The following is a 67608-nucleotide window of genomic DNA, read 5'->3' on the forward strand; positions in this document are numbered from 1 at the left end:
TGGTTTGATTCCCCACGGAGGTACTGCTGCGGTACCCTTGGGCAAGGTGTTTAACCTCAGTAGATATCCAGCTCTATAAATGGGTAACGTCTGCTAAATGACAGTAATGTAATTACTTTAAAAGAGCTGATTAGCATAACATGTATTCATGTATACAGCTGCTGGGCTCATTCTCTGAAATTTGGTACATGTAATCTTTCCAACTATCCAGATGTAAATTGCAAAGGAAATCTTTATAGGCTCAAAATCAAATGCGCGTTTTCATATCATATCAGATGAATGTCTGGCAGCATATTTTGTATGAAATGCACTTATCCCTCCATGTTATCCTGCTCATTTCCGAGAGATAAAGCCACAGGTCACACAGTTAAGCTTCCCAATAAGTTCTGTGCAAATTAGGTCTCACTATTGCATGGCCCCAGGTCCTTACTGCCTGCAGCTATTGTTATTAGTAGTAGTTGTAGTAGTAGTACCATAATTCTTAGAAAGGCACCGTGCCATATGCACGTAATAGGAAGTATTTGTCAAAAGGCAAAAAAAATGCATTTCCAGTCTTATTTCTGTGGGTTATTTGTCAATAATAACAAAGTTTTCAGGATCCCTTCCAATTTGATTAGTTATGTATTAAGAGGCATTAAAGGATGCCAAGAAATGAAATCCAATTCATCAACTCATCAATTGTAGCTCTCCCCAAGGTCACTGTAGACATGTACAGCCAACAAACTGAACGCCAATGCCACTCTCAGCAGACCTCCAAAAACAAAGCCTTTAATTGTTCATTATGACTGATTGTTTTATTGTAATTTGTTTTTTTTTTTCTAGGAGTAATAGAGCTAATTTGCATATTTTAATTTGTTCATTGGTGTGCTGAAACTGAATGCTTTATGGGCACTACAGAATAATTAGAGAGATCTTAATTCTTCTCTTGGACAGTTGCAGCTAATTATAAGAAGGGATACTTCCAAGAGAAAACACAGGATGCATAATACTTTAACATTGGACAGGTGGTAACACATGTGCCTAAATAAAATAGATGTATCAGATAATATTGTCATTGTCTTTGCCAACTATTGCAGTTTTTTTCCTGACGGCCATAGCTAAACTGTATTCTGATGCAGACGCAGCAAGAGAGAACAGGAGCTGTAAGGCTAAGCCGAAAAGGCAAAGGAAATGGCAGCTTGCTCCTACAGTTCACAACCAGCAACAGAAGTTAGATTTACATGGTAACAGTACGTCAGTGATACATTATTCAATTATTTGCATTGCTAATATACTGTATCAGGTCTACATACGTGTACAAAACAATGAAACACTTTGCTCAGATATTGCAGTGATTGGAGATAAATAGTTGCAGTGATCATATACTGAATAGCTATGTCCATAAACTCTAAGGAGGAGAGAGCAACAGGAAAGGAATGCAGTAAGCTACCAGGCAGGTGATGTAATAATATATCAGGCTGTTCGGTTAGGATCCTACAGAATATCATTATCGCTATGGCAATTGCATTTTGGAGTAACTGGAGTAAATTCCTTGTGGTGTCCTCTGCAACCTGTCTGTGTGGATTCTACCAATAGTGGTGAATGTCCTCATTAAAAACAGGACTTTAGCTCCATACATGTTTCCTCTTAGGTTTTCTCTATGGCATGCTCTGAAAACACACACACACACACACACACACACACACACACGCACATACGCACGTGCACATACGCACACATGCACATACGCACACATGCACATACGCACAGCAATCAATATCCAGTAGTGGACACACCACAGAAGCTCCCACCCAACCTAAGTGTTTGAGTACTGTGCAGGCCCTTGCACATTATGTAAAAGTTCTCCATCGATGCTCCACAGTGCCTTCACCTCTCTGCCAGGACAGAGCATGCTGGGGGGGGGTTGAGTGGATAAAAAGCCCCCTACTGCGGGACTCTCTGTCTCTGCAGATAAGGCTGGGTGAATTACACTGCTGCAGAAGGGGACCGCGCCGGTGAGAGACAGAACACTCAGGCGCCGAGGCCGTGGACCGGATCCCCCACTGTGCCAAAAAAAGAACCCTGCAATGACTTTTAAAACCCTCCGGCTTCAAGACCCCAGCTATATCTTTCAACAATGGACAGGTTTTACAGCCAACCTCTTCTATCAGAAGTTAAAGAAGACTATAGGAGAGCAGGGCTTGTTGATTGTGTTTGTGTCTGCGTCTGTATGTGTGCTTGCATTAATATGACTTTTTGCTACACTTAGAGGTCTACATCAAAAGTCATAAATGGGACAAACTCATGGCTCCCAGGATATGTGGGAAGGTTTGAGTTTTAATCTACTTGAACCAGATTTTATAATATGCAGCTGAGTGGGTCTCTGCCTCTGTCAATATACTGTGCCCTAATTCTGGCGCTGAAGGGAGACGAACATGTTTTCCCTCTCTGTCAAGCTTTTTAACTTGTTCTCTTATATGCTTCACCTGTTATTAAGTTCATGTTGCTTGTCTTTGGCAGAATTTTATATTTCAGCAGCTTTACCAAAGCTGTGATATCTGGCTAGAGGTAAGGAGGCAGCCAGCACGGCAGAGAAGAGCAGGGAGTAGGACTGTAGGAGAGTGCTTATTATTCACGTTGCCTGACTGCCCTCTGCTGGCAGGAGGTGGCACAGCATGTCATTCCACATTCCAAGACGCATAAACCCATGATTTTCTGAACAGTGCAACAACATTATCAGACTAAAATCAGGTCCTTGGATTCCATCCCTGACTGTTCTCATATGACGAGACTGACCATTTTAGATTATGACCTTATGCAATTATGTAATATGTTTTTCAGTCGATTTATGTCTGTGTTCATTTACAAAAAAAAACTTCCTTTGCCGTGTTCCTCAAATGGCTGTCTTGGTTTGGATGACAGCTATTTTCAAGACAGTAATTAGGTTCAGAAAAGCAAACTTATCCTTCAAGTGCTGAACACATGTTCCTTGAAATGTCTGGCAGTTCTGAACCATACCAGTTACCAGCTGAAGTGTGGGTTTGGTGCTGATCCTGGAACATTATTTTCTCATTTGTAAAACTCATTAATCACCTTCCAGCCAAGAACATAAGAAATGAATCATAATTAAATGGCTTTGAAAGCTTGATGGACATTCTCTTCCAAAAATCCAGAACCATCTGCTCTTTCCTTGTGTCTGTTACATAACCTGTTCGATGGTAAGAGCAGTGGCATGCCCTGGAGGAATTTCCTTCACTTTTTCATTATTCATGAACAAAACACACTTTGTGTTCTGCAGCCTAGACATTCAGGGATGCAGCTTCTTCAGAAGTCCATATGCTTATATAGTAAACTTGTAAAAAAAAAAAACATATGGCTCAAAAGCAGGTTGCAAACTGTTACACTGAGAGATAGTTTAACACACTCACTCAATTTGCCAAATCACCAGAGAAATCACCTGAAGTTTATTTTTGTCTTGTAGGACACATGTAGACAAAAAAAATCGTATAACATCCAAACACCTGGACCGTGGAGCTCCTACACCTGTGTCCGCTGGCACACATTGTAATCTCATTTGTGCAAATATATGGATAGCAGGGGTAATGTCAGGATATATGGTGTGAAGGGGAGCCTTCACCTCCCTAGAAACTAAATGTTAATTGTGTGCACATTTTGTAATTGGTATAGGAACCAGCCTATTGGCTAACAAGCCACACCTGACTAATTGAAGGCTGATTAAATACAGGTATGGCTAGAGGCAGGAGGCAGGTTCATTTTGTTCCTGCTGTTGGTTTGTGCAGGCTGGTTTCTTTGTCTTTGTTTGGATTTACGCTAAATTATTGTTCCTTTTAACCTTTGTTCTTTTGTGCTCATTTATGGGAGAAGTGTTGGCCAGCTCTACATAATGATAGCAGGGGGAATAATAAATTAAAGGTAGGGTTACCGCTATTAAGATGATCTACAATTATATAAACCGACAAACTCATCCCTTCCTTTTGTAACTACAGTATGTATTAATGTGTACTTGCTCGGAGAAGTTAAGCGGTAAACTGGGACGCTCAGAGTAAAGCGTTTGGAGTAATATCCAAACCGCAACTAGCAGGCATGCCCGCTATTTTCAATGCAGATGAATGACTTTGGCACCAAGGGAAACACCTCTGAAATATATCTATATCCCTAGCTCTCAACAAGACACAAAGCAAAGTAACATGAGCAGACTCGACTTCTGAAAAACGGCATCTCGGTGTTTTCTCTCTCCCGTGAGACACGGCGCTTTGGCGAAACGGCTGTGCCATCGTTCGGAGCGGCTCCGGTCTGTTCACATCCGCTCCCTGCAGCCCGAGCCAAGCAAAGCAGCGCCTCTGCATTCCTGCGCAGGACAAGAAAACACGGCATCTGCGATGCATGAGGGGGCACGCGTCTGTCCAGGCTCTGTTTACATCCCCGGGCGAGAGTCACGAGGGCTGGAATGTCAGTCGCATTCTACAAAGAAGGCGGGCGCCGTATCGCATCTGCAAGGGGGAGGGCTTGGACAGACAAACCGGCGTAAACCGGCAGGCAGAAAGACAGACGGACTGAGTGACAGACTCGGCGATGTAGAGAGGAGCAGACAGGAATCGGCTTTTATTGTCCAGTGAGAGCAGAGAGGCATAACTCAGGAAGCACTGTTAGGACACGGTGTTGTTTCCAGTCTCCAGTACAGCAGTTTGGTCAGGCTGTTTGCCAGTCACATCAACTATTGATTTTAAAAAATATACATAGGACCAATTTCACAATCACCGACCACTGCAAGGTAGAGTACTCAACGGAAAAACATTCACATGACTATGAGTAACACACTCACTTAAAATAAATCATGGCTACTGAATGGGAGCTTTTTCTCCAGATTAATTGCACATATTTAAAACCTGAAAGCTCAAAGATGTCTTTCTGCGTCGGCAAAGAACTGGTACGTTAGCCTGCCCTTATACATCAGCATGTTCATCATGCCTCTGAAATCAGGGTAATCTCTGTGTCTACAAGCCACTTGGATGCAGTCTACCTCCATATCTTTTTGTAATCCTTGAGATTAATTGTTTGAATGGAACAGTTTTGTGGAATGAATCATGTATCAGATGATTTGGTCTGGACAGGGACTGAACTCCTGAAGCCATAGGTTTGTTGCTCAGTCACAGGGATGTGGCTTCACGTTGGCGAGCATGTGACTTAAGTATTTTCATGTCTGGGATCCCACCTCACCAGCTGAAACAGGGCAGGAATCTGTGGGACGGTACTGGTGCCCCGCAGCCTCCTGGCACAGATGCATCCAGACGGTCTCTCTTGCCGGGGCGAATTCCATCACACAACAAAACCAGAACTAATGGAGGAAGTATGGATAGCTAAATAATCGCGTTGCCAAATTTTAAAGAACAATCCGTGCCTGTCCCTCTTCCATTTTTACAAGCAAACACAAACAATGCGTCAAGTTCAATAATGCACTTTAAAACCAGCCGAGCAAAGAATGATTTTTTTTTTTTTTTTTTATGCTTGCGCACACTTCGATGTCCTGCATGCAAAACACTGTGTGCATGCCTCTGCATACTTCTTCATCAGGCGCAAAACAGGGTCAGGAAGGTAGACATAATTGTGGTAGCAATAATATTGCAGTTGGCAGCAGTGTGTCATGAATAGGAAACTGTATTGCACATAAAATGTTGTAAGTTAGACTTCCAGGTAAGTTGGACTGCTCGTGAGGAATACATGTGGTATCGATTTTGATGCTGGTGAATCCAAGGGTACAGCAGTCAATTCTCGGGTGAGACTGCGTGTACCCTTAAGCAAGGTGCTTAACCTGAATTGTTCGACTGAATATTCAACTGTGGATAACATTAAATGGATAATATGATAAAAAGTTGGCCTGGATGAGAGTGTCTCCTGGGCAGGTCAATCAGTTTAATTAATGGACTGATGCCCGTCCACTGTCTTAATGCAGGGTGTTCAGAATGGTGGAAGGCTGTCTGCAGCCAGCAGTGCAGGCAGCTTCCAAACGGAGCCGGAGTCTCTCTGGGTCCTGATGACTTCCAGATGGCAGTCCTGACGGACCGCGCTGCCTGGATGTGGTTCGCTCCAAAGTCGCAGAGAGAGAGAGAGAGAGAGAGAGAGAGAGAGAGAGGTTGGGAGAGAGGGAGAGAGGGAGAGAGAGAGAGAGAGAGAGAGAGAGAGCAGGAGAGAGAGAGGAAGAGAGAGAGAGAGAGAGAGAGAGAGAGCGGGAGAGGGAGAGGGAGAGAGGAAGGGAGAGAGAGAGAGAGAGAGCAGGAGAGGGAGAGAGGAAGGGAGAGAGAGAGAGAGAGAGAGAGAGAGAGTAGGAGGATGTGGAGAGGGACTTGCAGCGCAGTCTCTGGTTTATTCTCCCACAGGGCTGTTTGTTGTCTGACCTCCTGCTCTGGGGCAGGACCCATCCTCTGCTGTGCGCTCGTGGCTGTGCGGGGTGCCCGGCGTGCGCCGCTGGCGATTGGACGCCTGGTCACCATGCTGCGCTGGGAGGTGGCGATCGTCGCCGTCCTCTACTGCAATGTGCTTACGTGTGCCGCTCAGGGCCGGGGCAAAGGTAGGACACCTCCGCCGCCTGCACGCTCACACACCCTAGCAACCCACACCTGTCAGGTTTGTCAGCTGCTTGTCTTTTTTTTTTTTTTTACTGAATAGTTGCCGGTTGTTGTTTCTGTGGTAAGTGGGGCAGGGGGTCAGGGGGCATCAGTGTGGGGGGGGGGGTGCATATACAGTCTAGCAAGTCTTGAATCGTGATACTCAGGAAAGAACTGAAGAGTCCTGTCCCGGACTGAAGTGCACTTGCAGAATAACTGGGAAAGTTTGTTTGCAAGGGTGAAAGTATTCCTTGCTGTTGTTGAGTGGCTGTGTTTTATATAATTTATATCACCTTTATAAGTTTGTTATAACCTAATGCAATAATTCAGTATAACTTAATATAACCTTCATGACCTGTATAAGTATGGGGAGACTGTATACTGAACACCTTTGGCCTGGTATTGAGAGTGAGCCATGGGGCAATCAATCAGACCATTAAAAATCAATATATGGAAAATAGGGAGCTTGCTAGCACTGCACCTTATCAATGGAATGCCCCTCCAAGACATACCTGGGACCCCAAAACTGAGAATAGTTTAAAAGGTCTCTTTAAATCTCATCTTTGTAATGTGGCTTTCTTTGCACCCAATGCATTATTTTACTTTTCCCAGTATGTAACATTACCAGTTGTGATTGCTATTTTCAGGGTTTTTATTTACTTTATTGTGCTGGGTTTAGTGTTCCTAATGCTGTTCTTGTGGCAAAAATTGTCAAATCAAACTTCAAACTATTCCAGCCATTGATCACAAACCCACCAATGAATTACAGTAATCTAATGCTGTGGAAATATTGATGGGAACTCAATATGGGTATGGATGGGTAATATATATTTGTCAAATGAATTCTCTATATTACTTTCATTCATGCAATAAACCAGAAAATGAGTCCGTAACCACAGTATCTCTAATATCCATCAAAGCTGCGGAGGCTTGAGTGAAATCAACTGTAAAAATAAGAAAAGAATACGGGAGAGGAGTCTGATTTTCTGTTTGAGTACTTTATCTGAAACACCTGCAACTCATCTTGAAACACACATTGAATTGATACAGTACGGTCAAAGAATAGTACCCCATGAGGTGAAACAGGCTTTTACTTTGAAGGAAGTAATGAATCTTAATGAACATCTGTCACAAAATATGCCTGAATGTGCGTAAAATGGAATGCGCAAACATACACACAAACGCACACACATACACAAATATTCATAAGTGTACATGCTTCTGTAAAGGAAATGTTATGTTCAAGCAGAAATTTCAACATGTGTCTTGTTGACATGGATGCTTCTATAATGACGTCACTTTGGTCGTGTATGTCTTGTTTCTTTATAAACCCTGGAAGGAATCTTCTCATGGAGGACCATAAATTATCTAATTTAATATAACCTAACATCTCTCAATCCAAACATTCTTAAGAGCCCTCTTTCCTGTGTATGTTCATGAAATCCAGCTTCCTTTTTCCAGAGAAAACACCCTAAGGTGGATTACAGGAAGCTACCCTCCTTTCCAGAGAAATTCCATCAGAGGGAAAATATTCTGATAACGCTTTAGACATTGAGAAATGTACGGTCAATGGACTTTTGTGTTTTGTCTGGTGTTTGTTTTTCTGAATAGAGTCTCATGAGTTCATCTTGGTTTCTTTCTCACGCCTTCCTTTCCTCTGATGCTGAACTGGGCTGTTTGTTCAGTGTCAAAACACACTGGCTGTCTACATGTGCTACAAGATTTTACTCACTGATCTCATTCGCTATCACTTCCATCTACCTATTTTAGGAAAAGTGACTTCTTATATTCAAATTTTTTATTACTATGACTTTTCAAGGCCCCTGAGATTGTGGAAAAAAAAAAATATATATAATGTATATATTTGAAACAATGGCAAGCCATTTTAAAGAGCCCAATGCTCAATTCGTTCAAGAGCCCAACACCACTCCCCTCCTCTGCTACCTCCAAACACAGAATCCTTGGATCGATGATGGAGATGATACTGATGGAATATCAGGTGTCCAAATTCTGTGCTGTACACACTGTCAACTGCCTCCTAGGTCAACCAAACATTTCAGCTAGTTGCTCGATTAGGCAATGTCAGCTTTTGATATCTAATTGCTCAGGCACTCAGAAGAGAACATTCCTGTGCAAAATGCATTTTGTTTTATCTGGTATTCCCAAAGGAGACTGGGTGTAGACAATAACAACTGTATTGGTCATGGCATATGCATACCTGCGTGTGTGGGTGTATCTTTGTACATGCATATTCATGTTTGTGTTCAACACTTGCTGAAATAGCTACCATAGCCTATGAATGTACTGATGCATGAGAATTGCAAACTCTTAATAGAGAACTCTAGGTTTTGAGGTGAGCTAGATACCCATTGATTTCATAGCAGTTGGCACACCCTGTTGTGAAAATTGGACCTGTTTGATTGTAACACTTCTGACTATTCATCGACAATAACCAGCAGCACTGCAGTAATTAGTGTAGACATTTGTCGAGTCACATCAGATCACATGGACTTGTTTGAGGCTTGAGAAAGAAGTCCCTAAGCATGTTAAACACTATTTTTCCAGGTTATTTTTATCTTCCTAAATTGCCTATGTCCCGAAACTGTAACTTTGGTATCAGAGGAATTATTAATAATGCCTTTACAGGTTCAGAGAATATCCATATCCAACCATTAATTTAGCCCCACAGTCTCAAGTTTTTGCCAGTCAGCGTTAGGTTTGATCCTGCTTTCATTATTTCTTTTTGAAGAACTTCTAGTGTAGTCTTAAATGACAGCACTGAACTTTTTCAACAGCAAGCCTAAGTTGCTGTGGAGGAATGATTGCTTAAATTAACAGTTGCCATGAAAGTTTTTTTTCCCTAGTTGTCCCGTCTGCTTTGGACTCTTCAGGCTGCTCCATAAAACCGGCCGGACTTTGACCGTTCAGATGGAATTTTGGCAGACCGTCTGCGGACTAATTTCAGCATTGCCTTTAATTGGTGCGGGGTTTTTTTTTTTTTTGTATCGAAATGTCTCAGGGGGGTCATTGAAAGTGTTTAGGTAGAATATGGACATTCTTGTGGGACACTGGGGATATAGGGAACATGGAGTACCGCCAAAGAACCGCGATTAGAATGGAACACACTGAAGGCAGGGAGGGGGGGCCGGGGGGGGGGGGGGGGGGGGGGGGGGGGCGGGGGCAAGGATACGAGAGAGACAAAGAGAACAAATTAGCATGTCTATAGAAAGAAAGAAGACCCAAAAAAAACTTCACAAGGGGCTGTTTTGGATTCCAAGACTGTTGAATGGCTAAACTATTGTTCTTGTTTATGTTGCTTTGATTTATGCAATATTTATTCATTTTGTTAGCGTTTTGTATTTGTGCCATTTCTACTTCCCCGCGTGAGGATGTGAATGTCTGCATATATGGGCATGTGTTCTCTCTACAGGTCTGGTTTGTAAAATTATGGAATTTTCCATTTGTAATATGTGCTCATATGTTGTTCTCCCTCAATCTATATTCCAAGTGGCAGATAGTATGAAAAGCAGCCATTGCATGTCCTTTATTATATTAACCATTCCCATTTATGGGATCTGTGTGACATCTGCATGCGTGCATGTGATTGCATAGGTCAAACTTGACATATGCAATCACACAAACACAAATATGCAATTTTAGTCTTCTTGTCATATGACAAGAAGCCTAAAATCAAAATCAGTTCCTGTCTGTGAAGATAGGGAATCACCATTTATCTTTTTTTCAAAATTTTTTGAAGGGGTTCCTCCTCTGCCCCAGAATTAGGGAATGTCAAGTGGCTTATTTAATATGGTCCGCTTCATTGTGGCATATTTGCGTAACAGTACTTTGACAACAGCTTTGTTTTATACAGTGACGTTGATTCAATTGTGTTATGCATGGTTTACCTATACTGCATTGTATTTACATTATAGTGATTGATCTATACTGCGGTTTATCTAGCTTTATTATACGCACTAATGTATAGGTCACTCTGGGTAAGAGCGTCTGCTAAATGACTAAAGTGTATGTAAATGTGGGCGAAGGGAAAAGGTTACATTCTTTCACTGCAGAGCTTTGTGGTGCGTATATGAGTGTCCTTTCTGTGCATGAAGTGTCTCACTATTTGAATTCCAGTTTTAGTACATGCGGCAAGAACTTTTTCATCTTTTTTTTTTTATTGAAAACCTGAAGAAGACTTGTTTACAGTCAATAGACGTACACTCTGATAGACCAGGGTTGTGCTATTGAATTGTGCTCTCTAAGGCAGAGAATAACTAAATAAATGAAATGGTATTAATATAGAAAGAAGAAATGCTGGCGGCACCCAGTTAGAAGCACTGAATTAAAGATACTGAAAGCGCTGAATAAATTGAAGATATTGAATTGTTCTGCTTTTTTGACAGCATGGGCTCAATAACCAGAATCACGTTGCATCTCCCTCCACGATATCATCCCTCAGATATGGAACAGCTGCAGCAGATAGCTCCACGAGACAGTTATCAATTATGACCCTTTTCAAAAGTATGACGACAAATAGAACATAAATCCCTCTCCTGTTTTTTTATGTTTCACATTAACGTGTTTCTTTCATGTGCTGTAAGTTCAGCACGTGTTCTGCAACCGACATGGGCACATGATGACAGTGGTATGGTGGAATTAACTCCATAGAGGCGAAACCATTAAGTCTGTTAGGAAAACAAAAGCTGAGCAAACGAATTCTTGAACAACTATCGTGCACTGGTCTACGTATACAGCACAGACCCCACATGTAAAGACAGTGTGACACCTGAAACATGAAGACTGCAGTATCCATTTTTATCAGAAGTTTGTTGGTTAAATGAAATGAAAAGTAATGGAAACAGTACCCTTCCTTTCCACCAGAGCTGAAAAGATATTTCACAATGTATATGAAAATAATGTATCAAACTGCATAAAAAATGTTTGTGTCAACAGAATCCAACTGATATATTCCATCATGCATCATTGTATCTGATTAACCATGAAAAAAGCCATATATGCCAAGCATTTTCAAAATGATATCTTCATATTTTTGTTTCTTTATTGGAGCCAAAATGAATCTAATTAAACTATTAGCCCATAATGAACCATGAGTTGAAGGTTAGCTGTCTGAGAACTTGGATCCACCTATAAAGGAGGGAGTCGTGGAATCTTCATGTGATGTTCGCTGGAAATGAGGAGGCTGTGGCCAAGATGACACCCTGTTGAGTCATTGCTTGGAAGAGGATCCAAACACACGTGTTCACTCTGGAGGCCAGACAAAATGAAGTTAAAGCCCCTGGCTGAGGCAGGTGTATTTTGAAAATTAATCCGGTCAACTAATAAAAAGGTTCCATTTAATTGTTTAGAATGGGTCAGATTCTAAAATTCTAAAGCAAGCGAGAAACAAGGTTCACAGAGAATGGCAGTCTACCGGGGCTGTCATGAGACTCTCACATATTGTGGGCAGACCTAGATCCTGCAGACAGGGTTGTGGCTGCTCAGCCAGTAATACAAACGCAAGACAGTTTCAAAGGAATCAGTGGCAGAAGGTAGAATCAATAATGTTCTAAAAAAAAAAAAAATATCCCACATCACGGAGCACGGTTCCTTTAAACTATAAATTTTGAAAGTCATGGAGGAGGTGTATTGGTTGGCAACGCATATTTCTCTGGAGTTTACAGTATCCAGAGCTGAAGCGGGGAGCTCGGTAATGTGAGCGTTTGATCCGCGTCGGCGGAGGCCGAGTGCCTGTGTCTGTTTAGCTCGGCCTTCGCCCAGCCCGGGCAGAGGGATGTGCCCTGGATCCCCAGATTCCTGGCTCAGGACTCCTTCCAGCTGGGAACAGAATTCTGCTCCTCTTCTCTGGCTTGCTCCTCTCCATTTCCTGCTGTTTTCCCCTTGAACTGCTCTCACTTCTGTGGAAGGGCAGATGAATAGCGCGGCTCACCTGCCAAAAGGTCCTCAGGCGAGAGAGTACAGATTGTCATCACCACGAGGAGCTGGGTTTCCCCTGATTGCTTTGGACATTTCAATGTGTGGAGTGCTGATGAAACAATTAGGCCTTTGGGTGGAGAATCTAGCATTTTGGGTCTTGTAATGTACTGGATATCAGAATCAGGTGGATAATTAAAATATTTGTATTGTCCTCTTCCGCCTCTTAGTCTCAGTCGCAGGGTAATTGTCAGCTCAATACAATACTCTCAGTAGTACAGGGTTTTGTTTTTTCTGCCCATACTTAGGCTGTGTATTAAATGTTCCGCGGTCATGGAATGTGCAATAACCGTCTGGGTTAACAGACTTTGGGAAATTAATGGGAATTTCAGTGGCTTATGGGAACAGGTCTGAGCGGAGGCCAGAACTGGAGCTGAGCCACCCAGAGTAGCCAATCTCCTGCACCCAATCCCCTTCGTTTCTGGCACCAAACGGCAAACAGAAGCAGTGTACACCACCACTGTACCGGGACGCAGGATGCCTGCAGCTAAAACACTACCCCATCCGACAAGGGGATCGTGATTTTTTTTTCCGGTCCTGTTTACGCAAGCAAACAGAGGAATTCGGTCCCCGCGGGCCCTTTTCGTCTTGTGAAATTTCAGACTTTAAAAACAACCCCCAGTGTCACGTGCGGAGCACGCGCCTCTCTCCAGCTGTTTTCCTTCGCTCTTCTCCTCTCGCCTCTACCCGCTTCTGTTCCTCGTTTTTCCCGACCTCAGATCTGACACGCTATTAGCGGACCGGCCAGAGGTAGCTGGAGGATTTTTTGTGAGAGAGAGAGAGAGAGAGAGAGAGAGAGAAAGAGGGAGGGGAAGAGCAGGCAGTTGGATGCACACAGCTGGACATTGAGTGAAAACAGTAGTCTCTTATCTGCGCCTACTGTGTCTGCAGAAGCCTCGCGTTCTTTGGATCGGCGAGCCCGGCTTCCCGCAAGAGCCGAGGCGCCACCGTTTACATTCTTCTCACCGTGCGGCTGTCCTGCGATGCACCCGACATTCCACAACTGCCCCGCGAGCACCGCCGTAAAATATCGAGCGCTTCTCCCCTCTCAAACACGGTCACAATGCATGTCTGTTTATTCAGCCCTTGGCCCTGGTTGACCCTTTAATCCACATAAACAGAATGGCTTTACCACTGTTTGCTCCGTGTCTTACCTCTCTGTGTTGGAACTTGCAAGTAGCAATGCCTCAGAGTTCTGAAACATTTTAATACCGTATCATATTAATTAATAGAGCTCTACAATACCAAGCAATAGTGGCACCTGGCCTGTGCTAGTTACTGCTTTGTGCATTGCGAAATGTGTTTTTTTTTTCCCCCCCGTAGTCTCGAAGAAGCATGTTAGTAATGAGTGCCTTTGCTGCCATATATAGACTGTCTTGAAATGGAAATCCAAGGCAGAATTCCCCGCCTGTTTCGTACAAAAGGTTCAGGGCCTGTAACCCCATTAACTTTACCATCTGACCTCATTTCAGCCTGAGGGAGAGATGACCTTGAGTAATCTCCTGACCACTCCTGTTCTTCTACAGTGCTTGAGATGAACCAGAGGGCACCCATCAGGGAGGGGCTTAAGGGAGATTGCTATGCTGTTGCTAACTGGGAAGAAAAGCCAAGCATTCATTGGATGCAGAATGAGAGTCAGCTTGAGCAAAAACAGGAAATGGAGAGAAAAATGTGGTGTGATTGCCTGAGCTAGCAACAAACTTTTGGTTTGGGTGCCCGAGAGAGCATCCTGGTGAGAAACTGCTGCGTCTCATCCTACAGCACGCTTGAAGCCAGCTCGTTTCCAGCTCGGATGTGTGTGCTAATGCGGGCAAGGGCCTTGCCAGGAGTCTCCTCTGAGGTGTCATGCTCGTAGCTGCTGAGTATTGTTCCGGTTATCACTGCCATAAAGACGGGGTCACGCTGTGTTCCAGTGAACACGCTCTCGGTCTGTTTTTATGAGGAACAGACATCTTTCCTCATCTCTCGGGCAGTAGGGCCTGCTGCACACGTGGCCCGGTGCTGGGAATCCTGGCTTCCACCCGCTCCCCCCTTCTTTGAAGCCGGAGGTCACGTCTCACCGTCTGCTGATCTAAGCCATCCTCGGGGTCACGGGTTCAAGGTGTTTCAAAGGCAGCTCTTTACTGCTGTACAGTAACCCTGGGTTTGTGGCAGGAGGCAGTAAAATGTGCCTCTTGTGCACAGTGTGCTGGTTTGTCTCTCATACCTTTGAATATGTGTGAGGGGGGCAGTATGTCACCTGTCTGTGGGGTGTTTTTTTTTTCAGTGTGAAATGATTTGTGTGTAAATTACAGTCTGTAAATTTCCACTGGGAAAACTAGATGTGCACAACTGTATTGTATTAAAATGACCCTATCTATCTTTCCCTCCCCTCCCTCCCTTTCTCTCATTCTCTCCTCCCCCCCCCCCCCCCCCCCCCCCTTCTCTCCCTCTCTTTGTCTTTCAGCCCTGTTCCCAGCAGCCCACAGAGTGAAGAGGGGGACAACGCTGATGGTCAACCCCACCTTTCAGAACTCCATAGAGGACGTCAACCTGCTCTTTGAGGTGAGATAATCTCAGCCAGTTCAGCATCAGAGGAAAAGTACGCCGAAGACTCGCCGCAGGTGTGGCGTGGATAGATGTATCATCAAAGGTTTCAGACTTTGTTCCAAGCCATTAAAATTAGATGCATCTGCTTTTAAGAATTACTGTCTGATGGATTAATTAAAGGCTTGAAATGCAAATTACACACAGACACAAAGAGATGCAAATAGTAAATGGCTCATTAAAAACAAACTGATGAAGAAAACACTCAATAAATGTGTGCTTGTTATATAGACGTGAAAGTCTGTACCACAGACCAGAGGCAGTTTAGGACTTGCTCAAATGTGTTACACAAAGTTAATACGTTATTAAAGCTAATGGCCTATAAAGTATCATGGCAATAAGAGTGAATTGCCCCCTACAATAAAAAATAAATCCCACCGTCTCATACATCGCTGATACCTGATATAAAGAACATATTTCAAATCTATAGTCCTTACCATGGACTCAATTCAGCTACCACTAATGTATAGACCTTCCTTGGCATAGCAGCCAGAATGTTCACCACACAGCATCTGAAGTCTGGAGGGAGAGATTAATTTGACCAATTAAAATGGAGAGATTATTATATGGCCAGACTTTGCCCGATGGGGATTTTTTTTTTTTTTTTGCTATCATGATGAATGATGCTAGTAGGTTCAGGTCCACCGATGGAAACCAGGGTGTCCTCACCAATACATTCCTCTTTCCTGGAAAGAGCCAGCACTTGTGGAAAGATTTTTCATGCATTTGTAAGCTAATTATATAATTGTTAATTTAAGTGTGCTGCAGTACCCTTCTTTGATGCCTGACCTGGGTTTAAATGCACACTAGGGAGAGACTGTTTCCATCTCTAAAAGGAACCATGCTTCCACCAGAAGCCTTAATGAGCAAAATTAATATCATGAATTGATTTTACAGTGAACAAATGGTGCTTCCAAATCCAGCTGACATCAAAAATGTTTCTTCATTTAATAATACTGTATGTAGGCATTTTGAATCGATCCACTATAGCCAGTAGCTAACAGGGCTAGAAGTTTCAGTTCTTTAAGGGATAACTTGTACAGAGAGATGTGTACAGAGAGACTCCATCTCTCATAAATATTTAACAACACAGAGAGCGCGAGAGTCTGTGTGTCCCAGCGGCAAACTGTGTTTGCATAACATTGCCCTGCACTGTGTAAAATATTCAGTTTGCCATTGCTGCCGCGTTATAGGCAATATTCATGAGGTCTCTGAGGGGTTCCAGTGAGGGGCAGCCCAAATATAAACTGGAGAACTGCCGATATGATAGTTAATGCATTGCTGTGCATCGTCACTGAGTGCAAAACAGTAAATGATACAGAGGATGTTGAGACATTGAACTTCTGGGAATCAAGTGGCACATGACACATGCGAACCAATGTGATGTTTTCTGATTATTATATTAAGAAGAAACGATTAGGGTCAGCAGTTTGCCTCTAGCCAAACTGTCGGTCAAATTGCAGTAGAAATTTGGGTCCCCATTGTCCACAGTGGAAGTCTTTGACTCACAAAAACTTTCAACAAAACAGAATCATTCTGGCTTCTTACAGGGTTTGGACTGAATCTGGGTTGATTCATGTTTTAAGCGCACAAAGTGAAAATCATTAACTGTCTTTATGCCATTTGGCCATGAGAGGGGGCTGTTTCCCCATTACACTTTCCTACGGGGAAAAATGAAACTGTTTCTGGCACCAATTGGTTATACTCTGGAAGTGATTGCTCTTGCCTGTCAAAACCGTTTAGGGTGATGTAAACACTAAGACAGAGGTTAAAAAGCTGGTTTAACAATCTATTTGTTAGGGGAAAGACACTGGAAAATAATTGAGGACATAGCATGTCACTGTAACTACTCTTCAATTTAAAGGAGCATACAGGAGAAAGGTATGAAAAACAGGAGAGGGTAACAACAGGAGAAACACACAAAGAATGAGTGAAAAATAATCCAGTGAAGCATTCTGAGTCTTTCTTTAAAATGTCGTGTTTACTGAATATTCAGTTCACCTGTAGCCTTGAAATTAAAGCACATAAACAAGTTTTTAAAAAGACAGAAAGAGATTGGTGTTAACGGGAGTGCACCTGTGAGTGAGTGACAGGATAAAGCCAAATTTTTTTATTGATTGGTTGGCTCTCCTGTCTCATTTCACAAACAGAGGCTGAAAATCAAATCCTCAGCTGGTATTGGCTCTCCAAGCCAGAAAGGAATGTAATATAAAGGTGAAGTCTTGCAGAGATTCCTTCCCCCCACTTGTAGTTCAGGCATTATGCGTTTCCCTCCTGTCTGACATTGTTTCCCAACATTTCCAGCTCTCTGTAGGGTTGGTGAACCTCTTCAGCAGCCCAACTCATACCTCTGGCAAACTAATACAATGTTCTGAATAAAATATAGTATAGCACATGGACCACACAGCAAGGGAAGGTACACAGAGGAAAAAGGTACATGGCCTAATCAAAGCCCAGACTCTCCGCATAAAACTTCACCCCATGAATTATTTCCAATCTTAGTTGCTATAACAGCTGGTATCATTTCCACTATCTCTGTCATGTGACACATCCAATGCTTTAATTCTGGGCCAAAGTATGCATGCCATTTGAGTTGTCAGTGCTGAAGTTGTGAATGGGAATTTGCCAATTTCACCTGAGGTTTACATGCAGTCCATGTAAACCTCAGTAAATGCAGTAAATGTTTTCATTTTTTTCATGCAACCATGTTTACGGTTCTTAATTGTTTATAAGGTAATTAGCAAGAGGCCTATTATAATAATTGGGTGGAATTCTTCGTTAAGCATATGTTCACGTTTAACACTTGTTCTCTGTCTTTTCATTTGCATTCCTTGATCGTGGTGCAAAGTGTGGTTCATGGCCTTTTGCGCTTCAGTCAACATGACAGAATCAAATACATCTCATTCTTATCCACAACAGATGGTAATAATTCTCGTATTAGCGTCAAAACCAAATCACAGTCATATCTTCACTTAAGGCCATTGTACAATGACTGTTTTGAGTGCACTAAGATAATTGCGTTAGTAGTGACTGTGAATATTTTGTTTTCTTGCACTCCTGCCTTTTACCTCAACATTCAATTCTTTAATATTCTTTAAGCCAATATACATTACATTGATATAATGTGTGCTTGAGAATCAGAGCTTTAACAGAACTGCAGTAGATATCTGGGATTCAGTCCATGACACAGGCCCAACATCTGACCACACTGCATTCTGACCTGAAGCAAGGTAATCCAATCAGAATGCTTGCTGCCACTTTGTGACATCACACTTACAGTTGACCAGCGAGCTGCCTGCCAATGAAAGCAGAAGTTACCCTTTGTTTCCCGCCCAGATCCTGCTGGCAGGCCTGAAGATCGAGGATGAGCACAGTTCCTTCTCCGTGCGGGATGAGGAGTTGGCCTCCCTCAGTCGGACCCACACCCTGGAGGCTATCTGCGAGAACGTCCTGCCCAAACGGCTGTCAGACATCCGCCGCCTGACCTCTGACCTTGCCAAGCACCATGGCCCCCTGCGCAAGGAGGACTTTGAGCGCACAGTGCTGACCATGGTGTACACCGCCTACAGACTGGCCAACAGCACCAGCTACCAGAAGGAAGCCTGGGCGGAGTCCTTTGTCAACCTGTACAGGGTCCTAAAGCAAGACCTGATTGGTCAGTGAGGACACTGGGGGTTGTCTGCGTTTTGGGAATTTTGTCTAAATCTGGCAGTGTCAATCACCACACGCCCCCCTGCCCATGCCATTCTCTTCCAAATTAAGAAAGATTGGCCAAAGCAAGAAGGGAATGATGCCTACTGCAGGATAGGGGTGGTGAAATGACAGAAATATTGAATTGTTTTATTTTCTTTCTCTCAATTTTAATGAGAGAGTTTTAATGTCATTCTGAGTTTGTTTTTTTTTTTCCCTTTGCTGACAGTACTGAGGATTTCCCCTGGTGGTTTTCCCATTTTGTGGCATACTTTTTTAAACTGCTGCAGTGCAAGTTCGGGAATTAGTGCTACTGACTGGACTGATTATTGTTTCAAACCCAAATCTCCACATTCTTGAAATTTTCAACCATCCTTTTTAGCAGTACTGCTCCCAGTGCAGACATTCCCAGTATCAGAACCAGTAATTCCATTTTGCTTTATCATATATGCTTGTAATACAGACAAGGAGCATGGCTCCAAGGTCATGATGCCTGATGAATGTGGTTCTGCCCGCATGAAAATCGTATTTTTAAAATTTTTTAACACAAGGTATGGTTACTTTAAAAAGCAATGTGCATAAAACTATAGCTGAAAGATGTAACAAACTGGGGGGAATAATCGGTATGTGGTAAAATTGAAAAATTGATGAGGAAAGGGGCCAGGATAAAGTTATACTATAGTACAACCAATAGGGATCTCCAGAGCTGAGAATCGGATTTCATCTGGACACAACATGTCCCTTAGGTGATTAATTTTTAGCTGTCTCATTATACAGAATTTATACATTCCAAATAAATATTTTATTTGAATATTATTCATTTAAAAAAATAACCCTACAGTACTGTGGTTTAGTTTATTTCAGATACAGTGAAAATGTACTATGCTGCAAATACGGCTTGACCTCAGAGTCTCTCTCCCTGAGCTGGTGGAGGATAAACTTGGCTGTTTTCACACATTCTGTAAAGGACCAAATGTAAGAATACTTTTGAAAAGACTTTTTGAAAGTGGATGTTTAACACCTTCTAAAAATGAACTGAGACGTCTCCTCAGTCTTCCACTGAAAATGTGATCTGAAATGGCATGGCATGATGAAATCTGAAAACCTTGCAATCTTAAAGAAGACTCACAGTGATGCCTGTTTGTTTAGACCTACGGTACATGTTCAGTCCTATGTTCAATAGGCCAGAATGTTCAGGATGTCTGCCTACATAAATACAATGAAGTGCAGAATATGTATTGAACAGAATTCAGAGGAAATCTGTTAAGATAATATCCTACATTTAAGCATCTAGCTCTAAACAACTTCCAAATTGTTGGAAGTTGAAAGGGTTATAAGGAATAAAGGGCACTATACAACTATATATAGCAATTAATTAATTAAATCATTCATTCATTCATGATGGATATCTGAAGCTGATCAGGAATATAGCTCCAGAGTGCACTCTTTTTACAGACAAAGGCAGAGTTTATAGTAGAGCCCCAAGCCAAATATTGCACATATTATAGGAGTTAGATACTGTTTGTTGGTAGCCTGTTGAAAGTGATCCGTTAATTCTTTCTGCTAATGCAGCAATGCCTGTTAACCCCTCTCTTGACAGCATTTTGTAGAGAAAGGCCTTGATGTGTACTGTTTATTTTACACTAAAAAAAATCATTAGACATATCATATAAAATCTTCATTCATCCTGACATAACATACCCCTAAAAAAAAAACAGTCCGTCTAGAAAAATCGATTGTAAAAACGTACTGATGTGCACTGGAGTGGTGGAACAGAAGCGGATGTCTCTTCAAACGCAGACAGGTCCATGTTTTTGAAAACCAGGACGGGAAGTTTGGGAAAGTCACCGACAGCTGCCTAGTCCTTAGGTCAGGCCGCACCACACAGGGGAAGCTCAGTGCTCATAGCGCCACTCCCATGGTGATCTGTGTAGGGTCGGGCTTCGCCTCCTCGTCCTTGGACTTCGCTGAGGCCGGCGCCGCCGGGGGCCGCTGCCGCGACGAGGCTCTGACCGTGGGGCAGAACGGCACGTACTTCACCCAGGAGGAAGAGGAGAGGCGGGAAGCAATGCCAAAGGGCAGGTCGTACACCTCGTCGCTCTCCAGGGTGTCTCCCGAGTCCTCATGGTGGGCCTCATTCCACGCCACAATGCCCCGCTCAGTTTTGGAACCTGAGCAATCCCGGGAGAGAGGGAGAGCAAGACATACAAAGAGAAACAGGAAGGTGGACAGACAGAGAGAGAGAGAAGGAAAGAGAGGGAGAGAGAGGCATTAAAACACACAAAGAGCAAATATTTGGTTTCCCCAAAGGCACTTATTTCAAAGAGTGATTCATTACACGCTGACATATTTTATTTAATGCCTTTCAAAGAGAGCGTGAAAAGACAAAGAACAAAGATCAAGGAAAAAATCAAAACCAAAAAATTACAATCAAGCAAAACAAGCTCTCAAAACACTGTGGTATTCTTCCATTAGCGAGACCCCCACAATGCCAAACCAAAAAACCCCTAATTAATGTCACAAACTTCTTATTTATGTTTGCATTTATCATAGTTATTACTGAGTCATATTGAAAGTTCAGTAACAAAGGACAGATAGAGAGAGAAAGAGAGAAAGAAGTTCTGTCATCTCTGGATCTCATTCATATATGCATGTTTAGATGATATTTATATGGAGCCAATAACAAAATTTATTTTCCCAGTAGATATTGGAGTGACTCGCATAATTTACATCACATATTATCGATATATGTAATATGTAATATACACTGAACAAATTCATCTTGAATACTATGCTTGAGGGAACAACAGCAGTGGAAACCCCAATCATATGACACATTACCATGAATACCTAAATGTATGATAACCTATGTACATAGACTCCTCAGTAAGTTTTAGTATATTTTAGCCTGTCACCTCCAGTCCTGAAAGGAGCGGCTCACCTGGGATGGTGTTGTCAAGGATGAACCCGAAGAAACCTCCCACGAACATGCTTGTGGTCAGGAGCACCAGGAGCACCTGGTCCAGCTCAATCACACCTGCAGACACCACAGTGGAGCCCAGCACTCTCTCTTTCCTTTACAGTACGCTCAGAGATATGTACAGCTGCTGCACACCTGCATTCAGCCAGACTTCATGCACTTTACCGAAGTGATTTACCATGGCAGTACAATAAAGCGTTTTTCAGCTAGTGACATCACAATTGAATAAAGTTTGAAGGACCAGTCACCAGACTTTCCACCGTGTCAATGCTTGACTAGATTTATAAGATTGCTGCCTTATGTCCTCCTACCCTTCATTAGTACTGACTTCTTTTATCTTCATTTATGTGCATTTGTATCCTGAATGTATTGCTGTTATAGCCCCATACTAAGTCTTAATAGTGCCTGGGTCTTAATGTTTTCTGTAAAACCCACAGGATCCACACCTTTAATTTTATTACTTTAAATGTAAAAGTGTTGTGCTGCAGGTTCAAGTCTGAGGCAGCTTTGTCTCCCCGGTCTGGTTAAGCTACGATGCCTAGAGACTTGTGAAGTCTACATGATTGCTTGTGTAGCTTGTGTGGATTCTTTGGCTCAGCTTCAGTCAGTTTTCTCCTGACTATGAGTTTAGGAGGTAGCTTGTCAAAAACATCTGTGACTGTGATATATGCTGCAGTTTTCTCATTTTTTCTGTTTATATTTTCATACTGGATGACTGGTTTGACAGGTATCTGGAAACTGGTTGTGGATCTCAGAATTCTGCGACCCAAATCTTTATTTAAAACGCGAACATATGTAGGTTTCCATGCATGTTCAATGCAGTTCTTATCCTGGCTCTACCTGTTGCTATGGACCCTGGGTTCTTGATGATCCAGTTGGGAATGACCAGCCCGGAGAACATGGAGAATCCAAAAATGAAGATGTTCCTTGACGAGTTCATGTCTGCATACTGGAAAAATTAAATGGTGAGAATTATGCCACTAAAGGTGAAAATTAATCCTGCAAGACCGTATATTGTAGTAGATTGACACCATTTAAAATAAACAGTTGTGCCAAACACTAATCTTTGTATGTCACAAATTTGATAGGAAACATAGAAGGCAAGGAATAATGACAGTCAATTAACTCTGCTCTCAGGTCTATTGCAACAAACTTATCAGGGGCTTAAGCCCAGACAAGAAGACCACTAAAATCTACAAGTACTGGAGTGGCTGTTCCATTACAGCAAGAGTGAGTAGGAGTAGCTACTCAAGTTCCAATACATTTCAGTGGTGTAACGCTGTGGTTTAAATTCTTGCCAGGTTCCTTGTAACTGGCCCCTCTGGTATTATTCATGGCACATTTTTTTGCACCGCTGTTAATACCTGCAGATTTGAGACTCCAGCAGCGGATATGACCCCAAACATGACCAGGAACATTCCTCCGATGACGGGTGTAGGTATAGTGGTGAAAATGGCTCCTATTTTCCCGAATATGCCCATGACAACCATCAGGAAGCCACTGGCCACAATCACCATTCGACTGCCAACCTGCACAGAAGACCCATAGACATACTGTGTCCCTCACATCTCCGTCTCCCTCAAACTGTTACGCAAATCATCATGCCATGCTGAGTTACGTTCCCTCTCTCTTTAAATAAGGGGTATACTCACCCTAATGCAATCTGCAAAAATCCTACATCCTTTAATGTGCTTATTGTATTGTAATGCATAAATGCTGTTCATTGGAATGCAGCTCTTCTGTTATTCCACCCATGCTGATAATAATCATATGACAATAAATATAGCTGCTGGCAGTGATTTAACAGGGGCAAAGAACAAGCCTTAATAAGAGGAAATCATTCTACAACACCATTGAATATCATAACCTGGCAAAAAAAAAATATGCAGAAGAAAAACATCAAACCCAATGAGCATTATAGTCAATGAGTCATTTGTCCATTACCGGCACAGTAAATGCCAAAATTTGATAGGCTTGTGGAAGACACGTTTTTCAGCATGTGAAGCTTTCAGATGAATCTAATTGATCAGCTTTGTCCAGCTCAGACGCACTGCTCTGGCCCTCCCCCTCTCACCCTTGTGATCCCTAGGGCTCCCACATTCTCGCTGTAGGAGGTGGTCCCGTTTCCCGTGCCCCACGCCCCAGCCAGCAGGCAGCCAATCCCCTCGATGCCCACGCCGCGGTTGATGGCGTGCTTGGGTGGCGGAGGTGCCCCCGACAGCCTTGCACAGGCATGGTAGTCACCCACGGACTCCACCATGGAGGAGATCACACCGGCCAGGATCCCAAACACCCCCGCCAAGCTGACAGTTGGAACGCCCCACTGACCTAACAACAGGAAGTCAGCATGAAGAATTCAGCATGAATCCTGCCGCTTAAAAGAATGTGTATCGTTTAAATTCATTTAAAAGAAGTATGTGTGTGATCTAGACATACAGTAGCAGTCAAAAGTTTGGACACACCTGATTAAGATAATGGGAAACATGCATTCAAAGACATTTTGATTTCAAGACTTGTGCATAAATGTTTGAAATATGTTCCTGAGAGAAATATAAATAGCGAAGTTGATGCCTATTTTTTGGCTACTTTGAAGAATTAAAAATATAATTGTAACTATTTCATAGTTTTGAAAATAGTAAAAATATTAAATATAGAGAGTATACATTATACATGTGAATATTCCACAGTGGCTGATTTTCTGATTTTCTGGACACCCTGGGTGGCCGACAGTCTAACCTGGGTAAGGGAACCTGAACCAGGGGGCCTGGCCCATGACGTCCCCCTTCAGGTCTGTGCGAGCCAGGTAGCCATACCGCTGTGGGTCTGAGGGCAGGACATCATAGATGGTCAGGAGGTAGCAGATGAGCCAGGATAGAGTTATGCCAAGGAGCACCTGCAGCAAAAAAAAATAAAACACCCACACAATCAGGCCACACAAACACGCGTGTATGCACACACAAACACACACACACACACGCACACACACACACACACGCACACAAACACACACACACACACAAAATGCCTGTCTTTGCATAATTTAATCCAGTGTATGAGTATCATAAATGTCAGAATAAAAAATTCTATATTTGCTCAGACAGTGTTCTACTAAAATAAATCTATTCTTGGATAGTTACCACATTCTTGTCTTTTATATTTTAAAATGCGTATGCACACACAAACACAAACACACAAAAACACAAATACACACACACAAACACACACACACACACACACACACACACAAAATGCCTGTCTTTGCATAATTTAATCCAGAGTATGAGTATCATAAATGTCAGAATAAAACAAATCTATATTTGCTCAGACAATATTGTACTAAAATAAATCTTTTCTTGGATAGTTACCACATTCTTTTATATTTTAAAATGAGTAATTTTTGGACATCAGTTTTTTTTTATTTCTACTTACAGGAAGAATCTGAAATATGTACATCCTGTTGGTGTGGAACTTCTTGGCCTTGCTGTAGGAGGGGACGGGGACGGCGATGTGGCGGAGGTACTGGGAGAAGGCAACAATCAGGACTGTGGTCCTGAGGTGAGGGCAGAGACACACTCTATTTAGGAGGGACTCAGTGGCAGCCTCGTAGTTCATGTGAGCAGTGTTTTTTTAATAAGTGCATTGGAGTTGCCATGGATTCTGATGCACCCACCCGAGTCATACAAACAGTACACCAACATTCATTCAGATTTGGTTTCATAAGCAATAATGCCATTGTGATGATTTTTTCTTTTCATTGGGTTACATGCAGGCGGGTTATATATTGGGTTATATGCAGATATGCAGGTGTTCATTTTGAAGTGTAAAATATGTTATTGTACTTTCCCTTGTTCACTTTTAATCTTGGGAACTGTTTGGTCTAATTGAACCAGTTCAGTCAACAATGAAGCAATTTGTTCCTGTAAGTGAAGTCTTACATGGTCGCAATGCCCCAGTGGTTCCCTGCGTTCATGCCAGCCGAGTCAAAGAGGGACAGGCCGATCAGGGAGATGGTTGGCGCAATGGTCAGGGGGCCGATGAACTTCATGAACAGACCAATGAGGCCAGAGAACCCCACCAGGACCTGGAAGCAGGACGCCACCATGATGGAGCCTTGGAGCTGCACACGGGAAAACATATCCAGAGGACAGAGCATAGCTGTCATTTTTAATAAGAATATTTATTTATTTCTTTGTTTGATAGATGCTCCTATCCTATCCTGTTTAGTGATGCTGAGGCAGGGCTGAGCATAGGGATGCATGGAGAGAATTTCACCGACAGATTTCAACAGAGCACACTAGCAACCCACATACTGAGGAGAGTCCACAACCCCTTCCTGCCAAAACAGGGATAGAACCAATGCCACTCTGAGGCAAAGTAGAGGTTTATGTAAAAAGGCCATTTATGCACTACAGTAACACAAACAACAGGGCAAAGATGTAACATTTTAAAACCAGTTCCTGATAATTGGTAGCTTTCAATCTAGCCGCTTCTTTCCTGGATCTCCGGGAGGTACCTGGGTCTCACCTCTCTTATGCGGCTCTGCCAGACCTCGATGAAGACGGGTGAGGAGGTGTTGACCAGGGAGGCGTTCTGAGTCCAGGCCGGGCACTTCCACTCAGGCATGGACAGCATAGCCATAGAAGGTGCCAGGAAGGTAAATGTCCCCCCCTGAAGAATGGGCAATCTGAGGGACACAGACACACCACATTATGCCACAAGGTGACCTAAGCCCTGTTTTCAAACAGAACCACTAAGCCATATTAAGAGGAAAATTCATGTTGTTTTCACTCAATGACAGATCTTTGCTAGTTTGTTTTTGATTTCCAGTCAGGTGACTTGGCAGTTTGAATCGAACAGTTGCACACTTTGCTGTTAATGGGCTGAATGTCAGTCATGTGATTGCATTCATCAAATGCAATCCCAATAAGGATCTCGTGAACCAGCATACAGCACACTGTTAATGGCAGCAACACCTTTGTTTTGAGTGTTAACCATTAAACAAAAACTCAGGACACTATTATACTCAGGGACCATTGCAAAGATTCCATCAGAAACCTGCATTTGAAGTAAAATGCTATGAGCCTCACCTATGCCTTCAGACCAGCAAAAAAGAACAGTAAACAGCAGTGCTTTTTAACTGTCCCTCTAACTGTATATGTTAGGTCCCTAAAACTACATGCAGTCTATCAGCTGAGGCATAAGTGCTGATCTTTAAAAACCCAAACCAAAAACAAGAAGGAATGTGTTCAACTGAACAAATAGTTACACCCAATATTTAAGGTGTTAAAGACCTTATTCAAATTCCATGAAATCAAATGAAATGCCATAACCACCTACTTAAGATTCCAGCAGGTCAACCATGTGGTCTGTAATGTACAGCTCCTCTGTCAATCTTAATATAACATAATTAATTTTACTTCTGAGGGGGAAAAAACATGTTGATATTACAGCTAGCAGGGGTGTTGTGTTCTGACGGTAATCTGTGGTGGATTAGTGTTATTCAGCAAAACCCTTGAGCGAAGGATCTGAGTGTGGCCGCAGTGTTTGCGGTTGTCGGGGCGTAAAGTGTGTCAGGTCTGGAAGAGGCCAGCGGTACTGAGTCTGAGGAATGCGGAATTAAAGTGAGCTGGATTCCTCTCTAATCAGATGGAAATTCCAAACTAATCCTATTACGGATCCCAACGTCTGGCAGATCACGGTAGCACTGCACGCCCCTGTCCTGTACTGTACTGTGTTGACTGTCACACTCCAGAGCATTTATCTGCGCTAATTAATCCGCAGCAAGGGACTGCTAACACAACAACGAACGTTGGTAACAGTCTGGGCAACGTGTGCAGTGGGAGCTTACATTCTCTGTAATGTTTTGCTTTCAGTTTACCTTCGTAACAAATAAGATAATGAATCAAATATTAAACAATGAGCATCACTTCCATGTTTGCTATTTTAATTTGTGTCACTGAGCCTGTTATTTTCTGGTCTGAAATGTCTTTTTAATCTAGATTAAGATGATGTTGAACACATCCTGTTTTGTGTAGATCCATTTGGGTGGTTTTTGGGTTTAGACCTGACTATATAGTGGGCTTGGAGATGTCACATCACGCTCTAATGAAGTCACGCCTCTCCCGTCCCCGTTTATGAAGAGAAACAGCACTTTCAGCGCAGATCAGGAACATACAGTTTCTCCATATTATCAACATTGCCTGGTGTATGATAGCATGACATCACCAGACAGAATTACAGTTGTTAAGGCATGTTACAAACACTGTCAATTACCAACAGAGAAGACTGAGTTTCCTCTATTATGTACAAATGTCAGAACAGTAATAAAAAGGTCATAGTGCTGGAGTAGAAAGGAAAACAAATTAATCCAATCCAAGTGAATGCAAGCAGCTCCCCCTCACTGAACTGAATCGAGCTGGACAGGGAGAGGTCGTACCGAAACTCATTCAGTTCTCTCTGTACTGGAACTCTTTGCAGGTGCTGGTTGAGAACACTATGTTCTGAATTGCTGCTTTCATCTTGTGCAATAGGAAGTTCAAAAGACTATACAGAGATTTACATTAAAGCAATTGAGAGCTTAGCGGTGGTTAAAAACATATCACAGGGGTACATGTGTGCCCACATGGTCATCACAGATCTCTGCAGTTCAGGAAGCCTGTGGTAAATTCTTGCAGCAGAACCACATTGGAGAGTAAGCCAAATATTTTCTTTTTCCTCTGAACCTCACTATTCTAATTTTTTTGTTTTATGAGGACCTTGACACAAGAGGGTTTTTTTTTATTTGTATCTCGATTAATACAGAGCATGTTACATATTTATATTTATAGAGTGTGTATAAATATCTTATCAATAGATCATATCACTAAATAACTCCAATGCACTGCTAGCTCAGAAATAGGAAATATAGCATATTTGCATAATAGATCATATGTACTTAAAAGACCATATTAGCCATGTAAGTCACAGTGGGTAACAGCAACAGAATAAATAGTAATTTGAAGAGTCACACCCTTTTTGTGTCTCTCCACAGAAATCCGGACTGAAGGATTTCCAGGATATCAAGCAGCTTCTGCGCTGGATAGAAGCAAGAGAACTGGCCACGCACAGTCTGCTGCTTTAATAGGCTGACTCGTGATGTCTCATACAGATAACCAGACCCTATCAAGGACAAATCAGAAAATGCTCTTCCTGAAATGTTATTTATTGTGTTCATCACGGTAATCTGCAGTGTGAGTGTCGGCCTTGCCGTGCTGTAATAAACCTCACTGAGAACACAAGCTGCATGTTCACCTTGTTTTGGAGACCTGATGATTCTCCGACCTCAAATCCCCCACAGTCTCCGGCTGTTTGGAAAATAAAGCACTTCACAATCGGGAGGCAGTCGTGGCAGTCTGTATCAATGCCACTAATCACTGGCTGATGGGAGTCTATTAGTCCCTCACCAGCATCACGGACATAACGGGGTGGTTTTATTTTTAAAACCAGGTTAATGATGTTAGTCTGCCTCCCGCCTGTTTCAGTTGACCAGCTCAAGGTAATAGGGCCGTACACCGGAAACCGATACGGAAACCGATACGGAACCACACAACAATGAGTAAACAATAAGTCTGATGCAACCTCCTCTGGGGAAATGATAAACGGGTGTGGTGTTATCAGTTATATGATGTTGTTCATGGCGTATGATTATGAGCGTTGAGTCACCTGCTCTCCATTGATTGTGAAATGGAAAGGTGTAATGATTCTGTCTGGCTTGCGTATGCTGAAGTGAAGCAAGCTGAATAAACAGGAGAATCATGAGCTTTGCCGATACAGACTTCACAAAAGCCAGTATGGCAGGATTCTTAGTGGTTCAGCTGGGTCAAGGTCACCACATATTACGTTACATTATTGGTGTTCAGCAGACACTCTTATCCAGAGTAATGTACATAGGTTAGAATTTCTTTACATGTTACCTGTTTATACTGCTGGATATTTACTGAGGCAATTCAGGGTCCAGTACCTTGCCCAAGGGTACAACAGCAGTGCCCCAGCGGGGAATCACATCAGCAACCTCTTTGTACAATCGCTGTACATGTCAAATCTGTCAGCATACTCCTGCTGGGTTGTACCCATCTGCCTGACTGTCCCTGGCTGGGTGGCACGGCTCCTCACCTGACCCCAAAGGTGACCTGTAGCAGGGTGCACATCCCCGAGACGAAAAAGATGGTGCTGATGAGGTGACTCTGGGTCAGGCCGTCATGCTGCAGACACAGCCCCTGGGACAGGATGAGGGGGATGGCGATAATCCCGCCAAACGCTGTCAGGCAGTGCTAAGGGACAGAGAAGGGGGACAGAGAGGAGTTACACATCACATCATCACACAACCTGGGTGGAGGACTTTTACCAGTGCTTCCATTAATACAGTAAGCATTATATCCGCCTCTGAGGGAGACATCTGTCTGTTTGACCACTTTAGTAATAACTAAAGTGAGTTACAGTGAGAAAGAGCATTAGGCAGGACTGTGGAGTAGCTGCTCTGAAAATACTTTATCAGTCCCATGATCAGTCACTGAAAGTCATGTGTTTCATAAAAGCAGCTTCATGGGTCAACCTCACGTCATGTTCATGAGTCAAGTGTGAAATCTTGTGGGCCATACAGTAGTAAAACAAACAAAAAAGCCAGCAATATGGCTACAGCCCAGGTGGTCCATGTGCAGGTTCTGCACACTGTGTGCAGACACAGGTGATGCAGGGCTTACCTGAATGCCCAGGATAATGCACAGGTACCAGGGTGGGACGTCTGTGACGCAGTAGGCCAGTTTGTTCCCTCGGTCTACCTCTGATAGCACCAGTCCCTGTCCATCTTTCCCATCAGGAAGTTCGCAGAAGTGTTCTGACCCCTCGATCTGTGGCCAGAGAGCCAGGATTACCCTTGATGTTCAGCAGTATCACAGTACGAGTAAGATAACAAGTCCTGATAAATTATCGCTTAGAGAAGGGGGTGTAACATTTCATTTTAATCTAAATGATTTCTATATTGTGATCAAGATAAAAAGTCTCTTTGCATGTGTTGAAATTCTGGCACAGGTCTGTATGACCTCTAAAACGCATATGAGAAGATTCAGGTACAGATATAAGCATTGAGAAATACATGGTCCATAAAAGCCAAAATGAAATGTGACGTGGAAGTATAATCTGGATCAATGGTATATAATTGTTTTAATTTTGTTAACAACTGATGTGGTAGACAGAGGGGATCTCTGAGACAGTGGGGGAAACAGACAAACGTGACCTCTGATTAGCTCTGGTTCAGATTAATCAAACCCTAATATGCCCCTGTGACATGACCCTCTCCTGTCAAGTAACTTATACCACTTCTGCTGTTTCCCAAACAATCAGCACAAAAAACCATCCAGCCACTGTATTCAAATTCCTGACAGGTTAGGGAGAGACAGTGACATTGCATCTTTCCTGCAAAGTCAAGAGTTTTTGTCAGACAGCCAGGGCTGTACATGGCATTTTCTCTGGCAACAATCATTTAAAACAATCATTTAATAAACAATCACTTTAAACACCTTTTGGCAAGGAATGGAATTCAGGAGGTCACAGAATATGCAGAGAATAGCTAGCCTCTCCCTCTGCATTAAAACATTAAGGCCTGAACTCTCCTAGAACCCACTGATATCACATACACTGTGTGCCTACCGCTGCCCCTTAAAAAGCACGCCTCTATCTGTAAGGCACGCACAGACCCTAGCTGTTTGGCAACGGTACCTGGATCTTAACTGGCAACGTACAGCAACCACATAGTGTGCTTCACAACAGATAATGTCAGCTCTACCAGATGAGAATGATTAACCCTTTGATTTAGCTAATGATTATGTGGAGGCAAGGACATGCGATTCATTTTGTTAGCATGTCAGGGTGATTAAGTAGACTTTTTTTAAAACACTGAAGGCAAAAAGAGAACAGTTTGATTTGATTTACTTAAGGTCATTTTGAGTTGAAAGCACTGAAGGGGTGATGCAGCCAGAACCCAGTCAGTTTAGTCTGTCAGTTCAAGATAAACTAAACTATTTATCTTTCAAAACTCTGGAAATAGGACAGCAGAAGAATAGTTTTTATTACACTTCTGTAGTGACACACCTATGGTTCTGTACTGTCACAATCAATACATTCAATTGAACATTACGGAATTTTAAGAAGGAACTCATTATGTACGTCAATGGCTAAAACATGTTCACAGTAAATGGTCAGAACTGTTGATAAGACCACAACTAAACCAACAGTTAAATTGTCATGCTATCACTCCTTATCACCAAAATAATACTTCTGCCATTGAATTTCAAACTTCTGCTTAACGTGAGAAACAAGAGACTCTGAGTAAACAAGAAGTGTTTCTGTGCAAGCACAGAGTTGTCTGAAATCTCATAACAGAAGTAAAATTTATTAACATAATTATTACTCTTTATGCATGCGGCTCACCACTTACAGAAAAGGCATAGTTGTCCAGTCCATTGCTTTCCTTCTCAGGAGCCATGGGTCAAAAATTCAGGTGCTGCCAAGAGGAATCCAGCGGCCGTTGAGGCAGGAAGGAAAGACACAGAGAAGGGGAGGGAGAAAAGAGAGACTGAGAGAGGGAAAGAAAGCCCTGAGAGAGGGGGGGGGGGAGAGAGAGAGACAGAGAGAGAGAGGAGGAGAGAGAGACAGAGAGAGAGAGAGAGAGAGAGAGATCGAGGGAGAGACAGAGGGGGAATAATGGGACACAAGACCTGCGCTGCTGCTTTTGATTGTGAGCGAATGAGTCCCATCAGCTTCTCATGTGAGCCAAATTACTCCGGAGCAGTAGGAAGTTGACCACACAACTGCTGGTACATCAGGAGTTCTCCCTCCTCTCTCCCACTGTACACACACCCTCTCCTTCACCCAGAGAGATGGCTTAGCGTCCTTAACTTTCAGTAGGCATAAGGAGCGCACAGGTGGCATAAACCTCATATCTGTAGTACCGCTCCGTTCCGTGTTGGGGTTCAAGCTATATTTGTCTTCTTAATTTACCAACTATCAATAAGGCATCAGACATGTTCTGCAATAATGATTCACAGATAAAGCTGAAAGAAAATGCTTAAATTTCCATGTTTCCCTACATTTTTTTCTATCCTGTCACGCTGTGCATTTAAAGCATCTGTTAAATAAACTGTGGTTTCAATGTTTTCAGTTAAAGAAAAAGGATTAATCAAATGTGTGTAAAATATTTTTACTGTATATTACACGTTATTTGCGCAGATTTTGGTCATGGGAATGTGAGCAAAAGACACACAAAGAAGGTCCTTGTGATGTGCGCATTTGTGTCAAATTAAATGTCAGCCTAATTCCCTTGCATACGGGAAAATGCTTTTTCTTCCCGTAAGATGAAGAAGATGATCCTCTTCATTCATTAAATAAGATTATGGTGTAACTCAGGCTCGCCTAATTAGATCATCAGAATTTGGGGTGCAGCAGTATGTACAACAAGCCAACAGTGTAATGTAGTCACAGATTGATGTACTCTAGGTTAGGTTGCAGAGCAATGGTTAAGGAACTGGGCTTCTATTGAAGAAAGGTTTTGTACCACTGAGCCAGGTCTTTAACCTCAATTGCTGCAGTGGATAAAAAGTAAATCTACTCTAAACTATATAAGACACTCGAGAGAAGGGAGTGTCCTAGAAAACTAAATAATGGTAATTAGCTCCAGTACAGCATTTATGGTGTGATTATGTTTTGAGTGTTGTTAACAGATTTGTCAGGATATGTCCATTAAAACAGTTGCTTTTACAATGCATACTCCTGAGTCCTGTCTTTTGAGGTTATTCTAGCTTTCAGCAATGCAGCAGTAGTGTGACACAGTGGATAGGCACAGGGCTTGCATCTCAAAGACTGATGGTTCAGTCCCCTGTTTAGGCACTGCTGTGGTACCCTTGGGCAAGCTAATTTATCTGAAATGCCCCAGCAAAAAATGGATCATTTGTTGTGAGAAATGTAAGATATGTATAAGCCTGAATATATGCTACTGTAAGAATTGTATGCATTTTAATGCATGTATGTGTGTATGTGTGATTATTGATTTAATGTCACCATCGCATTTGTGTGCACACGTATGCGTGGACAAGTATGGGTGCGTGTGTGTGCATGCATGTGTGTTTGTGTGTGCATGCATGTGTGTTTGTGTGTGTGTGTGTGTGCGTGTGTGTGTGTGTGTGTGTGCGTGCGCGCGTGCATGCGTGTGTTTGAGGACCATGTGGACATCCAGCTTACCCCAGAAGACCCTCTGAGATTTTTATCACATGCTTCCCATCGGTGCATGTAGCACAAGCCCTGGGCCAGCCGCCCATGGGCAAATTGAGTCTGCACCCTAATCACACACACACCGTTTCCTTTTTCTCTTTCTTTCTCTTTTTCTTTGGGATTCAGAGAAAAAAAATGATTAACTCAGTAATGACTGTAACAATAACTCTGTAGCATGAAGAACTCTCATTTTCTCAGCACTCGGGTTCAGAGGTGGTAGTTCATTCATTGTTGATGAACAGATGCAGGTAAGTACAGATAATTACACCCAAAAATAGACTGTAGGGATTGGCTCTGCTGTAAAACAAAACTGGTTGCACCAATAGTGCCAAGACCTGACCAATTCTTGAGTCATGTGAGGTAGTGAATGATTCATTTAAGGTTACTGCCGCACAATGCCTGCACAGATTCCTGTACTAGGAGAGGGGGGCGGAGTTTCCCAGACAGTCTGACCAATGAAATTGCTCAAGAAGAATGTTTTGCTGTGGGAGAGTCAGCAGTGTCGAGATGTGTGCTGTTTAAAAACACACAGCTCTCCCACCCCCTCCTCCAGGGGATGGCCCCACCCCCACCGTAAGATCTTACTGCATTCGAAAGAAAACTGACCGACTGGACAGGAAAATCACAGCAAACACATTGTGTATAAACTTGTGAAATGTCTGCAGTGCAGTGATGCAAACCCAGCACTTTCACATGCTTAACTGAGGTGCCATCAGTGACAAAGAGTTAGCAGCCGAGAGAGTGTGCACATATGCTAGACACAGTGTTTCTCAATCCTACTCCTGGAGCCCGCCCCCCCCCGTCCTGCATATTCTATCTATCCTTGCTCCAAACACACCTGATTGAAATTAGTGTGCATGCTCTTGATTAAATCAGATGCGCTCAGCTAATCAAAGGTGCCACTGATGAGTTCAGTCAGGTAGGTAGAGCAGGGAAAGATGGAAAACGTGCGGAGCAGGGGGCCCCCAGGAGCAGGACTGAGAATCAGTGTACTAGAGTATCTGACAGAACATTACTTTCACATTGGTCTGACAAATCTGCCGACCTCTATCATGAGTTTCCACCAGACACAGGCTCAAACCCTCCAGGTCCAGACGTTGTGAGGTAAGTAAAAAGTCTACAGATTCAAGTTAAAACCTCATCTATACTCAACATGTTGTTTAACTTTGAAATTTTTTTTGTTCATCAAGTCACAGCAACATATTTTGGAAAATGATTAAAAATACATAATCAATCAACAAGCATGGAATATTTTCTAAAAGTAAACGTTAGCATTTTCCCATTTCCAAAAACATGTTCACACAGTCACACACACAGGATCGGCCATTTACTCAGCTAATGAGCTACATCAGCAGCGCTCTGCTCATGGGGTACTTATAATCTGCTTGGTATTTCAGTTCTATTTCTGGGCTTCATTGATTCCTTGTGTAAGAATACAAAGGGCTCTCTGTTTCCATTGCTCTTTCAGACAGACTCACAGGGCCAGTGTACAGTATACAGGCTTCAGTTGGGAGGCGAATCTCAGCTTCGCGTACCTTAACAAATCACATTCTCATTGCAGATGACTAGAGGAAGAATTAAACTTGTTGGCTTATCCAAAATGAGTTATTGTGTGTACGCACATTCAGGGTTGATTTTGTAATTGGTGGTGATTGCTGGGGGCAGTCCTTGAAATGATAACATCCCTCACTCACTCACTGACTAGCCCACTCACTCTCTCACCCACCCACTCACTCACTCATTGACTAACTCATTGAGCACCACTCGTACAGGAATGTCATTTTTCCACTAGTCCAGCAAATTAGTCACAGTGATTAAATACAGCCTGCCCCTTTCATGATTTATTCATTTATGTCAGTGATCGCTATTCCAGTGATTTTCAGAAAATCACAATTTCATTGCTTCACACCCATTAGTATGACCACAACTGTTCACATGATAATAATTTCATTGTTACTACAGTAGTTCCACATCTGCTTATTCAGTAAGGATAGAATTGCAATGTCAAAGCAATTCCACAAATACCACCACACAGTGTGGCAAATGAGCACATCAGCTAATTAAGCCAGGCATGAATGACTCATGACTTGCCCCTGTAGTAATCAGCTCGCCACAGTGGGAAGGGTGCTTGTAACAAAAAACGTAAAACTTGTTCCTAAAGTTTGCTGGTTCAAGTCCCTGGTGGGGCACTGCTGAAGTCTCCTTGGGCAAAATGTAATATATATGTAATAAAAGTAAATATATAACATTGGGAATGTATTACATGTAAAATTGTAATCTATGTATAGTGTGGAAAGACGGGAATCAATATTGATCAAGTATTAGTAGTATGAGGTAATGCTAGTCAATAGTAGAGATGTGTTAGTAGTATAAACGTACCACTGTCATTTGAAATACTGCTGTCTATGCACAGTTTGGAAGGCCTTGCTCATGAGCAGGTCCTGAAGGACACGCTGATACACAGAAGCCCACATCCACACAGATAGGCCGAAGGCTGACACACAAATACAGATAGGCCTGTCTGCCACACACACACACACACACACACACACACACCACACTCACAAACTAATCATCTGATACAGAACGTATCATCCTCTAACAAATGAACTTATCATTAGTAAAGTTTTGAGGATGCTTGCCTTTCTCTGCTCAGGGAGAAGAGCATGTTTGTGCCCCTAGGGAACACGCTGTTAAAGCCACAGCGCTCAGGGAGACCTGAAGGTCAGATGACCATCAATAGACTCCTTGCTGTCTCCTGCCCACTCACCCCCCCACCCACCAGGGTAAGATACAGGCCTGGGGCCCTATTTATGACGTCAACCTCACTACCCTGCAGGGACATTCACGTGCCTCTCTTGTGTGTATAAGCATGACCTGCTTCGATGAAATCTCTGTACAACCTGTTCTCCAGCTGATCAGTTTGTGTTAAACTCTGACTGCTGATTGGCTACCCGTGTCTCTCTCTCGCTCTTTGAATCTCCCATGACAGCATGCAAGTTGCTCTGGGTAAAAAGTGTCTGCTAAGCAACTGTAATGTAACCAGTAATGAATTAATTTAGAAATTCATACTTTGATTGCATTTGGAATATAGTTCTGGGAATAAAAATGTGGATTGTGTATGTATAGCTGTCATAAATGCAGCACAGATAATAGCGACCACAATAATTTCATGCCATCTTAAATTATTTTAAACTCCTGCCAGAGACTTACTTCATAAAGCTACTTATTTTAATGAGTTTTGGACACCCTTATTGCACTCAAATACAGTTTACCTGAAATACATGGGAGTAAAGAAAAACGCCATTAATTAATGTATTTTAAGTCAGCATACACAGTGACAGGATAGGGGTTGAATAAAGCAAAAAAAAACTAAAATTATGTATCAATTCATTAATGGTAGATGTTCTTTTGTATTCACTATTTTCTTTTTTTTTTTCCTTCGTATGCAATTTTTCAACGCCAACGCCAAACTTAAATAGCCGATAAGAAGTCTGATGAATTGAAACTAACCAGAAAATATGCGCCGTGCATTCGGCATAACAACTCATCTTACACAGCAGTCCTTGATCATCGACACAGCTCTATTGCCATAGCCCTTATATTGCCACTAGATGGCAACAGACTCTACCTAAACACAATTTGATCCCGCGGCTCCAGAACCTATACTTTGCTCTTCATACCACTAGGGGTCGTTGTAAACCATACGTTCGAGTAGAGGACATGAAACAAGGATGTACTACAATGGAGAAAAAGTGAAACCAAGTATCAAAAGGGTAATCAGAGGTCACGGACTAATAAAGACATCGGAGATCACATATCTGTAATAACTCACACACAATAGCAATATCATGGTCGTTTACTTATCATTTATATGCACAAGTCTTCACAGTAAATCTAACATTAAGGCTAATTATCTCTCCTTCACTTCAACCCACACACTCCAATCTCAAGTTTTAATGTTCAGTGAAGAGTTAATAATAATAAATGGGTCATAAGAGTGTTTACAGCAGTTCTGTGATTAATGATACTTTGCTCAAAGAACAGAGGCAACAATTGGGTGTGTGAGAGGCTTGTTCTAATGAAGGCACAGACCTATTAAAGTTCAGAGTTCACAGAGTGCAGGGGAAAATGTGATGTTTTGTTTTCTCCATATACAGTGCGTATGTACCTTTCTCCATTCCTGTCTCTCAGTTCCTATAGCTTAAATAAAAGTGCCATATACTGCATTGAAGTACTACATATGTATTGGGGTAAAAACCATAAAGAACAATGTCAGATAACAGACAGCAATACCTATAGTGCAGCAGTGTGATTACTAGCCTAAAGGGGAGCGTGGATAGTAGCTCTCAGCATTGTGTGTGGACACTATTTATTGGCACTTTGGTTACACAGTAAACCTACCCCTCCTCTTAATGATCATATGATATTGCCCGGGTGCTATCGGCCGGTCGATGGAGAGAGGAAGATAGGTACCCTCAGTCTGTGATTCGCATTCCGGGAGAGAAACAGAGAGAGAAAAAGAGAGGGAGGGTGGAAGTGAGTCAAGGAAGGGGATTGCTACAGATTGAACAACATAGAAGAGAGGACAGAGAAAAAAAAATTTGCAGAAGAGTCAGTTAAACCACCTAGAAAAGAATGAGGGGCAGACAGTAGTGATTTGTGCCAAACCATTTTTGAGTGTCTGAAACCTGAGGACAGGACAAAGCTGAAGGGAGAATCTTAGCATTTGAAGGGCAGCAGACACAATGCCTCGACTGGTGGAGCGGTCAGGGGAGCTGCTGCCATTTCACCAGGCCAAAGGGGGCCTCCAGAACCAAAACCGGAGCCAGAACCCGACTGGAGCAACCGGGGTCTCAGGCTCCCCCAAAACACTGTCCCACTCCATCGAGGAGATCCTAAGGAAACCGTCCCGTTTGCAAGACGTGCTGAGACAGGAGAGGAGCGGGAGAGCTGTGTCTGGAGTTGAAAGTTCTGAGGAGAGGATAGAGGATTCCGGTCAGAACATATATCCAGGTACAGTGTCTGTTTTCACTGAGACTATGCAGTTAAGCTTAGAAATGTTTTGCCAGTGCAGCACATGTTCAGCATAGGGACTTCAATGTCCATTCAGAGCTGTGCGATTTGTACAGTATATTGTCACTCTACTTCTCGCTTTCTTTCAAGTATTGCCATATGCCTGAGAGTGTTCAGCTGTTAAAACAGCAAAAAGATGTGTAAAATGAGTAAAAGTGTCTCAATGTAATGACATTTAAATGCATTAACAATGTGGGATAAGAAGCTATTTAACTACAAAATAAAAAGGATTATTCTGCAAATTTGCTAAAAAAAAAAAAAACAATATTTCTATATTCACAATAACAATTGTATGAGCTGTCCTTATTTTTATGTGCTTTTATGTCATCAGGCATCAATTCTATCAGAGTTTGTGGGTCCAATTTTGATCACCCTAAGGATTTAACATTTCATTCCCATTTTTCAGAAAAGGTTTTACAATGCTATTCCTGTTTCAAGTGACTTAATGTCTGTTCTTCTCTGTCTTTTTGTCTGATTGAATTGATTTATGATCTGATTAGTTAGATTTTTTCTCTCTCTCTAAAAACCCTCTTTGCCCTTTTCTCAGTAGATTTAAATGTTTGGCGTTGCAGTTTTAATGAAGTATTTTAATATGAACAAATCAATTTAACATTAAATACAATGTATTAAAATACAAGTATTTTAATATGTACAAAGTGATATTTAATTTAATCGAAAGTGCCTTTTCTAAGTAAAGAATACAACTAATTTCAATACCGTCTACATTCAATTTTTTTATAACTATTACCCAGGTCTCAGTAATTGTATGTATAAATGTATATTTAGAACTGGTTTACCTTGTCATTTGATTGTAACTGAGTTTCCTGTATCCGCATGTCTGAACTTCTGTGCTAATTAGTTTCTTTGGAAGGTGAATTATTTAGCAGCTTTACTTAAACTTGCTAATTATAATTATATAAATATCTTAGATGATTATATAAATATATAATATATAAATTATATAAGATATATGTTTATCTTCTGTAATTCATGTTTCTTTGGTGAAATTAAAAAATATATATTTATTATTCATCAATTTATTATTTAATTTATATTCATTTAATTTTTTATTTCAGTAAAAATAAGAACAAGAATGACAAAGGACCATGGGTCTTCTCACAAAGTCTCCTGTCTGTCCACAGTGAGGTCTGCTTTGGAGCACCGAGAAGCTGAGTATGAGCTGAGAGTGACCGGCTGGATCGCCGACCGCGCCTCACCCGGCCAGAGTGGGGCGCTCAGTGTCCGGACACAGGAACCACCTCCCCCCTCCTTCACCCTCAGACAGGAGCACCAGGGGAACGGAGGACAGAGGGTGACTCAAGAGCAGGGAACGCAGTGTCAGGCCCAGCACGGTGAGAGGTTCAGCCAGCTGTCTTCTGTGTAGCTGCTCACTGTGATGATGATGATGATGATGATGATGATGATGATGATGATGATGATGATGATGATAATAACGGTATTGTTGATGGTGGTGACGTTGTTGGTGATAACTATGACGATTGTGGTGGAAGTGTAGCGTAGTGGAAAGGAGCAGAGCTTACAACCGAAATGTAGCTGGTTTGATTCCCCGCTGGGGCACTGCTGCTGTACCCTTGGGCAATGTATTTAACCCATAATTGCTTCAGAAATACCCAGCCGTTTAAGTGTATGTGTACATGTAAAAACTGTAAGGTATGGAAGTCGCTCTGGATAAGAGTGTATGCTAAATGACAATACTGTAATGTAATTACAATAATGACCATAATAACGGTGTTGACAATGACAGGATAATAATGGTGATGATGATGATGATGATGATGATGTAGCGATGCTAAAAGCAATGTGTGCTGCGCTCGCTTAGAGCGGAAGGGTCACCGGCGGGTGAGGACCACCTTCACAGCGGCACAGCTGGAGGAGCTGGAGAAGGTCTTCCAGGTCACGCACTACCCGGACGTCCACACCAGGGACAAGCTGGCCTCTCTAACACAGCTGCCTGAAGGAAGAGTACAGGTAACACACCAAAGCTAGAGACAGCAGGAACACCGGAGGGCATGAGAGGATTCACTCCCTTCCACAGCCCTGGGGGGTAGTCGTCATAAATCAGATGCTTCATGTATAGATTGACAGGTGGTGGAGAGGTTTAATTACTGGGCTCTGGACCGAAGGGTTATAGATTGTGTCCTAATTAGGACACTGCTGTTGTAGCCTTGAGAAAGGTGCTTTACCCAGAAATCCAGCTATAAAATTCAGTCATAAAAATGTGTAAATGCACTGTAAGGTAAGGGTGTGGATTTCTGTTAACTGACCATGACCAGAAACCGTCATTACAATCAGTACATTAAATTTTTATGCTTCAGTTTCTGTATGTGAAATTGCCTTATATGCATGGGACCAATGACCCTCCTGCAAAGAATCTTTTTGCTGTGACCGTTCTGTGATTGGTCAGATGAGCTCCTCTGCCTCTTTTTCACTCTTCCTTGCATGTTTTCACGCCCCCAGATTTGGTTCCAGAACCGAAGGGCAAAATGGCGTAAAACTGAGTCACTGGGTGATTTTGGGGGCCTGCGAGATCTGACAGAGTCAGACCAAGTGCCAGCACCCAAACATGGCTTCCCTCTCAACAAGGTGAGTGTAGTCATTCTTACTAGTGATGGCAGAGTGTGGATTCATGAACTGTAAAATGGGTGGAGTTATCATGAGATAACAGTGACAAACTGACTGGATCTAATCATAGTGTTATCCTATCCTGTTTTGACTGGATTGAACAAACCAGTTATTGATACATACAGTAGCATACTGTAACTCCGCCCATTGATGTGACTTTGCTTTCCCACTATGTATGTTAGCAGACACGGTGTACTGTCTTTATTGTTCTTTGTATTTGTTTTTTTTTTCTAGTTGCAACATTTGCTTATTCATTCAGTGTTTAATGAAGATAACAGTAGGTTACGCAAGAGGTGAGGAAGAGGTTGGTTTGAGTAGAGTGAGCAAATCTGACAGTGCTGTCTCATCATCTTTTCAACGTTTATTCACAGGAGGAGAAGATGGCGCTTCTCTCTCCGCTGATTGGCCCCGGTCTTCGCCAGTCCTGCCCACTGCCACACAGACTCCTCCTCTCCAGGTTCCCATGTCTGGGTATTGGCTGCTCCCCTCCATGTTTACCAAAACTCCACCCCCACCTGTTACCACACTTGCCCCCCCAGCCACTGACTGTCTCCTGGCTTCCCAGCAGTGCCCCGCCCTACAGGACTCATTCAGCTGACATGCCATCACAGCAACACAGTGAAGACTGAACTGTTGATGACCTGTTTGCCTTCTTTGATGATTGCATCTGGGGCTCTTCGATTATCATGTGCTCTTTTGCCATCTAAAAATATTGAACATTATTAGAAAGGGTGAGAAAATGTTGCTCAATTCTCAGAGGCTGATATGATTGATTTTTCTTTGATCATTTCTGCAGATTAGAAAATAGCAGTGTTTTGCATAGCTGCACTGACTGTACAAACATAATATTAAAAAAAACTGCAGATGCTGCAGGTGTCACCCAAAGAAGAATATATCTGTTGAAATATATTCAGAAGACCCCAAACATTTTAGAGTAATAAATCTAAAATGTAGAAAATGAGAGTCTTCCTGAACAAGTGTACAGATTAAAGAACTAGTGGTATATAATAAGGGTTTTGTACAAAACCGCCATTTCAAAGCCCTCAGCCTCAACTACTCTTTAGACAGCACTCGACCATCCCAGAATACTGAAATCAAGGCAAAACTAATCAACAACATCCCTCCAGGATAACAGCTCTTTTAACGTGCTTAACAACAGAATACATTATAAACAGTTTTAGCTCTTACATTACCTCAATGATGTTCATTTCCTTATTATATTAATAACATTTACATAACAACATACACAACATAACATACATTTATTTGTATTTTAATATACTGGCCCTAAGTAGTTTGTTTTAAAAAACAAAAGTGGTTGCCTCAAGGAATTTTGAGTAGCTTTCCAAGAATCGCAGGTCTGATTCTGCTGTCCTTTTTGTGCTCTCAAGATAAAATTCTCTTTATGCTGGGTATTGCTCTGCTGAAAAGATATGGTGTCCACAAAGAAGTTAATGCATACATACAAAATGCACACATAAGCAAACATAGAGACAGTAACAGAGAACAGAGAGACGGACAGAGAAAATAGAGCACATTCCTGAGTCCAGAGTTTTATTAAAATGTAATTACCTGCGGAAAGCTCTGTGAAGGTTTATGCCTTTAATTGACGGTATCTCTCCTTGTCAGAGATAAGCGGTGCTGTCTTAGTGGCTGGAGTGGCTATAAATGGCATATTATGTTGAGTTTTCTAATTATTGCTCAATGGGTTTATTGCTGTTTGGAGATACGGCCCACCCCTTATCTTAATTCAGCCGGGGTCGTGTGCAGGTCAGCACAGGTTGGCAGCCATGAGCTGATTAACGCAAAATTGATTCATCAGAACGAACTCTGCTTCTGCTCCCTGGAATGGCCAACCTGTCTGTGTGCGGCTCTCTAATTCCCTCAGTGCCTGAGAGAGGCCAAGCCCCCTGTCCTCCATTCTGAACTTGGTGCTCTGTAGTACGGAGGGAACGAATTTGGCTCCGCATCAGGTGGCTGATTTTAACAAAGAAAACAAAGACAGCACACAACGAGGATGAGTATGAACTCCATGGATGGAAAAAATAACTGAAAGCTGCTCTTGTTTGTCAATGAGAGTAAGCCTTCAGAGAAAGTTCCTTTGAAGTTCAGCATTATCCCATAAACGGCAATCACAGAACTTTTACTATTGGATGTTCCATGACTTTCTCCAACAACTAGCCATACACGTTTGTTCATCGCTGTTTATCTCTCACAGGTAATTGCTGAGCACAGATAACAGAAAGAATGGAGCAGGTGATCATTTTAGGAACTGATTAGTGACTGATTTCTCTTATCGGGGTGGTTCTTCGCTCTTAATCGATGAACAACGCGTTCAGATGAGGTAATGTTGTATGACACAAGACAGGTGGCAAGAGAAGGTGAAGTCCACTCACAGGAGATTCTGTGACCTGTAACATGTAACATTTTCCCTGTAAACTAAAAGAGTTATTGTATGTTATATTATTGATTTGGCAGCTGGTCTTATCCAGAGTGACTAATAGGGTTATCGTGTTAAGATAAGTTACTAATGCGTACCTCACAAAAGTTATTAGAGCATAAATAGTTGCCAAACATTTAGTAATGCCAAACATTTGCCAAACATTTAGTAATAACTATCAAGCTAAAAAGCTTTTCTTAAGTGTCAGCATACAACAATAATTTTTTGGCATGCACACAGTCACACTCATAACGGCAAAATACCTGCATACATACGGACATATAGTGCATACATTGAATTCATTTGCACAGTTGTCTATAAGAGTACTAATACCATGTATCAGAATTTAATGTATTTATTTGTGTATTTCAGACTGAGGGATGCCAGAGGGATTGTGGACATATTGATTAATAATGTGGGTAGTACCAGAAGGAATCTACCTGGATTCAGGTTCTCTGAGTGAAAGCTGATAAAGTGTCTCCGCTGTGGACAGTTAACACAGCTAGCTGTTAAAAGTGATACAATTCCTCCTACTGACCTTGGTTTGATTGTAGAAAATATAAGGACCTTATAGATTAAGAAGGCAAACAAGACAATACGGGCATAAGTTCCTTGTTTGTCCCATTCGTACTGTAAGGATTTCAATGAACACCTTAAATGTTGAGGAAACCCTATTTGTGAAACCCAGCGTAAAGCATGAGTTAAACACCAGTGTAAAACCTTTGCTGTGATATGTTGTTTTAATAACTGTGAAGAAATGCATTCTGGGGCCTGTCCCAGTGAAACATGCTTCACCTCCTCGTGTTTGTGTTTTTACAACAGTGGTCTTGCCTTGACTCTAAACTCTTAAACTTTTCACCCCTTCCTTATCTCCTTTTACAACCCCTTACTGCTCCCTGTGTAATCAACTGTTATCAAACATGCTCCTGCACCTAGATGTTCTGGCTCTGGCACAACGGTACTGTCACCATTATGCTCAGCTAGAATGGTAGATAGATCCGTTGATCTAGGATGGAATACCACCTTGTGTTTATACGCACACATGTAGTCATGTACGCCATACATACACATACAGAGAGGCACATACTAACTATTAGAACTATATTATAACATACAATCCATATCAGTACTAACAATAACAACCCACATTCTCACTCCTGGTTTGCTACAGGGTCATTTTGAGAAGGCTTTACGGACGTGGGCAGTACAAGTATTTCTTCCTTTATCGTTATCTCTCTGTCTTTCTCTCACGCTCATTCTCATTCACTCCGGCTCTCTAGCTCTCTCCCTCCTTTCTTGCATTATGACTTTATTTATGTGTATCCAAAATACTGAATTCATTAAAACCCAGCTTTGGAAAAACTCACCAGATATAACTGATGGTTATGGTTACCTGTGTGGTTATGGTACCCTTCCAATAAAGTCCTACACGTTGCCCCTTCTAAAGGTTTGATGCAACATTCATGTTACTTAACACACATATCCTGCATGCTGCATGTCTCCTTAGTGTGTAAATGCCTCAGGACACCAGTTGTTATAATGTGAATATGCAGATGGAAGATAGAACATTATGTCTTTGATTAAAAAAAACAGTTCTCTCAGTGAACAAGTCAAGTGCAGATATGTCATTATAGGTCATGGTTACAGGTCATGTCTTATGCTATAACTACGTAGTTTTGGCACATGCCAATTTGTTACCTAGATTTGCATACAACAATTTCTTTGTTATCCTTGGAAATTCCCTGTGACACCTGTATCTAATACTAAACATGTGCCTGTGTCACAAAATAATTGAATTTAATTGCTGAACAGTGAAATATGACTGTTTCTATATGTCACATGTGCAGCCCTCATGTCTCTTACAACTGAACAGGAGTCACTTAAACTGGTATGTTACTTACATCCTCCAGCAGATGGCAATATTAAGCTGAATCAGTTCTGCCCCCACAGCAGTATAAGCAAAGTGCCTATTGCAGACCATTCACATTGCCGATTGTAAAAACTCCAAGGAAAAATAAAAAATCTGCGATGAAGATGGTAGAATTACGGTGCATGTGGACTGCAGACCCGGGGCTTGAATTTTTTTTTTAAAAAAAGGACAACGAGACAGGACAGAAGCGGAGTAAAGACAAAGGAAGTAAAAAATGTAGCAAGATATCCCCTACCCTGTGATATGGCCCGCAATTACACAGCATGGGAAGTTAAGTCAGTGCTTTAGTTTGACCTGCTGAAGTTAGATTTTTTTATTAGAGTTATTTTCTGCAGTGTAAGCTACTGGACATTGAATTATGCATTTGCAATATTCTGTCTTTGTCATCCTCTTATGTTGTTTTATTATAAATGTCAGGTCAGTGTATTGTGTATTGTAGCCTACCCTCAGCAAGGGAAATAATGTCAGTATCTGAAAAAGGTTTCAGTTAACCCATAGGTGGCAGTGTGTCACAGTGGACCTGGGCTTGTACTTGCAAGGTTGTAAGTTTGATTCCAAGGCGGTGCACTACCAATGCCCCCTTGATCAAGGTGGTTCCCCTGAATTTCTTCAGTAGATATCCAGGATCATAAATGATGTTACTCTGCACAGGGGCTTTTGTCAAACAAATAATTAATCATTACACTTTGGTGTGTGTGTGTGTGTGTGTGTGTGTGTGTGTGTGCGTGTGTGTGTGTGCGTGTGTGTGCGCGCGCGCGTGTGTGTAGTTCACAGACAGTCACTTTGAAGGGATATATCTGATTAAAGGACGAATAAACTCTCAATGCCACTCTGTAAAAGTTTCACCATCAAGGATCTGAAGGAGAATAAATGAGTTTATCTGTGAGGTCATAATGATGTATAATATGACAACTCCTTTCTCCTAGCTTGGCTCAAGGAATGGCTAAACATCTTCAGCACAGTGATGTATCTACATCACCGGGGTTTTTCCTTTTGTTTTGTCTTGCTTTTTTGCTAGTCTGAGACCCCTGCAGTTAGTCTCCTGCATAGAGGTGGAACGGTAGGTGAGAAAATGCAAATACATCACAAAGAGCATCCTGGGAAGGACCTGTCATCAGTGCCAGGTAATGCAATGAAAGCACTTTCCCAGATCACTGAGGAAGCTTGTCAGTTAAGAAAACAACACAGGTAAATGCATCCTATACAAAATATTAAGCCAAAGGGTCCATAATATTGCTTCAGGTGTGTAGTTATAGAAAGTATGAAAAAAGCCGTATTCCGACATCAGTACATTAAAATGATATAATAGTTATGAAATTCACAGGAATAATAATAATAATATTTCTTTTACAATGTTTCCCTCTGAACACTTCCTCCCGACCAATCAGGTTTTCTGTCCACTGTAAACAGGCAAGATGTATTTGATGGCGAGAGATGCGCTGAGATATACTGACGTCACCAGCAGAAGGATGGAAGCAAGTTATGTGCACTTGGCTTCGGAGCAGACGGGAGAGATGGCGTCCAGGTCCCCATGAATAAGCAAAAAAAGAAAAGGAAAAAAGGATGCGAGACAGATAGCCGAGGGGCAGGACGCTGAAAGGGGAGTTTACCATCGCTATATTTTTTAAGCAAAACATCTTCAGGACTAATTTGAACCCGCATTTCTTAAGGATCTCATATTGGCGTGGAGCGTGGCAATATTTACTGATCTTTTTTTTTCCTAATCATTGCTCTGTTTTCATCTTCGTCCGATCACTGGGAGGGGAGGGTTTTGCGTTTGCTACAGCTGTTTCTGCCTCCGCCTCTCCGCTTTCCAACGTAGGGACGGCGAGACAGGAGAGAGAGAGAGAGCGAGGGGCGATGGCTGCCGGAGGAGGATGCGGGGAAACCGTGGATCAGTACCGGGCGGAGGTAGAGCGGCTAACCCGCGAGCTTGCGGAGGCTAACCGGGAGAAGATTCGGGCGGCGGAATGCGGTCTTGTCGTATTAGAGGAGAACCAGACTCTGAAGCAGCAATATGCCGACCTGGAAGCCGAGCAGGAGGCGCTGAAACATGAGTTGGAGCAGCTGCAGGAGGTACTGTAGGCTACTGTTTGTTGTCGACCACCTAGAGAGCTGTCATGATTTGATACAGAACCAGACATCAGTTGAACTTCATAAAGTGTTGCTCGCACTGCTCGTTAGCAGTGCGATAATGGATTGTTTCGGGGTTTTTTATTTGTTCATGAGTTGTTGTTTTTTTTTTTGACAATGGCTGGAGCTCTGATTGTGGGAGACGCGGTATTCTTTCCTCGGCAGGTCAGGGACAGGGCAGGGCCGGCTTTATCGCCAGAAGTGGAGCTTAGTTTAAGCGAAGCGGGCCAAGGTGTGCCAGAGAAAAGGCTGGATGCTTCTGATCTACTATAAAGTGCTGGGATTTTTCTAGCTTTCGGCCTCGTTTTCGGGAATGGTTGTATGGAGTCGCACCGGGTTGTAGATGCAGGTTTTTGTGTATGTAGAGACACCTATCCCTTGCTATCCCGTGTGTCTACTTACCAGGCACATAGGTATGCGCATCCTGCTGCAGTCTAGGCTTCTGGGAACTACAATGCCCAACACACGAGCGGGATCTTGGTTCCTGTGCATATGTATGGACATTTCTCCTGCAGCCGAATTGCAGAGATGCATTGATTCGGTACATGACGAAATACGGCATAGAATTTGACAAATGTAAATCGATTAAATCAGATCTGACAGGATGGGAGAGACGCTGGAACGGCGTCATCTGTTCAAAGCCAGTGTCTGCCTCAAATACTTCCTGTACACAGAGGATGGCTGTATTTATCTTTGCTCATGACTGAACAAGTGCATTACCTTGCAATAGTGTTGATGCTGGTTTGTCTCTGACTAGCGCATTGTTTCTAATTACTGTCTCTGTCTTAACAGGGTGGTGTGTATGGGCAGCTCATGATCCTACCAAGCATATCATCAGGGTTAGGGGCAATCCAATTTATAGCTTGTCAGTTTATGCTAGTTTAACTAATTTACCTTTAATTAAACCTGTCACACACCTCTGACCAATATCTTGTGTCGCTTGGCCTGTAGTGGCATTATAGTGGCTTTTATTTTGTTACCATTCATTGTGCAGTTGGTTTTGTTAGCTCTAATGTTAAATGATAGAAGTAAATATTAGAAAGGGATTGATGATGGCCTTGACCACTGGTGAGTGTGTAGTATTCTTGTTTACCTTTCTTTGTTGCAAACCTTGTGTGTGTTATATCTACCAAAAATGGCCACTTTCTTTTCCCATAATAAGACAGAAAGAAAAAAAAACTCAGGGTCAAGTCAGACAAATAATTTTGGAGGCATTGGGTAGCATTGCTTTGGAACAGTGCTTTTTCAGGTTGTGTAGGGTAATGTGTCCAACATTATTTACAATTCCTCGGTGTCATTTTGATATGGGTCATTTTAATCACTATTTTTGTTTTTTCACTGACTGATAGAGAATTTATTTGTTGTGTGTTTGGTCAACTTGCTGTTTTTATACACTTTAAGCCACATATAAGCATTTTAAAGTGTTTTTGTACTGTATGCATTAAAAGGTATAGGTTTAAGTTATATTATGCATACACATTGAATTAGCATGTAGTATGGTGTAACACTGCAAGGAATGGCAATATTGTTTTCCAGAGAGGGTGTAACGTGATGTGATGTCCTCATATTGTATAGAAAGGAGACTCTTTGAGCACCAGAACAGGAATGCAGTCTTTTTGTGTGTGCTGCAAATAATGTCACGTAAATAAGTTAATGTTTTGTGTAAAATGTTTTATTTTTAGTTTGTATATAAGCAGGTCACCCCCTGGCTGGATGATGTTTTGGTGCGTAGGATGAAATAAGTCATTGTATTGGAAGCCATTGTATACACACTGAAATGTGTGTTCCAGAGGTCAGAGCTCTCGCCCCAGCTGAAGGCATTGGGTATCAGCAGACAAGGGGAATGTGAGCAGTTATGCAGGCATAGAAGTACAGTAGCCTCTCTGTCGGTTTGGTTCGACGCTGGGGCCATGTGAAGCTGTATCTCAATTCTGTGTTCAAATTAGGTTAGATGGTGAGAGAAAGAAAATAAGGACACTGGGCCCAGGATCATTGTGGTTATTTTTATGGGAAGCCCTCTAAAAGGGCCTGGTTTTCAGGTCCACAATGTGCCACACGAACAGCATACCTTCCAAACCAGCTCTGTTTTACCTGTCTGTGCTATATGCCACCTTTGATGTGTGTGTAGTAAGCCTGTTACCCTGAAAGTGTTAGACAAAGACAAAAGGCTGTGTTGGAGAGCCATTACCTGTGTGCACCGCCTTACTCAGGCAGACAGAGTGTTGTCTTTTAGGGTGTCCTGTGTGGGTATGCGGGTGTGTGCACTGCTTGTCCAGGCATTTTAAAGATCAGCAAATCTGTGCAGGACCCTGTAAAGTGACTGTGATATTGACTGACCAGAGGCTGGGAAATAAATCTCTATGACGTGTAGCTGTATGACCTGAAACACCAGCAGTGCTGCTGATAAAAAAAGCTTCCGGGGCAGCTGGTCCTGGTGGCTCAGGTCTGTATTGATCCAACCATCTCATTAAGCCTTTTCATGAAGGAACTGTGAAGAGCACTGGTAGACCCCAGGACTGTGCTCCACAATACTGCCGGGGAATATTACTTGCTCCGTATAAAGATAAAACTGTTAAAAGTACCGTCCTTGAGTTGACACATCATACTGATACACATTGATATTCGTGCACATACTCGTCATAATAAAAGACCTTTCATAATATGAACACAGCATGTGTCGGCAGAACCGTTTGGTGACCTTTGGGGTTTTCAGTGATTGCTGTATTCCTGAGTCTGATGAGAGGATTTAGGTGAGTTTGTGTGAGTGTGTGTGAGTGTGTGTGGTGCCAGTGTTTTTGACGATTAGCTCTGACTCTGGATAAGCTCTGACTCTTTAGACTCATGCCAAAGGGCCACAGCCAGGACCAGGCATCTGGGCCAGAATGAGGTGGGGGGGGGTGGCTGGGGGGAGTGAGACCGGGATAGAGAGAAAGAGAGAGTGATGAGATGAAGCAAGGAGAAAGGGAAGTGGGGTAGAGCGAGAAGTGGAGCAGAAGGGGGGAAAAAACAGAGAGAGAGGGGCAGGGTTCAGTAGCCGCGGGGAAGATTCTGGAGGGCGGCGCTCTGACAATGCCGTCGTCCCGGGCGACAGCAGGAGCGCGCTCAGACGGTGCTCTGCGTGAGTAGTCTGCCCTGGCTCCTCTGTGTGAGCTCATTGTGGACATAATGATGCGGGTGAGGAATTCAGTGTTTGTCTCCAGAGCATGACGGCCCAGCTTTGAGCGTTTCACCCGCTGGGAGGCGAGAGGCGTGCGGTGGTTACAGTGGGAGATAGATTTAACTTTTCATAGAAATGTCAAGTCAGACTTGATGAGCTGAAAAAAGAGGGGCTCAGCTGGTCATCTTAAATGGCAAAATTGTGTTTCCTGGGAAGCAGGAGCATTTTCAGCCTTTCAGAGTGTTACATTTCAGAATTATGAAAATACAAAAGCTGTAAGATGTCATGTTGGGCATTGCAGTACATCTTTTTTTGTTATGTTTTTGTTTCTTTAATTTTGCATTCTGTTTGATAGTGCCCAAGTGGTTTTATTTTACATATTTGTGTTTTTTGCATTTTTCTGAGAAAAGTATTGCCTACACTAAGAACTGTGATCACTGAATAGGCCTCACAAGCTTCCAAGCTAACAATGCATTGGATGGGAATTTTGATCAAGACAATTTGGAAGGGGATGTTTGTTACTTATGATTGCCATCAGACATACATGATGTGATCTATTTGGTGTGCTGCATTTTCTTTTAATTGAAAAACTACAAATAGTCATATTCGATGACTCAAAAACCAGTATACATGGTTACCATCTCAAATCTTTCACATTCACACATCTTTTGACCCAGAACCGTTGTTTTTTGTGCCAAGAATTGATCTGTCCTCATAAGCATCAGTTGATTCCAGATTAGTCATTTACAGCTAATTAATTGAATAATTCATTTAAATGGCATGCAATTTACTGTACGTACGATTATCGATTGAAGTCATTTTATTCTGCAGACTGGCAAATTGCGCGGCAGTAATTTGTTATTTAGCATGCAGATGAGTTTCTGTGCTCCTATATTCGTTCATTTGTTTATTATATCAAACATGTGTGCATGCAGGCAGGGCCGGGCTGCTGCTGACTGCGCATCAATCTGAAGGTCAGTGTGGAGACATAACAGAGTGAAGGATAATAAGATTGCCTGGAAAAAAAAACAGTGAGGGCCATTAAATGGGGACGGTGATGGGAAGACGTCTCCAAACGCAGACCCCCCCCCAGAGGTCTGACTCAGGCGGAAAAATGACCATGCTGGTGACCACAACAATTAAGAGCGGCTGCCCGGAATGGGGCGGCAGTGACACAGACACCTTTGTGACCACGTCATTGACACCATTGTGACATCATTTCTGTTGAGAAATGGAACACTGTTTGTAAAACAGTTTTACTTTGCACTCATTTTCTCTGTGTCCAAACTTGACCTTTTATTTCTAATGTTCTGTTAAATTGAAAAGAATTGTGTTGTGGTATAATATGGCAATGTATGGCAATATTTCAATGGGCAGAAGCTGGGTAACAGAGTGGAATATGGTGGGGTGTTACTATGCATGTTTTGCATCTTTTGGGTCTTTTAGCGCTTGTTAAGATAGAGTGAGTTATGAACTATAGTGCATAGTAGTGCATTTTGGCCAAAAGCCTGGTTGCCCCTGCCAAGAAGCTGAATCTTCATCATTCCAGCATGACAGTGATCCAAAGTCTCAAATGAAATGATTAACTGAGCACAAAATACAGTGAATGTTCTCAACCGATCATTTCAACCCCCAGACCTCAGTCCAGTCGAGCATTTGTGGTTCTTATCTCAAGAAAGCAGTTCACAAATGAAGAGCTGAAGAACCTCGAACAATTCTGCCAAGAAAAACGGACAAATTCCCCTCGTCAGAAGCGCATGAACGTCATAAAAGGGAATAAAATTTATTATTTGGGAATAATGACTTCCCTCTGTGCAGTGGTATTAAGAGTAAAATATAAAACTTAAAAAAAAATTTAAAGATGTCAAATATTGATGTTGTTTTCTTTAAACTCTGTTTTGTTCCTTTTTAGTCAGGGGCATGAATAAATGTAATAATATGAGGGCTCTACCCCATTGTAAAATTAATTCATATACCCCTAAATATCACTCCACTGTAATTATGAAAGAAAACTGTGGTGTTTCTCAGGCCGTCTTTGTTACTGAAATCATTGCTGACTGTAGACATTTAAAGACTGTAAATGTATCATTTTCAATGTCTGTCCAGGCAGTAATTATTGCACCACGCTCTCCCACTTCTCGCTCCTAACAGCTCCTCTCCTCTCCTCATTTAGTCATTTCGTTCCCACAAAGCCAGTTCAGTATTTCATTTAGACTGAAAGAACTTTATTGATTAAAAATTTAGATGTGCAGCTTGTGAAAATGTGTTACAGTCCCCTGAGAGCGAACGCTCACCTAATTCACCTGGTCCATTTTTTTCTTCTTTTTTTTTTTAACCCCATTTCTCTCTTGAGTGCTTTGAACTGTTCCCTCTCTCTGGTAGAAATCTGTTGGACATGCAGAACTTCCCCGGGGTTTAGGATTGTGTGCTGGGTTCTGATGCAGTGGTGAGGCGAAGGGAGGGCCAGGATGAGCTGAAGGACGTGGCATAGACGTGGTGTTAGTGAGTGCCACTGTAATGACAGTCTGCATGCTTGTTAACAAATTCATTTCCAGGCCTGTGGCTGTCAGAGCAGCAGGGAAGCTCTGCAGCCTGACTGATCTTAAAAGCAATGCAGGTGGCGTCCAGCAGCAATTCAGTTCGATTCAAATGCAAAAATAAGTAAGACCGTATCAGGAGAGACGGCGGGAGGTGGACCGCGCATCGGGCCGCTTCTCAGCTCATGAATACTCATGCGGTCTTCAATAGGATTGCTTGTGAAAGCAGGCTCATTGATAGTCATGTGAAGGAGGTGTTCATTGAACTGCCGTGTGGAAGTTCAATCATTAGATCATCGGTCAAAAGAAAAGATGCACTCGCTGGTTAGACTAATTACGGATAGCACTGCTTCAGTGAAGAAAGGCTCTGGTTGGACATGTCTTCCTATGCAATAAAAGGGGCTACTCTATTTAAGGGTTCATAGCTACTTGTGTTACATCTTCTTTAGCTTGTATTACAGTGTTGACCAGAGCGTACCTCAGTAGCTATGCTCACAGGCCTATTTTACTGGCAGTCTAAGATGGAGGAGATGAATTTAGCTTTGAATTTGGCAGAAGACTGCCTCTTCCATTCTGACATGCTCATCTGCTTGTTAGATCTTGCTAGCTGTACATGGAGTGTGCCCAGTGCATTAAAAAGTCATTGCAGCTTACAGTGGCTTGCATGGCCTATAGGGGCAGGCATATATAAATTATATATACGCACAGCTATAGATGTATGCGTTTCTCCTTATTGCCCTTCACTGTCTTTCTGTCATCTTAAACTTTTTAAAGGGCCTATGTGGGTAGTTATATTGTTTTTATTTTCCATTTTCTAGATGTTTCTGAACAGACACGTTCTGTACATTTTATTGTGTGGTAGTCGGCATTATAAATGGCTTCTGTGGCTGTCTGGGCTCTTTTGGAATCGACCCTACAGTGCACTTCTCAGGAAGAAAACCTCTCTAGTTTACACAGAAAATCTTGTTTTTTTTTTGTTTTTTTTTTTGAGGCTTGAATTTGATCTTGTAAAGCTTTTAACAGAGATAAAACCGAAAGACCAGGAGCAGATTTTTTTTTTTTTGCAGTGTTTTGGTTCCGGCACTGTGCAGATGTAGACGTGAGATAAATCAGGCCGAGTGAGCGATTTGTCTGGGTCAGTTGTTGATTGTTGAGATTTTGAATCTCTTTGCTGTAGCCCATTTCCAGATTCTTTGCTTCTCTGGTGTTGGTACTCTTTGTCTGATACCCCTACCCAGAACAACAAATATGGCCTGAATCTTATATAATCTGCTCAGAAGGCTGAATATTTGGTGAAGCTTCTCAGGGTTTGTAGCTTCTTCAAGGATTCAAAGGCAGTGCTACAGTTGAGAGCCGGTGGCCTTCTGGTTTCATACCCAGTTCTTCCTGCACTACCCACTGTAGTGCAGGAAAGTCTGACATGCTGATTATTAGTGGGATGGAAAGCAATGAATGGTAAGCCATCTCAATGACCGCAGTGTAACACCAGCTCTTACTGTTCTTGTGGACCAGTCTGTAGGTATTCATTCTCAACTTAGATTAATTGTAATCCTCCAAATAGTATGAATATATTTATTTTTCAACTGGTACTAATTTACCTACCCAGGGCAATGTCCAAGCACTAAATATGATGTGCAGATTGCAAGTAGCAAATAAGCATGTGTAGTAGAGTCTGTGTATTAGTATATGAAAGGCAACAACATAACCAATCTCATTCAATGAAAACACAAATCCCTAAATGTAACCACAGTATAAATCATAATTGTAACAAGATGTATGGCGTAAATACAGCTAACAACAATGGGCACAATGGCCAGGGATTCGGGCTTCCCTTTTAGCTTAATCTGTAGATTATGGCAGATTTGAGTAAGAAACCCATGGAAAAATGATTCCAAGGGCATGTGCTTTCTCGCTGGAGCTGCATCAGCAGGGGGTTGGCCCTGGTCCTTAAGGGCCCTGTGGCTGCCCTCTTCCTTGAGTCTTGGTGACTTTATTGGGTCAGATGGAATTCTTCCCGGAGACTGAATGTAAGTGGGTAAATGAGTCTTACTCCACTTTCCCTTGGCTGGCAGCAGAGGCCTTATGGCCAGAGTTTACCACAACATCTGATGGGAGCTTGTGTTTTCAGCTTGCATTTATTCTTTCCCATCACAGTGTGTGCTGTTTTATTTGTCTGTTTTATAATTAACTCTTAAACCTTTTAGATATTGTTACATTTAAATGTTCTTGTAGCAGTGCCCAAATCATTCTCCATCTGTCCCTGGCTACAGATTTTTTTCCCATTGATTTGCCATGTTTTTGCTCTCAATGTAAATGGTGTACATGGTTCACTTAACAATTGAAACGGGCCCCTTGACATGAAAAAGTGGTTTTGATCGATTTTGTACTTTATGTCAATCTTACATACTTACTGTATGTCTTCGTCAGTCTGTGTGTTTGTGACTGTGTGTGTGTGTGTGTGTGTGTGTGTGCATGTGTGTGTGTGTGTGCATGTGTGTGTGTGACTGTGTGTGTGTGTGTGTGTATTTTCAAATAATGTTCAGTTGCAGCTTTTGTTTAATGCACCATATTAAATCTGCTGGTAATTTTGCAGTGAAAGAATGCATGTTTCCTGAAAAGAGGTGCTGAGATGGTGAAGGGGTGTGGAGGACAGAGGGGGAAAAAGGAGAGAAAGGAGAGTCATGCCTCCATCCTGGGTGGGTGACTAATGAAGGACATGGCGTGTAGCTCACCTCGCGCACTCCTCTCTGACAGCACAGCCTGATTTACCAGCCTCACCAGCAATTGATTCTGCGTTCTGCACACCTCATTCTTTTATTCTTCTGCCACTCTGCAATATCGGAGTCATCTTCAGCCTCCTCAGCGCTGTCTGACGACAGCACCTAGAGAGGAGACCACATGTCCACGTGCCCCCCACCCCCCACCCCATGTCCCAGTGTAGCGTTATTTTGGAATAAAGATAGCATTTGGCCACTCCCATTTGCTTTTACTGTGTTAGTCCTCGGTCTGCAATATATATCAAGTGTTCAATGTATATAAGGTATGCTATGTATATTAGGTGTTCAATGTACATAAGGTATGTGATATATATCAGGTGTTCAAGGTATATAAGGTATGTGATATATATCAGGTGTTCAGTGTATATCAGGTGCACAATATAGAGTTCGTAGTAGGAAAGAAATTTGTAGAATTGGTGGTTGATAGCAGTGGCATGTTTGGAATTACCTTCTTCTGAAATCTCCGGTTCCTGAAACATGATGTACCCATTTGATTTTACCTGAATGCACTCAAATGCTTGAGATCAGAAGAGCTTTGCTGAGGAGGATACATTCACTAGACCCATATTCTTTGTAAGTGACCACACATCTGTCATTTGAACTTAAATGAATTTAGCTTAAAAGCAGTAATGAAATTTATTAAGCTTTAATATGTTGTAACAAGGATTATTGTATGGGTTTTGCATGACTGGTTACACGGTAGACAAAACCGTTTGGTGATGTTGTGTTAAACAAATCTTCCTCCTAACCGAATAATTGGTTCTTCCTGCTTGAGCTCAGCCTATCCGCAGCAAAGGGAAAGAAATGACATTGTTGCCGAGTGACTGCTATGCTAATAAATAGCCGGGGATGGGTCAATGCTAATTAGCTTGCTTTGTGAACTGCCTGCCTGCAGATTTTTTCTTAGGGAGGTATTTTTAGACTGGTTTTTTGTTTGTCATTTTTCTTTGTTTGTGCAGTTTCTGTTTGCTTTTGTTCGTTTTAATAGGCTATGCCCAGATGGAAGGAAGTATACTGATTTTTCGGTAGAAAAGAAATAAAGAGGATAAAACCTTTGTCAGAGAACCACACCCTGTGTGGGCGGACTCTACATTCGTTCCTGTTGTATGCACATGCCTGCCACCCAGGACCTCAGTCCTTTCTGAATGATTAACATGTTACTGTTGAAGCAGATCCTGTGGTTCTGGAGGATAGGGGCATTAATTTTCTCATTGGCATCTACAGTGTGAACCAAGCCATGTGGCACCGATGGCCTCCCTCTCAGTCGGTCTGCTTTGCCACATTTGAAAGCAGCCGGTGGGGTTTGGGTTGTGATAAACCGTTCTGGGGGAAGGCAATGTGGAGGCATTGATACAGTATCTCCTCCAGGGAGTAAAAAAAATAAATAAATAAATAATAAAATCTACCCTTCGTTCCCATTTCTTTTACATTTATTCCTGTGAATATGAATGAGCCCGAGAAATTGTTCTGAGGCCTCACACTGTATCAGCAGGACCGGTTTCATCTCCCGTTCCAATTTTGTTTGTAAAGTGCACCCGGCGCACCGGAGATGGAATTTCAAATTGCGCGCATCTGGTTTGCTTCGGTCGTAGGAGCCCCGGCCTGCTTGCTACTTTACCGTTTGCGCTGCAGGCATGTTTCCCTGGGGATTTGACCTGGTAGAATCCCTCCTCATTTCATTGATGCACAACGGACCAATCGACCCACCCCAGAATTGAAAGATCAAGCTTTGTTCCTCTTTTAAGGTTAGTATTTTCACATTCACTAAGGCACTGAGTCACTCATCGGCGTGCTGTGGGAGGCTGTAATGAGTGTCTGGTTATACACATCAGGAGTGAGAGTGAAGAATGCAGAGCCTGATGCATTAGGCAGAATTTTGTTGCCTTGTTATAGCCTTGGCCGGCACAGCTCAAGTGGGGGCATCAATACACGGCTACGCTGTGATGTAATTCCCAGATGGCCTGTCTCTCGACAGGAAGCCGGAGAGTCTCTGCTGTTGCCATCAGACGTGGTCCTTTTGTCTGTCAGTTAACTGAAAGCTGTGTTGTTGTTACCTCTGCAACCACCAGGCAGAGTGGAGCTTGTGTGCTCGGCACTCCACGTCTGTCTGTTGGTTTACCTGTTTGCCCACCCATTGAAGGAGTAAGTTAAAACGGCATTGATGGATTTGGATGAAAGTCAATGAAATTGTTGCCATTGGAACAAGGAAGAAGTCCATTTTTGAACGGCTGTGCTAATTCTTAAGGGCAGCAGGTGAACCCAGTCTACACAGTTCTACTCCATCCTCGCCACAGAGGAGCTATTGTTGCTGGGAAGTATAGGCAGTTCACAGCCATCAGTTGCCTCTCTGTAGGTTCCACTAGCATTGTGACATCACCGCTGTGGCCCCAGATGTAGCCCCACCTGGATGTGCACAGTGCTGAGCTGACAAAGCCGCAGCATGGAGGAGTGGGTGCAGAGACCAGACCTCTGATTGGACAGTTGAACAGAAGGTTCAGATCCCGTTGGGAGAGCACTGCTGCCGCATTCCACAGTTAAATGCTTCACAAACCTGTATCCCACCCCCCCCCACCCCCCCAGAGCCCCCTACCCTCCCCTGTCGAGCACATGAGCTGGAGTGCATGAAACTGAGTAATGTCAAGGTCACATGTAGCCTTAATACAGCATTGTGTCAGGAGTTTATAATGCGGTCTAAACCACATCCACACACATCACAACAGCATTGTGCCAAAGCTTATTTCCAGTGCAGCAAACATGTGGATATTTAAGTCATAAAAAATGGATGACAAATCAGAAATGCATTCTTAATTGCGTGTAACATTGTGTATGTAATATTGATGAGGCGCTGCTCTACCTATAATTACCTCCATGCAGCTGTCTGTGGTGACTTGATTGTTGCTGTGTGTGTCTGTGCTTATGGCCTGTCTGTGGTGACTTGATTGTTGCTGTGTGTGTCTGTGCTTATGGCCTGGTCTGTAGCAGGGAGACTGTGGCTGTCTCGTTGTCTCTCTGTTGATGTCATGGTTGCAATCTCTTCCTTATTAGCTCTTTCATCTGGGCAGCGACATGATTTGTTTCGCCATATTAGTGGAACGGATGGAGGAAGGTGATTAGCATCAAAGCACTCTTTAACAGACCTCTTTAGAGACACTGCAGACTCATTTAGCCCCTGATGGTAGCGACAGCACGCCAGCAGAAAGCCATGCGTTTGTAATATCTGTAATGTTTAAAGGAAAGTGAAAGGATAGTTAACCAGCGATGGAGACATGTAGCAGTGACACTTGGACACAGAAACAGATAAACAGATGGAAATGTCCATCACCCGTGTTCAACACGACATCTCATATGTGTGGCTGGGGACAGGAAAGGCTCTTTACAAGTCATTCTTTTTCAGGGTGCAAATAAAGGAATATGTATCAGGAAACGTACATGAGATAAAATGGACCATTTTGACTTGTTCTGTCCCTCACTCTCCTCCTCTTTCACTCATTCTTGTTAATTCTCATTCATCGTTGTTCTTGGTCACCTGTTCTTGTCCAAGCAAACACCAGCACTGATAATAAAGGAATAAAGGAATATGTGTCAGGAAACATACATAACGTTGTTGTGTTCTCTTGCCCTGAAGGTTGAAATAATGTAATGCAGAGAAAGCCAGCTGCTCTTTGGTCCAGGTGACCTCTGCTGAATAGCATACGGAGACTGAAGGTATCTGTAAGTTGTACAGGTACTGGACTGGACTTGTTCTGTCTCTCACTCTCCTCTTCTTTCTCTCATTCTCTCTGTGCTGTTCTTGGCCACCCGTCCTAGTGCAAGTAAACACCAGCAGTGATGACTAGCAGTGGGTGCAGGGTTTGAATTTGGGTGTAATTCTACAGATCTACAGACTCCATCCCACAGTCACTTCAAAGCCCGGTAATTTTATCTTCGTCTGGCTTTGCAAATAGCGTCAGTGTAATGTGAAAATTGTCCCGGTGAAGCTCAGGATGTACAATAATGATCAAATCCCCCTGCTTGTAGAAGATGAATAATCTCGTTAGCCGAGCCGGCTCGCAGTGTTTGTGAGGGTAGATGAAACGGTCTGCAGCGAGTCTTATTCCTCGCGCAGGCGAGGTGTGATTGGTGTGAAAGGTACACAGACGGAATTAAATTCTCTCATGTCTGCACTGACCAAAGGCTGAAAAATACAGGGGGGGTGTTTCACCTTTTAAGGCTGACAGCTCGAGAAGGCTGCTCTGAAATAGAGGAGCAAAGGAAAAGCACTCAGCGCTAGTGATTGATGGCCCATTGGCTCACCCAGTCCGTGTTCAGTAACCATCTCCTATATTTATTGCGTGCATCATGTTCATAAACAGCGCAGCCTGACGCAGGCCGTGGCTGACGACGGGAGCTTAGCCTTCAGTGCACATGTAGCTGCCTGTGCAATGCATTATGAATCCCACAGAAAGACTGGCTGAAATCACTTTAGTTCGGCCGCATAAAAAGCGTGGAAAGTCAGAGCTCTTATGCCTCTTATGAAAACAAGGCTTTTTGGTGAATAATTCATTGTGGTCGGTGACGTAATGCTTCTTCTGCGGGTTAACTCTTTGTCTCTGCATCATTGAAAGATGTTCAGTACACTCTGCAGTCCTTCAGATTTCTGAGGTCTTCTTTGTATCTTTAAGAATAAAAACATGTTCAGATATTTTCTTACAATGCATCTTTTCAACAACTCCGCTGATTGCGGGGGGAAAAAAAGAGAAGTCGTGCACTCTAATACCCCAAAGGTTCTTAGGGCTTATTAATGATTATGCATCAGTGTTTCAGCACAACCGGTGCCTTTGTTAGGGTGTGATGCCGGTTCATTACCGCCTCTATGAACTCGGGGAACTCTTGAGGCTCTAATGAACAAGCATTACGTCTGCAACGAAGGCCATCGCTGCACGGCCGGTAATGAACATGCAGTGACTTGGGAGCATCGGAATGCGCGGCTTCTCTTTTATTTTCCTAATTGCCAGTTACCGGTCAGCCCCGCACCTTGCTGATTTGATGGTTGCCCCCTCCTCAGTTCGTGCTTCAGTGATGAAGCTGATGTCATGCTCAAGCAATCTTGCGAATGTCAGCCCCAGACCAAAACAATCAAACCGGCCCGTTTTTGATCACTGTAAATGACTTATTAATATGTTTATACATATGGGTAAAATGTTTGAGAGGTGCTTGCTTTTATTCAAGGGTAGTATTGTCTATCTATGTAACATGCTGTCCACGTTAAGGAGAGATTTTTTTGCTGCCACATTGCATTATAAGCTCAATAGTTTCCTCCACATCACCCCTGCTGTTGCTTTCTCCATACTGGTCACTAATTTAGCTTGGCTTGATTAGTGGTGTCACTTACTGATTTTTACTATACCAGCCATGTTTTTAGAGCTAGAGCACTTTCTGTATCCCAAGGGCTCCACTCCTGGAGTACCCGTGCACACACCAAAAATAAGTTCAGTTTTAAGATTTCACAAGGAAAGGAAGAAATGTGAGCGGGAGAAAGAGAGAGAGAGAGAGAGAGAGATGTGTGAGGAGAAGGGAATGGGGGTGGAGAGGAAGGTAAAAGCGAGACGTTGAGAGGGAGGGAGAGAGCAAGGATCAGAATATGATTATGTCCCTCTGCTCTTTCTTCCCCCTCGCCTGTTTTTACAAGAACAAAAGGAACACTTGGGGGGTGGGGGGGTGCTAGGCTTCAGCGAGGGACATGTGGGTTCATAAATCCTTCTTTTCTGGCAAGTAAGAAAGCAAGCATTGCGGGTCCTATGTATTTCCCATCCTCCTCCTCCTCCTCCTGCTCCTCCTCCTCCTTAGAGAAGAATCGATACTGGATGGGTCACCCCCCACCCCCATCCCCACCCCCTACAGCCTCTCCTGGAGGAAACTGTAGGAACAGTGTTCTGTGTCCCAGGCATTTGAGGGAAATATGTGTATAGATTTGCCTCCTTTTCAAAAAACTACTGTGTTTGACATCTGCTGTGTGGCAGAGCTTGTATTCAATTGTATGTGAAAAATTCACACGGCCGAGAAGCTTAAGTGCATGCTTTTAATGCTTGAAAGCCACAGAAATACATTACTGCATGTGGTCCTTCCTCCGTGCCAGAAAAGTACGAGGTGAATCGGGTTCAGTTTGAAAATGCTGTCCCTGTGGCTTCATATGGAGATAGCATATCTCCACCTGTTCTGAGATCAGTGGCACGCGCAGTGTCACCACCCTGCTGTACGTGCTGTTCGACCTTTGTGTGTTTCACCTTCGCATTGTAGGTGGTTGTGCTTTTGTCTGTCCCTTTTCTCTCTTTGCCCCTCTGTACGTGCTCTCAGAATACAGATAAGAGCTAGTGTAGCCGTTTACTTGGAGGCTGAGAATAAAATAGGGAGCAAAGTGCTGTGCACTACAACAGGAAAAGATACATCAATAATACCACATGCTTAACAAATTTTCAACAGTGTTAATTCTTTGGGGATAGGGGATTACACCATGCATATCAAACAGAGAGAAAGAGAGAAATAGACAGACAGATGGATAGTGCAGAAAAAAGAAATGTTAGCATTGTCCTTTCCTATAAGCCTGATTGGCTTGCTTCTGTCCAAACAAATTGTTATACACAAAGGAGAGTGTCCAGGTTTTAGAGGATCTTGTTTTGCTCTGTCTTTGTTCAGCCCTGCCAGGTGAGGGTCTTAAAAATGACTCAGTCTGTGAAAGCTTCCTGGGGTGTTCTTTTGAGGAAAGCATAATTTTTAAAAAAGCTTTTTTTTTTTTTTTGCTGTAGTGAAAGTGATTCCTGAAAGAAATGTAGGCTCCTGTGCCCAGAGGATGGTCTGTATCGATTGGTGCCTTATTTTAGGCATGTCTCCCTCCAACTTGGACGGGGACTGCGGGAGAAAATGCGTGCTTTCAAAATAAAATTGTTTATGTCACAGGCATAAAGCCTCAGCTGGGCTGTGCTTTAGTCTGAGGCCATTTGCTGCATCCTTTCACCACCAATCAATTGCAGCTCTCTGAAGGTAACCCACATTCCAGTAGCCCTAAGCTGAGCGTGAGGAGAAAGGAGGAGAACAATGGAGCAATGAGTATACATAATGATGCAAAATAACAATCCATTACAGCAATAGCAATGTAACTTTGCTGGATACTACCATACAAATAGTGCTTAAAACGATCTGAAAGAGCTACACTACGCTGTCAGAATTTAATATAGAAATACTGATGTTCGGCCCTCAATTAAGTAAGAAGTGTAACCTTAGCAGATCAATGTTATGCGTGAATAAGATGGCATATTTTTTAAGCACAGAATAATCAGCCATAATGAAGTTAATTGATTTACATCAATAACATGACTCAGTCCCGTACAACAATGCTATTGATCTGAATCATGCTTATTTCATAAAGACATGTGTATGTATGTACTATATACCGTAAGTGCTATAAAATATACTGTATATACAGTGGCTTTATACAACAGATACAGTAGTGTATACCATATAAAGCAGACATCCCTTGGATTGGATCATGGATGATTACTGGCAGACCAAGGCAGGTGGGGGCAGACTCCAGCTGTGATCTGAGTCTCATTAAAAACAGTCCTGGAGAGAAGAGGGTGGATAGATTAATAATCCAAAAGGCCCTTATTCCATTTTAATGACCCCAGATAGAATTGTCCTTTGAACAAAATCGACTTGGTCCCGTCCCCCCTGCTGTTGCTGAATATTGCATCCAGGTCGGGGTCAAAGTCTCAGACAGTGACACCCCCTCCCCAAGCGAGAAAATGAACCCACCGGAGGTGACTTTAAATCATCCTCTTCTGCTTTCATTGATTGTACCATCCAGCATATCAATTAATTCTGGTAGTTGTATGTTTATGTTTTTTGTTGGTTTTAGGGTTTTTTTTTTCCCGTTTGTTTCAGAGGCCAGAGTTTAATTGACAGACATTACCTCTGTGTTATGTGTTTGCTAGCTGATGGCTCTTATTTTTCTTCCAGTAGTCCTCACTAGTCTCCCACCCTTTTGTAGCAGTGTGAAGTGTGTGTGGCGTTGATGAAGACATGTATGACAGCCAACATGTCCTGGTCTCCTGGTGATTCAGTCCAAAGGTGCAGTAGAACTAGTGGTCATATCATGGTGTGAATGATCTGGTCTGCTTGGAAGTAATGGTCTGGTAGTGCTGACATCATTCCCGGGTAGTGCAGAAAGCACTTGACCCTCCCTGAGGGCCAGTGAAATGGTGTATTGGTTGGGAGGGCGTGTTGTTTTGAAAGAGCGTCGGCACTGCAGTGAGTCTCTCTCTCTCTCCCTCCCTTTCCCTCATTCTCTTTGTCTTTATCCTTTCCCTCTCACCGTCTCTCTGCCTCTCTCTCTCTCTCTCTCTCTCTCCCCCTTCCCTTCCTCCCTCTCCCTGCTTATTTCCTCCAAACTCCCCTCTCTCTCTCTTCTGCCTCCTGCTCTGTGGCGCCCCATGTGTGGCCCGTCCTCGACGGAGCGATTAGCTGCCTAAGAGTGAGTATCTGTCGGAGCAGCTGCCGCATACTGATGACACAGGGTGGTGGGCACCGATGCTGTCTCCTAGTCCTCTCTGACATTATCTTGCAAGTACAGATCTGTGTATGAGAGAGCTGTCTGGTATCTGACAAGGACATCCATTGGGTTGCAGGCTAATGAAAAAAAAACATGCAATTCTTGACAGCACATCATAAAATTGTTCAGTGTAATTTAGTGTGTAATGCGCAATGCTGTGCAGTGTCAGAGACGCTTGTGGTTTGTTGTTTTTCTTCTTCTCTAATTTCTGGCCGTTGGGCTTTCAGAAGGATGACAATGCAGCCATAGTGGTGGGACAGTGATTCTTCACAAACGCCTATAATGGGTGGAGTTAAAGACAGTATGTGCTGTCAGTCATTGGCTTGTCTGAACACATCACAGGACACTGTGACTTGTGACTGGACACTCCAGAACACTGATTGGTTCAAATCAGTCACTGCTGTCTCTTATTGGCTCCATCCATTCCGAGGTTAATACAGCCTCACTCTCCTATCACTAGGCAGCCGTGTGGCGAGTGAGCGGACTCCAGGTGCCTGTGGTGGCAGAGTCAGGCAGGGGGGCACGGGGGGGTGCAGGGGCCCGTATGTAGGACGTGAGTCCGGGACAGGCAGCTGAGGACACTAATGAATCACATTGTTTATGGAGAGCTGGAAGTGCAGGCCTGGAACGCAGCCCCGGCCATCATCTGTAATCATGTGGCCAGATTTACTCCGGGTCTGTCTGACGTTTAATAGGACAGGCAATCTCTGAAAGCCTAATAACGCTAAAAAACACACCCAAGCGCACCGTAGTTCTTTAGCTCCATGATTAATGTCTCTGCGTTGCGGGCTGCGCTTTGAGAGCGCCTGCTACACGTGGCGCAGTGAAAAGAGCGTTATTAACAGCTAAAGGAGTGTATTTATTACAGCAGTTAGCAGTCTGACTCCTGTACAATGCACCTTTAAAATGAATCCGGGAGAGCTGCACTCCAGACCCGGGCGCAGGACCTGGTGTGAGAATAGCGCTGCCAATCTGAGCTGGACGCACAAATTCCAAATGCTGACCTGCCCAGTGATCACACACAACCACACTGTGCTGTTGTGGTAGCAGAGAAAAGTAGGTGCGATTAGCCTGAGACCCAGTCACACAGGATTGGCTGTGTCCGTCAAACCAGGCTGCGATCGCCACAGTGCCAGGACTGACTGTGGGGAACGAGTAGTCTGTCAAAAAAAAAGATCCAGCTCAATCGATAAATACTGCTTTGTGTTTTTCTGTTACAACCACGCATTGCATTTAATCCCAGTTTTTTTGTGATATTGTAAATTTTTCTAACTATTATCGCCTTGGTTCTATCTCCCAGTAATAGCGACAGGACATCCATTCGTATGACTGGGGTTTAAAATATTGGGCTCTCCTGTGGTGCTGAGATTTCACGCCTGTGATTTACTTCGCCCTCTCTTGGCAGCAGTGTGGCAGCAGAGCACCTCCCCGCCTTTATATGAATTCCACAGCCCTCTGCTCCATGCCCTCCTCGAGACACCGTCTGCCTCCGCTCACATCGAGAGACCGAAACTCCACAATCTCCAGCAGTAGAAATCTTAGTCTCCCACTGAGTCATGTTCATGAGTGATGAAACTGGCAGGGCGGAGCTACCAGGAACCCTGCGTTAAAAGCACTCCCCAGCTCACAGCCCGGTTTAATTGCCATGCTTCGGCCTCTGGCAGCACGCCCCCCGCCCTCCGCATTCACGTGAAAGCCGCAGCAAAAGAGCTCGCATTGTCTCTGATGCAGCCACCGACTGGCCCGGACCTTTAGGCAGGCGTCTGTGTGCCGGCCCAGTCATCAACCTCCCCTTTTAGGTCCGTCAGTAAGCTGACCGAACGCTGGTGCAGTCATACATATGATACATTCGGACAGAGCCGCCCTCCTAAAATGACAGTCCACACCGGGAGGCTAGTCGCTTCACGCTACAGTGTGATTAGTGGTTTTCTCTGGAGTTTAAACAAGCAGATGAAAAGGCTGAGGACCAAGACAGAATCTTTTTTTTCAGTGCTTTGAACCTCAAAATGGGTGGAGCTAGCAGCTCATTGATTTGAACAAATCAGCAAGTGCTTTATTCTAGAAAGGAAGGTCTTTTTATTAGTGCATGCCAGTCAGTGATTAACAGCAAATGGTAGCCCACATGGTGTTAATGAAGCCTCTCTTCCCCATCACTTCATTTTCACTTCAAAGTAGCCTCTAA

General features: G+C 42.9%; 3 protein-coding genes across 5 annotated transcripts in view; 2 read left to right on the forward strand and 1 right to left on the reverse strand.

Moving 5' to 3' along the window:
* Positions 1–6327: 6327 nt before the first annotated feature.
* LOC118770719 (protein FAM180A-like) lies at positions 6328–18987 on the forward strand. The gene is made up of 3 exons (XM_036518484.1): positions 6328–6565; positions 15040–15137; positions 18516–18987. Exons 1-3 carry the CDS (start codon positions 6328–6330, stop codon positions 18840–18842), a joined length of 663 nt encoding a protein of 220 aa, XP_036374377.1. The 3' UTR covers positions 18843–18987.
* Positions 18988–20676: 1689 nt separating this feature from the next.
* On the reverse strand, positions 20677–32368 carry zgc:110789 (Xan_ur_permease domain-containing protein). Its single transcript, XM_036518049.1, has 12 exons — positions 32321–32368; positions 30588–30734; positions 30001–30158; positions 26374–26533; positions 25785–25966; positions 25279–25399; positions 24586–24742; positions 23924–24177; positions 23214–23378; positions 22690–22798; positions 21811–21906; positions 20677–21040 (listed from the first exon to the last, which is right to left on the reverse strand). The coding sequence occupies exons 1-12, from the start codon at positions 32366–32368 to the stop codon at positions 20772–20774; spliced, it is 1866 nt and encodes a 621-aa protein (XP_036373942.1). The 3' UTR covers positions 20677–20771.
* Positions 32369–47702: 15334 nt separating this feature from the next.
* Positions 47703–67608, forward strand: part of bicd1a (bicaudal D homolog 1a) — a 54431-nt gene continuing 34525 nt past the window's right edge. For 2 of the 3 annotated variants that reach the window (XM_036518013.1, XM_036518014.1), the window contains exon 1: positions 47703–48314. In XM_036518013.1, the coding sequence (XP_036373906.1) occupies positions 48099–48314 (216 nt within the window). In that variant the 5' untranslated portion in view covers positions 47703–48098. The remainder of the gene's footprint in view (positions 48315–67608) is intronic. The other variant, XM_036518015.1, reaches the window with a different exon arrangement.

Source organism: Megalops cyprinoides, chromosome 23 (assembly GCF_013368585.1).
Source record: "Megalops cyprinoides isolate fMegCyp1 chromosome 23, fMegCyp1.pri, whole genome shotgun sequence".
Lineage (NCBI taxonomy): Eukaryota > Metazoa > Chordata > Actinopteri > Elopiformes > Megalopidae > Megalops > Megalops cyprinoides.

What these genes read in the sequence shown, in the direction of transcription:
- LOC118770719 (XM_036518484.1), top strand. Translation starts at nt 6,328, where the DNA reads ATGTGGAGAGGGACTTGCAGCGCAGTCTCTGGTTTATTCTCCCACAGG. An exon ending in CGCTCAGGGCCGGGGCAAAG is followed by an intron (nt 6,566 to 15,039) that starts GTAGGACACCTC and finishes TTTGTCTTTCAG; the next exon opens with CCCTGTTCCCAGCAGCCCAC. An exon ending in ACGTCAACCTGCTCTTTGAG is followed by an intron (nt 15,138 to 18,515) that starts GTGAGATAATCT and finishes TTTCCCGCCCAG; the next exon opens with ATCCTGCTGGCAGGCCTGAA.
- zgc:110789 (XM_036518049.1), bottom strand. Translation starts at nt 32,368, where the DNA reads ATGGCTCCTGAGAAGGAAAGCAATGGACTGGACAACTATGCCTTTTCT. An exon ending in TGGACAACTATGCCTTTTCT is followed by an intron (nt 30,735 to 32,320) that starts GTAAGTGGTGAG and finishes CTCTGGCCACAG; the next exon opens with ATCGAGGGGTCAGAACACTT. An exon ending in CCCAGGGTCCATAGCAACAG is followed by an intron (nt 21,907 to 22,689) that starts GTAGAGCCAGGA and finishes TGGTGTCTGCAG; the next exon opens with GTGTGATTGAGCTGGACCAG.